Raw genomic sequence first — 72,089 nt, forward strand, 5'->3', positions numbered from 1 at the left:
GACTTTCGCGTGACCATCCTCCAAATCGGAGTTCTAGACAGGCAACAACAAAACGTGGCACAGCAGAACTTGGTAGCCAAATTGGGTACCCATGGGGATGGACTCAACCGGGACCTTGGGTTCATGTCACACTACAGATGTCCCCATTGCAATATACAGACAGACAGACAGACGGACACATGCACAGACAGACAAACACGCACAAACACACACAGACTTCAGACTCTCTTCAATACACTCACACATATTCTTCCACACGCACCCTCTTACAGACTTAAACCCATTTACCCTCATACCCACACACATCCCCACAACCTGTCACAGACGTTCATAACCCATCATATTTATTGCCGCCGAGTAGTTCATTTATTTGACTTCCCAACCAAGACTGTCCCAATGAATCTCACCAAATCCAGGATTGCATGTTCCCTGGTGAGCTCCAACACATTCTGCACCAAAGAAAAACTCATGCGCATTTTATTAATTCCTTTTGTTGGGATTCGGTACCAACCTGATTTTCCCATTCTGCCAGAATATTGAAGTTCACCATGGTTATTGTAATTGTGCCTTTCTTATATCTCTTTTGTGTTTCCAGAATTATTTTCTGTCCCATATATTATCGGCGTTGTCATTATTGTCAACAAGCCTCAAGCCAGTGAGGTTGATTCGAAATTAAATCAAATGTGAGAGCATTCTGTTCATCTAATTGGTCGGACCCAAGAGTTGCTTGCATAATTGTTCTTCCACGTCCTCATTGGAAAAGAAACGAATGATTAGACAACATTTAATTATAAACTTTCAGTCTTGCTTCAATATGGCTGTATCAAATTTTGCAGACATGTAGGTTATCTGGATCCAGGATTCAGCCATTTCAATTCGATTAGTACACAATCGGTTGTAAAGATCAACGAACCAATATTTTACTGATGATCTGGCCTGCTCACATTATTTGAAGAACAGGTGATCTCCGTGAACATTCCTTGTACTAGTGCCAGCTTTTGAATTAACTAATTCTTCGCAAGAGACCGGACAGTAATAGATTATCATTAATCTTTTTTTTCTTAGACAAGCTTTTATCGTCTCCCATATTCGCACCTAACCACGTTAGACCTTCTGCACCAACGGGTATTGAATGATCTGGGAGAGACCACGCTGGGGAATAATTTCACGATATCCCCACAGTCGCAAAAAGAAAGGCAATGGATTTCTGTAATTACGTACCACTTTTTAAACGTTCTGCTGAAGATAAATCATTTTCACATATCAAGGATAGAATTGTACCCAAGATCGAGCTATTCCAGACTTTCATTGTCCTTCATTGCGAGAGCGTTGGAGCAAGGCTTTGTTCTTGCCGTTACAGGGCCTTGTTGAGGCCACGCCTAGCTATTGTGGGCAGTTTTGGTCTCCATTTCAGAAGAACGATCTCTTGCTCTCGAGGGAATGTAGCCAAGACTTACCAGGAAAATTCTGGGAATGACGTGACTGACGTATGAGGAGAGATTGATTAGGTTAGGATTGTTTTCGCTGGAGTTCAGACGAATTACAGTCTGAGGACTCGTGGTGGGCCTTTTAGGATGGAGATGAGGAGATATCTCTTCACCAAAGTGTGGTGAGCCTGTAGAATTCATTACCACAAGAAGTAGGTATCGAGTCATATAGATGTACAGCAAGGTAACAGACACTCTGGTGCAATACATTCACACAAATCAATTATCCAAAATAAATCTACTCCCGTTTGCCAGCACTTGGCCCATAATCCTCCCAACTCCTCATCTTCCTATATCCATGCAGATGTGTTTTAAATGTTGCAACTGTACCCGCCTCCACTACTTCCTCTGGTAGCTCATTCCATACATGCACCATCCTCTGAATGAAGGAAAGTTGCCCTTTGGTCTCTTTTAAACCTTTCCCAACTCAGCCTAAACCTATGCCCTCTATTTATGGACACCAGGGAACAGACCTTGACCCTTTACCATATCTATGCCCTTCGTGATTTTATAAACCTCTTTAAAGTCATCCTTCCCATCGGAGGGAGACAAGAATTGCACACAATGTTCAAATGCGGCCTAACCAATGCCCTGTACGTCTGCAACAATGTCTCTGAACTGCTTTACTCAAGGTATATGAAGGCAAGCATCCCAAACGCATTCTTCATTATCCTACTTAACTGTGAATCCACTTTCAAGGAACTATGTACCTGCAAGTTAAGGTGTCTTTGTTGATCCACACTCACTAAGACTTTGCTATTAATTGTATAGGAACTGCTCTGATTTGTCTTTCTAAAATATAGCAACTTACATTTATGTAAATTAAACTTAATCTGGCATCACCCGGCCCACTCGCCCATCTGATCAACATCCTGTTGTACTCTGAGGTAATTCTCTTTGCTGCCCACTACCCCTACAATTTTGGTGTCAACTCTATTCGTATCCAAATTTTTAAAATAGATGACGAGAAATAGTGCACCCAAAACCAGTCCTTGTGGTGCACCACTGGTCTCAGGGCTACAGCCTGAAAAGCAATACTCCATCACCATCCAAAACATTGAAAGTATTCAAGAGGCTGCGAGGTATAACACTTAGTGCAATTGGGATCAAAGTTTATGGGGAAATATCATGATTAGGCTGTTGAGTTGATCGTGATGAATGTCATAGCAGGCTCGAAGGGCCGAATGGCCTCTTCCTATTCCGATATTGTTTCTGATACGCATTTTCTGCATTTGTCTTTCAGTGTTATTCGATTATTGAACATCATGTTCATGTTGTCTTGTTCACGAAGATATTATTTGACTTATCCTGTAGCGAGCTGGTTATGAAATTAGATTTTTTAGAACCCAATATAATATATCATTTTACCATAATCTGGACTCATGTCTATTTCTTTCCTCATTGAAGAATTCCTGTAACAAACAGGCATTTATGAGTGCAGGTGATAATAGAGGAACCCCACATAAGTGTTTCATAATTGACAACAACTAACAAAATAGCTCAGAAATCAGGCTTCCACTGATAAAGGGACAGAAACGAGAAAGTTTGTGATTTCAAAAGCAACCAGTTTGACTGTAACCTGGTGTCATGCGTCTTTTGAACTTTCCCACCCAGTCTAGCACAGGCATCACCAAAAAAAAAACTGGCTTTGCCGTAATATCAATCCCACAATAGGGAACATTCACGCCACTAAACAGCAACTTCTGCAATTTAAGCATTCTCAGACTCATGTGTGAACATAGAAAAGGATTTTAGTGCATCTAGAGGGTGCGCAGAATATTTGCCCCGGCAGAAGGCACCGTCACTTTTAACTGAAAAGGAATAAGACTTTCACTGCAATATTGTTAGTGTGGTGGTAGATTTCCAGAAAATAGCTCTGCCTCTGAATGAAGTGGAATTGGGTGCCATACAAATCTCATTATTTTATTTGATTTATTTTACGCCCATGAAAATTTATTTTTATGCCATGTCACGTTTCTCTACAATGGTTAAAAACGTCCCCTATCTTATTATTTTGTTTTCTATTATACAAACCTGTGTAAATTTATTTTGACTTATACATTAATTGGGACTATGTTTGCCAGTACAGTGATTACTTGTTCTACTTCGGAAACTTCTTCTAGGCCAAAACTACTAGACTCTGTTTTTGCCTGAAAAGGCTAAAATATTTGTGAAAGCCAAAATTGTTAAAAATTTACCCGAAATCACATCTCTACGGGACGATATGAGAAAATAACTGCACTCCAACTTCCCTATAGGGAAAGTATGCGGTGAATTTTAGAGGACAACAGATTAGCTGGGAAGGCAACCAAATGACATTAACATGGAAATTCTGAAAATTGGAGTCGCAGAAGACCAGTCCCTCTGAAATTGTTCCAGCATTCAATATAATCAATATAGTATCACAGAAGTCCTACAGTGTGTAAGCAGGTGATTCGGCCCATCAAGTCAACACTGACACTCTGACGAGTAACCCACCCAATACTCTTCATGTATACCTGATCTACACACCCCTGAACTCTATGGGCAATTTAATGAAACCAATTCATCTAACCCACTGATCTTAAACTGGAACACCCAAAGCAAACCCATGCAGACACGGGTCGAATTCGCAAAAGCCACACAGACAGTTGGCAAAGGCTGAACGTGAACCCATATCCCGGGTATAGTGCAGCAACAGTGCTAACTACTGAGCCACCATGCCATCCAACTGTCAGTCTGTCCATCCATGATGGAACAGTTCAATCAATCTCTGTACCCGGTTTCTCCCAAGCTGTTAAATCCATTTGTCCGAAAATCTATTTTTGAATTTGCCTAGAAAACCAGCAATGGTTCGGCCTCTACAATTTTCTCTAATAGGGAATCCGATCTGTTCACTCATCTCTTGGTGAAGAAATTTCTCGTGATCTTCTTAGAATTTTGTGACTATCCTTGAGATTTCCCTTAGTTGTTTGATCTCTAGTGAACATGGTCCGACTGAATTCAGTCTCTATGAGCAGATCCGTCCTGTTGTCCAAAGAATTAGTCTGGTACACAATATGGGCAGATGAATTCTGCATATCAAAGAACATAATACATGCACATGGTTATGAAAAAAAGGAGTTTGAAGTATTTCATCATTAAGAGAAAAAACTAAATTGTAGGTAGGGCACTTTCTGGAAGGACAGAGAAAGGCTGCAGTGAGACAATCATTTGGCTTCGGTAACTTGTTTCCACTTGAAACACTCCAAAATCAATTGTTTTCCTTCCTACTTGAACAACACGAAGAACGTTTTGAATTTCATATGTATGGATGTCATTTTACATCGGGGATTGGTTTACTCCAGTTAGTTGGATCGTTGGTTTGCAGAACAATGTGATATCAACAGCGTGGGTTCAATTCCCATCCCCGGTTTGAAGTTGCCATAAAGGACTCTCCTTCTCAACCACGTCCCTTGCCTGACTTTTGGTGGCCATCAAATTAAATCACCACCAGTCGCTTCTCTATCAACAAAGAGCAGTCCCTCTGGTGTCACAGCCAGTCACTTTATTCCTTTAATGTCTTTGGACATTCCATGGAATGCTGAAATTATGAAAATTGAGCTTAGAATGTATTTATCTGAAATAGACGATAGAGGTTTTCAGGTTTATTTTCACATTTGTTTTCTCTCACTGTAAACAGTGAAAAGATAATTGGATACTGTCTATGCCAGTTGCATTTACACGAAAAACACACACATTTAATATTTAAAACTTCCTAGCAGTATGAATTTAATGGTAATCTTCCAGCTAATTAGTCTCACTGGTTCCAACTTGTTAGTTCATTACCACTTCTGTCTGAATTTAAAGAGCTCTGTCATTTTTATCATTGTCGTCAAATATTAATCTATCTAATGCATTAGTTTTTTTCTGGGAAGTAACCATTATTTCATGGAAATTACTTTCCTTTCCAACAATCCCGGGAATGCTGCATTTATTATAAATCTTGCATGTCTAAAGTATATCTGTTTAATTTTTTTTTAAAAGAAACTATTAGGTATGGGCTTCGTCAGCTGAGGCAGCATTCTTTTTCGCTCCAGAAAATTCAGGGTTCAATGCACTTTACCCTATAAAATATGCTATAAACCTGACTACGTTCCTCATTGTGATTTCGCAATTTTATTGTAGTTATTGACAAGTTGGACCAAGCCCGTCCTTCAATCGACATGCAATTTCATAAAATCTGTTACAACCTCTTGCTGCTCCACAGGGTTCATTAACTCTTCCTTTCTTAGAACGTCTTTCATACTACTGGGAAATTGTATCCTAACTTCATCTGATTTACAGTATTTTTTTTATGGACCTTATCATGCAACATCCAAGTACATATGCAGCATTCAAGTATCGGTCCCTTCAGGAGGGCTGTAAAGCCATTCCTCATAAGACAATTATTCAGTCCAGGGAATTGTCATTTAACCCTTTTCTGAACAGCTTCTGATGCACTAACATCTCGTGTAAATGAGTTGACCAATCGGACACATCACAGTCCAGGTGGAATCTTGCATGAACCTTGTTTATCTGAAAAAATAACCTCTGCACACTCACATCCAGTTTCCCATTTGATAAATGACATCATCGTTTTAGTGTTCTTAATTATTTGCTGGCCATATGTACTAAAATCAAGTGATCCACCCTCTGGGACACCGCCGTCTTTCTGCAACTCATAGTTGCCCAACATGTCACCATTTTGATTATTATTTTCTATTCCTCTTACCAAATCCCTACACTGCACGCTATTTTCTGTATTCTTACTCGTACGTGTCAAGATATTCTCGTAGTTTACTTGTGCCCCCTGATGACTTAACGCCCCTTTTATATTCATGAGTGTTCAGTAAATTTGGCAAAGGGAACATGTCCCACTTCATCCAATACATAAATTACAAACAGTTGCAATTCCTTCTGGCAAACAACTTGCCAACTTTAGGTTTACTCCTACACACCTACTGCCACTTTCATCTAGCCAACTATTCTGCTGTCCATTTCAGTATTCCACCCTCCTCTGTCTTTCATTATCCACAATCAACTTTGATGTAGCATTAAAGTGAATATTTATGGAAAATAAACACACACTGCAACCGACGATTCCCCTTTAATCCAGCAGATTTCTCAAATATGATTTGATGTTCATAAAGCCATGATTTTTTTAACTTGTCCAGTTGCCCCTTATTTTAAATAGCTTCTAATATTGAAAACTGACATGTGCCAGTTCTTGCTCGCTGTCTCAAAATGTTTTGATAAGCTTGTTAAATGTGCTGTGTTGCAATCTAAAGGGCACTTCCAGAATTAGGGATGATGTGCAACAGTCAACCCAAAATATTCGTTATTTCAGTAGCGTTATTATTTCAGACGTAGGGATAATGTCACGAGGGGATAGGCAGGTGTTGGCCTGCAGCTGCAACAAATTGCGCAGGACCGTTTCTTTGTTGCATGTCATTTCCCTTCTTTTGGTCTTCCTTTAATTTGCCGATTAATTGCTGTTGGTGAGATCTTGCTTGCATTCTCTGTCGTGAAAACTGGTGGAAAATGCATGTTCTATTCATTTTCTGTCTCCTGCGTTTGATAGCATGATTTGCCAAACATTCTCTTCCTGCATGACTAATGTTTACTTTGTAAATTATTTTATTTATAAATACTTGCAGGACCTCGGCCTCTCTTTTTCCTTACTCTCTGGTTAGCTTCCTATCATGTTCTGATTATTCAATAGTTGTTTTTATTTTCATACATTTCGTTTTTGTAAATTTTAACATTCTGTCTAATTTTCTGACTTACCATCTGTTTATCTACAATCGCATCCATTTTCCTTCAGGTAGATATTATCTTAAAGCACAGATAGAAGGTCCGAAATTTAGAATATTCCTTACGCCTTGTAATGTATCTATTTAATTGCTCTGAAATGTCTCCTTGCACGTTTGCCACTTTATCATGATTGAATTATCCTCCATCCGATTTTCCAATTCACTTCAGCCATCTCTGATTTCGTGCCCTCATAATATTCTTTTCGTAAAAACAACTGTTTTCTCTCCTTCAATTTGAATGTGTAATGCAATCATGTTAATGTTGCTGATCCCTAAGGGTGTCTTCGCAATGAGATAATGAATTAATCTTATCTGATTCCACCCCTGCAGGAGGTTCAATATAGGTCAAAAATATGCGATTCGAATGAATGATTGCAAACTCTTTTTCCGAGCTCCAGACGAAGGCTATCTTTGCATATCTGACTTTCAAAGTTATTTTACAGATAATATCTCGCATAATGATTGCCGTGATTTTCTGACAAGCTGCTATAATGTCTTCCTTTATGCTAGCCCTATTGTATTGTTACACATGGTGACCAGAACACCACTCCCACAAGTAACTTCTTGAACTGGTAATTTCTCAACTTTACTGAAAACCATTCCATGGGCTGCTTTTCTGAACTGGGGTCACCTCTCTCCTTTTCATAAAATAAAAAAAGGCAAATTCTGAAAAATATCAGCCTTCCTGGTAGCATTTGTGGAGAGAAAGAGACAGGATATATTTCCAATCTGATATGACTCTGGTACACCTTTCTCTTCTACAAATCGCATTGTGAACGAACTGTTGCACGTTTACAGGTTTCCTAGTGCCCGTGTCCTTTCTACATCATCTGGACGAATCCAGTCCATATCAGCGTGCAGGAAGGGTAATGGTGAAGATCAAGAGCGATTTCATCATCTACTGGCCTTGGCATGTGCTGAATATCAGAGTGGACATTATTAATGTGAATTCGAGCTAATGTAACTGCAGTATTTGTTGGAAAGTGTCACAAAACTATTGTTATCACAGTGCATGATGGAGCGGACATAAACACATGAACGAAGACTTCAGTTTGCAGGTGAAATCAATTCTTATGCAGGGCGATGCAGTTACCAAGACTTATATCCCATGGAAGGTATTGCAGCATTTTGATATCTAACTTTCCATCAAAACGATACAGTTTGTTGACAGTGTGCTTGCTGGAGATCATGGGACAGCGCTCATGTATGAAAGGACCGAACTGTATAATCAACTCGATTACTCATTCGCAGTTTGATAGCTGCCGCCGTGGTGTAATATTTCATTGTAAAATTTCACGTGATATTTTCTAGTGTTATTGATGACGTAACTGCTCAGTAGTGATAGACGTCGGGGATTGATAAGTAGTTAGCAACAGACCAATACAAAAAGCTAAGAGATTGTTCATCTCGGGCTTTTGTAATATCAAAACTGTGGCTGTGGCTGAATTTGAACAAATGGCAGAGAAAATGAATTCGAAAATATAGTGTCTTTGAGCTAAAAGTTTGATGGGTGAACAAGAAGTGCAATTTAGGATCTTGGCAGCAGAGTTCGCATTAGGTTTACTCCAAAGAATTTGAGATTGGGATCTCAGCGTAGAGAATGGCGAAAGAATCTAGAATACCTTTGAAGAGCTTGGAATTTCTGGTTGCAGGTCAGCTGAGACATTTTCGAGAGAGGAGTTGGTTTGAAGGAACAAACAAATGGTTCTGCTGATGACTGTATTAAGTAGTCTAGTGATTATAACAAGGTAACGAGTAAACGCCAGTTTCTAAGGAGTGTCGTCAGATGATTGCATTGGCGGCAATAGCGTTTGTGTAGGGGAACACATTTGTTTAATTTAATGATGAAAACGGATCGGCATCTACCGCAGGACAAGGATCATAGCTGGGGGATAAACAATTTTGATGCGATTAGGCAAGATTTAGGATGCATCTGATTAGGACGGAAACTGCAGAGGTTGGGCACAATTTTGCTCCCTTAAATACATAAACAAGGCCTCCAGATTACTTTTGTGTCCAGTGTGTAAATACACGTCAGTTGACTAATCAAAACCAAAATACCACAAAAATGAAACGCTTGCTAAAAGTTATTTCCTGGTAATTATATGAGATGAAATTGCCTCGTTAGCAGGAAACTTAAAGCAGATTATTGGAAATAAATCATTAATATTTTGAGAAGTGGCTTTTTTTATAATAGAAAGGTATGCTTTAGTAAGTGCATAAACAATAAGAATGGGTGACAAGGTGTATGGAGGCGTGTTACAGAACCTCCTCTCTCGGAGGCTGAAAGTACATTGATTAATTGTGGGACAGTTGAAATGAAGAATTCTACAGAGGCTAGTGCATCAATGCATATTTCTCACACGTTTTCAGCTCGAGGAAATTTTAGAGTTAGAGTTGAGTGAAGCCATTGGGAGCTTGAGGACAAGGAAGGGAATTCTGAAATCGAAGGATGGCTTGACATGGCAAAATTAGGTCACAAAGCACAGAGCCTCGTGCTTGGCCTGAGATTCAGACACTGATAGAAGGCGAATAGAAAACCTAAATTAGAAAGTGGGAGTTTGGCCAGGGATGCATTTTCGACATTGTACAAATTTATGACTTAATGTTTGAACAGTTGATAAGCTTACCGTCAAAAAAGACAGTGATGTTTGATATAAAAGTAGGTTGTCTTAACGAGGAAGTTGAGTGGCGACCTATAGAGTTTGATAAAACCATGAGAACCATGTATAAGGTAAATATCAAAGTAATTCCCTAGCGGATAGGATTTCAAACCTAGAATGGATAGGTTTAAGTTGAGAAGGAAAAGATTTGAAAGGGATCTGCGTTTCGGGTTTTTTTTTTTGCACAGAGGATGGTGTGTATATGGAATGAACTGCCAGAGGAAGTGACAGAAGTGGTAGTGTTTCAAAATTTAAACGAGTTTGGGAATGTACATGAAGAGGACATGTCTGTAGAATATGGACCAAGTATCAGCAAATGAAGAAGGCGCTTGGAATGCTTTTCTTTATTGGTCAGTACACTGAGTCTGAGTTGGAAGGTCATGTAACAGCTGCACAGGCTATTGCTTCGGCCGCTTTTGGATTATTTTCTGCAATGCTGGTCTCCCCGCTTTGGGAAGGACGTTCTGAAACTTGAGAGACTTCAGAAAAGATTTACAAGGCTGTTTCTAGGGTTGAAGAATTTGAGCTGTAGGAGAGGCTGAATTGGCTGGGAGTATTTCCCTTGGTGCGTTAGAAGCTCATTTGTGACCTTATCGAAGTTTATAAAATTATGAATGGCAATGAGAAATAGACAACGTATTTTTCCCTGCGTGGGTGAGTCTAAAGCTCAAGGGCAGGTGATTAAGATGAGAACGGAAAGATATGAAAGACTTCTAAAGGACATTTTTTTCTCACTGAAGACGGTGCGTTTATGGAATGAACTGCCAGTTGGAGGTTTACAAAATTACCATCTTCAAATTGCATCTGAATGGGACATGAATAAAAATAGTTTAGAGGGATATGGGCCAGGTGCTGGCAAATCGGACAAAGCTAATTTAGGATATCTGGTTGGCATGGACGAGTTGGACCAAAGCGTTTCTTTCTTTGTTATCAATGATTCTATGACCCTAAATGGCACATGTTCAATTTGGGAAATCTGGTCAGCGTGGACGATTTTGAATGAAATGTTTCTTTCTGCTCTTTGGACTCTATCAGTTGATCTGGTTTGGAGCTCACCTTAAAGTGCAGTATGATGCCAACTTTACGAGTGACTTATTATAGCAACATGATATCTTGATACAATAACGTGACTTTTTTGGTATAATTTGACATTAATCGGTTGTACATGACATCACAGAAACAAGTTAATCATCTATACACAAGAGAGTAAACCTTAATTTGTAATTTTAGGAGTAGAGCTTTCTCCACCAGTCATCAGTCTACAGTACTCTGCAGCTGAAGAATAGAAGGCAAACGGATTTCTGATTTGTCTAATTAGTGGATACTATCCTGAAGCAATTGCAGTGACCTGGCAAAAGAACGGAAATACCATAAGTCCTGGCTTTACAAGTACATCTCCAACGAAAACAGTGACCAATGATTTTAGTTCTACAAATTTGCTTAAAGTGCCCCTGCAGAAATGGAGCAGCGGCTCTGTGTACAGTTGTCAAGTTTCCCATTCTGCTCCCAATAGTAACCAGAGAAAAGAAATTAGTTCAACATCGTGTAAGAAAGCTAGACAACCCCACAGGCTCAAATTCATTACCATAATCATTTTTGTAATAAATATTAGACAAGATGGAAAATTATTTTGTTGGTTTATTACTGCGGATGAAGCATTCTTGAAATAATTGCAGTAAGTAATATAAATGGCAATTTATAGTCCAGAGAAATGTTACAGCAAAACTGAGTGGAAATGAACTAGGTACCTAAAGCTGCTCTTTTGCAAAGTAGAAAATAACATTTGAAATTATTTCTCTTTGCTCTGTATAGGTCTGACTGAAATAACCAAAGGCCTTGGAAGAAGACAGGAAAAGATACAGATATACAGATATGAAGAAATCAACAGAATGAGAGAGATTAGTCAGCAAACCTCTTAAATGACAAGTTTAGACAAACTTTCTGGATATTCTCGGTATTAAAAATTCTTTATAAAACGAGGTAGTCCCCTGCTTTGGCTAATTTACTTAGTCAATTGAGGGCAGCAAAAACACCTGAACAAGGCACACACTTCATCACAAAAGAATAAATTTCAACAATGTGTATTTCTACTGCTGACACGAGTTTCGATTTGGTGTTTTCTGCTTCTGAGTGCTGCCACACAATTGTAGAAAGGATAAATTGGGAGGACAATGTTCAGAACAACTAAGGGGAGCAATACAGATGTTTGGTGAAACAGAGATAGAAATTTGTTATTGGAAGGGGATCGACATTAACAACAAATTTACACCAATATGTTCATTTAGAACATTCATTATGTAGATTGGCATTTGCACAGGACTTTAAATAACCTATCGGGGTTGACGATCTCAATGATTTTCTGTGGTTAAGATGCATCTTAATTTTCTCTGTCTCCACCTGTCTATCTTGATCTTGAACTCTCTTTTGTTCCTGTCAGTTTTCTCTGTCGTTGTCTATCAAACTGTTCGTCTCTGCCTCCTCTGATCGTTCTCGTTCTGTCATTTCATCTCTCTCTTCACTGATCGTGTTTCTATGTCTCGGTTTCTATGCTTCTCTACGTCTCGGAATTATTTCTACTTTTATCTTCGTGTTTCTGCAGATTGGAATAACTATTCGTGCACCAACCATTGTTGCACCTTTTGCTTCTCTTGCAATTTGCACCTGTCGGTATCCAAGCCTCTATTTCCTGTTTTCTTTCCCTCTAACCGTCTCCCTCCCTCTCTGACTCGATTCTTTGATCTGTCATCTCAAGCTCCCATTCACTAGCTTTATGTCTCTATATTTCTACCTGACTCGTAGTTTGCCTGTCTCTGCACCTGTCTTCCTGTCTCTCCAACTTTCTTTGTCTGTGTCTGTATATATTTGCTCACTACACCCGTCCACAAAAAACCCTCATTCATCAACATTTTTCTTACTTTCCGTTTTGCTTGCTCTATGGATCAATTAAAGTGCCACTCTGGTTCGTGAAGTGCTTTCGACAGTTTCCACTGAGGTAGTTATCTCTTGGATAGTGGATGGAAAGTTGCGGAATGAAGGCGTTCAAATTGAAGCAGCGAACAGAAACCAATATCTGACCATCAACTGCTTGACCAGCAGCGTGGACGAGTGGCAGAGTGGGATGCAAAGTACATGTTCTGCAAAACAGGATCAATAATCGACCGCAGTATCAAGACGAACAAGAATGGCAAGAGGTTGGTGGCAAGAAATATCTATTGTACATGTCACTTTATTAACGAGGAAAGACTAAATTTGTCTATACTTGTATTACAGTCAAATCAATGAAGTCATACGTGACCTGATGAAATTCAGAACAGCAGCTCTGCTACTTTTGCATGTTTGATAAGAGTATTCTATCCTGACAAAACAGGCGTTTTCTGGGAGAAAGATGGAGCTTCTGTCACCACGAACATCACCACTTTCCCCACTGCACTAGAACAGGACCTGACCTTCAGTGCACGGAACCTCCTAGTTTTACCGAGTGGAATAGAATAGCCGAGCAGAATACACTTGTACTGCCTTGCACCCACCTTCACAGTCCACTGCGAAAGGGGTCATCAGGAGCCCGAAAGGTAAGGATAGCGTTTCAGCAAACATTTCCACAATTAATGCTTTGCGCTAAATATCAATAGGACATGAAATCTTAACCAAACATTCCAAGGTTCCAGCAATTTTAAAATGTACAAGATCTCTTGGAATGAAACAACTTTAGCACACTGCACATGGCTATGAGGTAAACAGGAGAAGCAATAACATCCAACAAGCGCATGGTCTCAAGCAGTCTGAAGATTGCTGATATAAAGAATGGAGGGTCCCTCTTCTGGCGCATTGCCTCTTGTGGAACTCGGGACCAAGAGGCTCGTGTTTACTTCCCACCACCTCCACAGTTGTGTGTTGAGCTATCTGAGCAGATTAACGAGAAAAATAGGTTAGTTGAAAACTTATATTAAGAAAAATAGCTTAATTGCAAGATTAATGCTTGAAGGCGTGTTGTCTTTCGACAAGAAAAAAGTTTTTGAGAGGATGATTGTATCGACAAGATTTTGTATTTTGCTTGCTTCAGTCACTGCTTCATGCTCCTCCTTTGATGCCAGCTTGAGTGGTTGCTGACAGTCAACTAAAACGTACTTAGAAATGCAAACATTTCTTAACAAATAGGGCTAATGCACATGAATTACCTTGCACGTTTCAAGGATTATATTCATCAGTCCTCCTCCCATAGACGTCACAGAAACAGACAAATAATTGTGTTATTGATGAGAATAATTCTTGCAATGTACGGAATTGGCTGTACTTCCCGCTGTCTGCTTAGTTGCTGGATCTCACCCGATTGTGTTATGGGCTGTGCAAAAGCCCGTTCATATCCTTAAAGAAACGAGTAGCAATACATCAAGTTTGCAACACTGATCTCTAGTCTGTGGTCAAGGAAATAGATTAATGGGCTGTGACAAACTTCTGGTCATTCACTTGCTGTAGAATGGGATGGCTATATTATTTTTCTCCTGCTGATTTATTGAGAATGATCAGTCAAGGGAATATCCATCAAAGAAGCTTGCTTACCAATATCGTTTATATCAATATGATTTTCCATTTTCCTGTCCACAGTAATGCAAGACATTCATGTGATAATGTGAGAGTACTCAGTTCAGGTTTTCGATGCAAACTTGTCTCTGATAAGATCATCTCAGCCGTACACAGTAAATTCTGAAATTACTTGCTTTCAAAAGTCATTGATAAAAGTCTGATTTTTGTTTCTAACGAGCGGAGAAAGTGGCGAGCTGTAAGAACACAGAGGCTGGTGATTGGTCGGAAATATTCATCCTGGAGTTCAGTTCCTAGTGGTTTACTACAAGGATGTGTTTTGGGACCACTACTGTTTTTCATTCTTGTAAATGACCTGGATGAGTACATTCTCAGTTAACACGAAGACCAATAGAGATGTGGATAGTGCTGAAGGATGTTTCCAGGTTACCGAGGGACAGAGGCAAGCTGCAAAGCTGGGCTGAGAGGTGCCAAATTGAGCTTAATGCGGAAAGGTGTGAGGTGGTTCACTTTAGAAAGAGTAAAATGAATAAAGAGTATGGGGCAATTGGTAAGATTTTTGTAAGTGCAGATGACCAGAGGAATGTCAGTGCCCATGTGCAGAGATCCTTGGAAGTTGCCAATCAGATTGATGAAGTTATTAACAAGGCATACGATGTGTTAGTTTTGATTGGTGTAGGGACTAAGTTTCGGAACCATGAGTTCATGCTGCCTCTGTGCAAAGCTCTAGTGCGGCCACGCTTGGAGAATTGCGTTCAGTTCTGGTCACCACAGTATAGTAAGAATTTGGAAGTTTTGGAAACGGCTCAAAGGAGATTTTCTAGGATGTTGACTAATATGGAAGGAAGGACTTATGAGGAAACGCTGATGGACTTGAGACTGTTTTCGTCAGATAGAAGAAGTTTGAGAGGTGACTTAATTGAAACATAGACTGAAATAGGGTGGACAGTGAGAACCTGTTTCCTCAAAAGTCAATGGATTGCTGGCGGGGATGTAGCTTTAACTTATGGGTGATAGATAAAGGACAGAGATCAGAGGTAGTTTTTCTACTCAGAGTGTCGTAGGGGTATGGAACGCACTGCCTGCTGCAGTAGTAGACTAGACAAATTTAAGGGCAATTAAATGGTCATTGGATTGGCATATGGACGAGAATAGCATAGTGTACATTAGATTGGCTTCAGAGTAGTTTTACAAGTCGGGGAAGCATCGAGGGCCGAAGGACTCGTACTGCGTTGGAATGTTTCATGTTGCATGTTCCAGATGATTAATTTCATTCTGATTAGTTTGTTTTTCACAATTTCATTCCCGCCTCTATCACTTAATTGTATTAGCTGAAAGGTTTTGAAAAAGCAAGACTATTTGGATGGAACTGATCATGGAACGTAAAATATGAAGCACCTATTGAGGAAGAAATGGTAACAGAGCGCGACTGAACTCAGGTCGCGAATCAACAAATTCATATTAACAGTCTGCTCGGTTGAATAGAGACGAGGTGGAAGAGACGAACTCAGGACAGCCAGAAGTCAAGCAGGTATTTATACTTAACAACTTGGAATGCGAGACAGTAATGTTAGCAACAAGGAGTTGTTTGTGCAATAGTCTCCACCCAGGCAACCTGTCGGAGGCACTGGCGTAACAGAGGGACTGCATAAGCTTTACAGCATGCACACAAAATAAAATTATGCCATTTGAACTGCAGAATAGACACGGAACATCAGTCCGGACAAGAAGTATTGAAACTTTCAGAGATAACTGGTTCTGTGAATACCGTAGGTGTATGAAAATTAACGGCAATAATATAAGCAGAACATTCAGGAATCTTCTTTTTATTTGTACTTTATGTTATGCATAAAGACAGGAACTATTATTGTACTAAGAGTGACCATTTTTCTTTAAGCAATCTAAAAGCACGCTTTTCCCTACCTTACGTATTCCTTTAAAGTTATCACGATTCTGAAAAAACTGTTAGCTTTGGCTATTCCCAATATCAGAGGTGCGAAGTGAAAGATAGGTGCTCACAATATTTTAGATTTCCTTACTTCACACTATTCAAAGAAGAGTTAAATTGAAAATCATCTCTTGAAAGGGCCCTTGACTGGAACTGAACTATGCAGTACGTATCTTTTATTTTTAAATAAAAGACTGCCGAGGTAATAGGACAGCAAAATCAGGTTAAAGGACGCAATCAAACAAAATGTAGATTAATACCAGGTGATTTTCTCCATGAGTTCTTCTGAGACAGTGCAAATAATGTAACCTCATGAAGAGGGGACACATATGATATGTTTTTGCTCGTCTGGTATTGGATTCCGATAACTACAGTTCATGTGGCACCAATTTATCTTCTAACATCAGTAACTGCAATAGGTGAAAATGTGCAGCACTCGAACGGAGACAATTAGACCTCAGTATACCCAAGGCAGAGCAGTTTCCAAATTGTGCAAGATTACATTGGAAATATTTCTGAAGGCCTATCCATAATATTCAGAGTGAATGCAACCAATACAAAAGGAGGACACAGCATCTGATTAATTAAGCCTAATCTATCTCAGAAAACAGATAACAGATCGCAGTAAATAAAACTATTTCCATCTCTTGTAATGTTTTGGAATTGATTTTGATATCGCAGCCTGAAAACATGCATTCTTTTCTGTTTCCAGGTGATTGCCGTCAGACAGATATTTCTGTCAAGCTACTGAAACCTCTGTTCGAAGAGATTTGGACACAAAAGACAGTGAGCATTGTGTGTGAAATCGTTCATTGCAACTTAGAAAACATCAACGTTTTCTGGCAGGTGAATGGGGCTGAAACAACGAAAGGAGTCAAGACAGAAAATCCTGATTGGAACGGAAGCAAATTCACCATTGTGAGCAAACTTAAAGTCATTGCGTCAGAGTGGGACAGCAGTGCCGAATATGTTTGCTTGGTGGAAGACAGTGAATTACCACCACCAATGAAAGCGTCTCTCAAAAAGGCAACTAGTAAGTGGGGATAGTACTGCAATAACAACAAAATAGAGTCGATTTCGGAAGTCTGAAATGAAAAAAAAAATGTTTCGAAGAAACAGAACAGGAATGGCAGGATCTGTGGAGAGAAAAATAGGGTGAACCTTTCCGGTCCAGTGAATCTTTCCAGAAATAGTAGCTTACAATCCTTTGATACAAGCCTCACTCAAACACTAGTCCAACGGAAAACAAAAATCCTGTCAAGTCATTGATGCATTGCACTAAATGGCCCCAAGTCAGCAGCAGCAAGTGGCTCACTGGTTTGCACTGCTGCCTCAGAGCACCAGGGTACAGGTTCAATTCCAACTCTGTGTAGAGGGTTCCCATGTTCACGTGGGCTTCCAAAGCGGGCTCCATTTCTCGTCTACAGTCCAAATATGTGCATGTTAGATGGATTGGCAATGAGTAATGTGCTTTTGTGCGTAGTGGCTCTTGGAGGGATGCTGTTTGGCGTGTGGTTATGGGCTTGTGCCGAATAGATTGTTAAAACACAATGAGGAAATCATGGAAAGCCAATAGTCGTGGCGTCTTATTTTCTGAAAATGAGCGTGAAGAACTACAAGTGGTTGAATCATTTGCACCCCACGAATATTAATCTTTGCAAAATGTATGATTGGCTCCAAGATTTAAACCAGCAAAGTAAGGGACATGAAGTACTACAGCATTTAGAAATATTCACATAGTCTGACAGATAGGAAATATTGTATAAACTACATGCATTACTAACAATGAAATTCTAATGCAGATGTAAGATAGTCTCCGTTAAATAAACATCACTCATTTTGCAGATGACAAAATGCATCCTCCTCAAGTTTATCTCCTGCATCCATCGACGGACGAGATTGACACTGAGAATTCAGCGACCCTGATGTGTCAAGCCACCAGCTTTTACCCAGCTGAGATTTACATTGGCTGGATGGCCAATGACACCCTTTCAGATACCGGGTACCGAACCAAATAGATAGATAGGAGGGGAATTATTCCAAATTCGTGACTAGCAGGTAGAGAGTCACAGCGGCGGAATGGAACAGTGACACCACTTACTCCTGCTTACTTGGGACACCCATCCATCAGCCCGGAGTTAATCAGAAGTACAAATAAATCTCATGGTAAACCGACATCAGTCAATGTTTCAGTCGCACTAAGCGACATTGTTAAATCCTGCACATAACTTGCAGTGATTGACTAACTGTTTTCCATAGATAGGTTAATGTGACTATGGGAATAACTGTTTAAGTAACTGTTTAAGCATTTCCAATTCATTACAAGCATCAGTCACATTTATGATCAGTGATCACTTTTGTAAAAAAGAAAGTATCCACTATTCTAAATTGCATCTGTTGGTAAAAGATAATTAAGCTTAGACTCTGAAATGCAAGGAAAGCCTTGTCTTGTAAATCTAATCGTTCCGAAGATCGCTTGAAACGTTCCACCCCGCTACTGCAGGAAAACTAAACCGTGTTTAAGTCTGTATGTGGCTCCGATGGTTGTAATAAATGCAGAATGGAAATACTTTGACTTACTTATTCTTGGTTTGCATGTATAGTACTTCCAGAAAGATGATTTTGACCTTGATTGAAATGTGTGTGAGACTCACTTGTGAGACACCAGCACTGCAGCTTGTTTACACGTGCAGAACTTTAGAGCCACTCGGCTTCACTCTGAGTAAGCCACACTTATCCTCACCATTTTTGGCTGTACTCCTCCATCATGCAGAACCAATGGGGTATCGCATTGTGAAATAAAATGATTGAAGATGTAGTGGTGTCAACTTGTTCAGTGTGCCACAACACACTGCAGTACACCAGAACTGCAAAAAGAGGAAGAAGAACACATATACAATGTATTCGCCAAAAACGGATATCCGCACAATTTCATCAATGCCTAAGGGAAAGACAACGGAATGAGGCCATGCCGCAACCCAAAGGACTAGCCACATCAAGAGCATTTCCGAACTGACAGCCAGACGACTGCGAACAAATTGTGTTGCAGACGAAACGTCTGCAACACAAATTCCCAGCTTGGCGAACAAAACCACAACAGTAATAGGGGATTGAACGCACTGCCTTCAAGAATAGCAGACTCGCGAACTTAATGGCACTTAAATGGTCATTGGCTAGGCATATGGACGAGAATTGAATGATGTCGGTTAGATATACTTCAGATTGATTTCACAGGTCGGTGCTACATCGAGGGCCGATGGACTGTACTGCACTGTAATGTTCTATGTTCTGTGTTCTTTGTGGTATCTGGTTCTGCAGTGGCTGTTTCGCTGCATAGGAGACAGATCGTGATGTATACTGTTCAGCTAGTCTGTATTGGTGGGGGTGTCAGTAACTAGAGCAGATTCCTCAGGTCATGTAACGGGCTATCTATCCATGTCGGAAACTACCTTTGAATTGAAGAATGATGCTGCTACTAACATAGAATCTGTACATGTACAATCTTGCGTAACATGATGACAATACAAACGGCTAAGCTTTTTAATGTGGTATCTGTTCATGCTAAAAAAAATCATTTATTCTGGGTTCTGTGACATTACATGTTGGTTAGTTGGTGAAATGTGTAAGCCACCATTCTACATCAGTTATTTGAAACATATCTTTTGGATAGACAGAACTGAAATAAAGTTTGGGAATTGCCTTCTATCTACTTCTCAATTTCGCAGTCGAGATCCACTGTGCCAAAATATCTGCTTGCCATCTTAACCCGACATTTTCATTTTTCTCTCCTCGGTAACTCGATACCAACTTACCCAACTCCACTGAAGTCTTGTTATCAATTGCATATGAGTAAGTACAACTGATTTTCTTCTGGGATGAGATGAATGCCAGTTGCAGCTGTTGCTGACAGCACACAGCAGATCAGTTCAAACCGAAATGGCATTGATAGACTAAAACCCTGGACGTGAGCTTTGAATGCATTCTGTGAAACAGTTTATTCTGTGACAAGTACGAAAATTCTGCGACCATGATTGTTTTTGATGAAATGTCCAACTGCCTGAATACATTATAAGCACTAATTTCTTCGCATCAATTATACTGGTGTGAATTCAAGATTTCTTGAAGACAGACATTATATTGTCATTAATTAAGATTTCATTAATTTGAAGAAAACATAGCGTCAGTGGAAATGGAATACATAAACTATCATTCTATTGTTGGACGATTATTTCAAGTGATGTATTGTAAGGAACAATATTTGTGCACTCGTTATTCCTAAGCTGCATCAATGATTATGAGGACACCATGCAAGATTTCCAGCATTGTCAACGGCAATTAACTACGTGGGTCGTGATAAGAAAGCAAGGAGGCTCCAAACTGATATGGACAGTCTGATGCCTGGGCAAGAAGAGATCAGATGGATTATTTTGTAGATTAAGTACAAGTTTATCCTCTTTGGCATAACGGCCTTCAATGAGAAGTATTTCTGAAAAGCCAGGAGAATGGGAAATGTTAATGCTAAAAGGGAATTGTGAGTCTGACGACATTAGTTATTGAAATCTAACAAATGCAAGAAAGAGATGGAATGCTAAGAGGGTTGGTTTAAAGACAACAAGCACACTATCGAAGTCAATAAAACGAAAGACTCGAGCATTGCCTTGTGGAAGTGAAGCTGACGGCATGCCCTTGTCTGCATCAATAGTGCTGAGATGGGGTTCATCCACAGTGTCAAGGTTCTGGAAGTGATTACGACAAACAACCTGTCTGGTCTACCCATGTCGCATCAATGTTCAAGGAAACAAAAGAGCATTTCTACTTCCTCAGTAGGCTGAAGGAAATTTGATATGTCCACAAGCACTCTTATCAATTTTCACAGATGCACCATAGACAGCCTTCTCTGTGTCTGCATCATAGTGCGATTAGGCAACAGCTTTTCCCATGACCACAAGAAACTACAAGAGTCATGAACACAGCCCCGTCCATAACATAATCAAGCCTTCCAGCATTTGAAGACGTATTGATTTTCCATTGTCTTGGGAAACCAACTAATTGAATGAAAGACCGCTTTCACTCCTGCTATGTTTTCCTCCAACCTCTTCTCTCAGACAGAAGACATAAAAGCTTGTGCACATGAGCAAATAGATTCAAGAATAGCTTCTTCCCTGCTGCTATTAGATTCCTGAATGGAACTCTCAAATATTATATTTCATGTTGATCTCACTCTGTGCCCCTTATCTGCAGCTGTAACGTTTTATATTCGCTCTGTCATAGGACCCTTATACTTTGTTTGGTATGATCTGCCTGCACTGCACTAAAAACAAAACATTTCACTGTACCTAGATATGTATCAATAATAATTCCAATCAAATCAAATTTGTTAGAAAGCAATGTACAGCAACTATGTATTAAAGAGTTCAATCGCAAATAAATTTGATTGCGAATGCACGTATTGCTTCAAATTTGTAGTATTGCTAAGATTGCACCGAGACATAGTACAAAATCTATTACCTTCACTTAAGTTAGGATGCAATTTCCTTTCAAATGAATTGTGATGGACATCCAGATGACAAATTTGTGAGATTGTCGGACCATCCCATGAACCGACTTTGAAGAGACTGCACTAATAGTATGAGCTAATCGAATAATGAGAGATCGACCGAGCATGTGCATGACAGTGTACAATTGGTGTTTGATGTTAATGACATTAGTGGCAATGTGGATGTATGGAAACATTACCCAATACTATCTCGAATGGTGAATCAGTATCAAGGGGTGGAATGGTCTGCTCCATGCTTCCATATTCCTGTCATTACAACAGCAGCAAGCTACAGAATCGAAGATAATTAAAGCAAAAAGGACAGTAGCAAATCCACGAAAGAATTAATAAAATGATGGAAAAGGTAAGGCATACCGAAGTATGTTTTCATTGAGCTATTTCAGAGAAGAAGGTGAATAATGAAAGAGTTGGGGCGAACAGGAGTGGCCATTGTAAATGGTTCTTACAGAATTCTTTGTCTCCACTAAGGAGGGAATTAATGCAAACAGTGTAATTAAAAATGGATTCCAGTAAAATTTTAAGTTAAATAATAATGAGAATGAAAGTATTGTAGAGTCAAACCTCCTGGAAAGTGCATAAATATTTCGTGATAAAAGGAACCCAGTGAGGAAATAATAGATGCTCAAACAATCATTTGCCAATTCTCTCGAAATGTGCGTGAGGTTGCAGAGAACTATAATTGTAAGTCTACAAGTATTCCAGCCTCGAAAATGTCTTGATGGTAGACCAGAAAGTTAAAGGCCAGTCAGTCTGTACTCCATGGAGGGCAATTTACGATAACCAATTATTAGAGGTCAGGTGGAATGCTACTAAGAAAGAGATGGACTAATCATGGAAAATCTGAATGAATTTGTGAAGTGAACATCGTGTGTTATGAAGTTTTGCAATTTTTCTGGTGCATTAGCATCAAGGGGACTCTTAGGATAGTATTTCGGGTAATGTCTAAATAGATATAGTGAGGCATTTGCCGACGTCCAACGTAGAAGATTTGTCAGAAAAATAAAGCCCATGAAATACAAGAGAGTGCCAAGTTTGATTACAAAATTGTGTCACCGACAGGAAGCAATGTTTAACACTGGAGAATGTGTTCCTTTGTTTTTGACCATCTCCAGTGTTGTATGACACGACTTAGTGTTTTATCGCTTGGAATTTGAGGTGCACATTCATGATTTATAGTTTAATGTGAAAGTTTTAATTTGGATTTCGTTGATGATACAGAGGCAATGGCGTCACTTACATTAATGATAATGGCTGTCAAATGGAGCTTTATATTACTGGTTCAGTTCTGCCGGTGAAATATGAGAATTTGAATTCAGTCTGTAAGTGGGAATATATGAAGTGAAGAGGATGTCAGAAACTTTACAGTATACGTCCACCAGTCCGTGATTGCTGAAGAGCAATGGTGATGAAGTGGTTTTAAAAAAAAACATGTGTGAACCATTGAGATGTTTTCCTGCTTTTGATGAAATGTTGAACACAAAATATATGCAAAGCTCGAACTCTGAGGGTAGTTAGTTGAATCAAATGCAGCAGTTTTGTGTCGAGTCCAAGTCACCACGTTAGTGGAAAGGCAATATTGTTCAGTATAGAGGACAACAAGTTCTATAAGAATGATGTGAGAAATTTTAAGTGAATGTACCATCGTTGTTTTCCTTCCAAGACAGGCGGCAGAGTTCTAACTAAATTGAACAGTATAAAATAATGAGGGGTTTATATAGTATGGTCAGCGGAGTCATGTTATTATTGCGGGGAAGCCACGTGGAAATACATTAATGTATTATAGACAAGGAAAGTAATGTTTTTTACAGTCACATTCTGTAATTAAAGCAAAGTAACTGATCGTCTTTTAAACAGAGGGTACCTCTAAGGACGATATGGGAAGTAAAGGAGAGAAAAGCATTTCCACCCGATGCTGGCGGCTGTCTGGGATTTGCTTCCTGGTTTGATGGTTGAGACAGAAATCCCCAAGTTATTTGGAAGCCGTTTGGATGTGAAACTGATATGCTGTATCCTTCATTAATGTTGTATGTATCGATAGTTCTGCAAAGTTTCATTCATAACGTGATCGCTAAATCGATCTCGTCAAACCTGTCAATGGAACTTTGTTAGCGGGGGCTGTTTTGAACTTAGAATGACTGATTTTTGATCAAGTTATCAGTCAGTTGGAGAAATGCGTATTAATTACAGAAATAAAGCCATGATTCAAAACAGGAAAAAAGGTGTTTGAATAAATGATTGGTATTTTGACGAGGTAGCAAAGTGTTATATTGTTGAAATGCTGACATGAAATTGCAAGAGGAAGGGATTCAATACTTTTCTACAATTGTAAAGTCACAGAATACAAAGACAATTGCAAAGATGACAGGAAGTCATGTAATTGCCAAATGAGATGGAGTATCTATGTACTTCCGAAATGAGAAAACATACCTGTACTGAACAGGCCACTGGTTAAATCTTTCTATGAAAATTGGCATTCTCTTCCCCATCTCTAATCGTTGCCTCTTTCACGTAATCTTTAATACCTAATTAGTATCTGATTCCACTTTATGCCTACGACTATTCTGCACAGAGCGATGTCAAGTGTAATTATTTTAGATGGATTTTCTTTAATTGTTGTTGGTATCAAGAGGCAAGATATTAGTTGGGAGTCACCAGATGCTGTTGTCATCCTCACTTTTTTCTCCGAACGTAAAAATCACAATTGTATGGGATATTAATACATTTTACAGATCCATAGATGCACAGATTCGTAACAGCACAGAAAAGACCCTTTGCTCCATCGTGTCTGCTCCAACATGCACTAAACGTGCACTAATTGCAATTTACTGCACCTGTCCCATATCCTTGAATATTGTGATATTTGAAGTACTTTTCCATTTCTTCCACGTTTACAAGGTTTCCAGCCAACATGAGAAGTTGTTGGCTGTTAGGAACAAGGGAAACGTGAAGACCTTCTACAGATATATCAGGAATGCAAGAATGACTGGAGTAAGATTAGGGCAATCAAAGATGGCTTTGGTAAGTTGTGTGTGGAATCTGAGGACATAACTGAAGCGCTTAATGGATACTTTTCGTCAGTTTTCACTTTGGAAAAGGGAAATATTTGTGAGAATACAGAGATACAGACTACAGGAATTGATGGGATTAGCAATTTTGGAAGATCTGAAAATAGTTAAGACCCCTTGGGCTAGATGGGATTCATCCTCGAATTCTCGGCGATGCCAGTGAACAGATTGCAGAGCCCTTTGCTTCGATCATTATGTCACCATTCCCAACAGGAGTCGTGCCAGAAAACTGGATGATACCAAATGTTGTTCCCTTGTTGAAGAAGGAGAGTCGGGGCAACCCTGATAATTATAGGCCAGTGAGCCTTACAGTGGGTTATAAGAGATACGATTTATGATCATCTGGAAAGGAATGATTTGATTAGAGATAGTCAACACGGTATTGTGAAGTGTGGGTCGTGTCTCACTAACCTTATTGAGCTCTTCGAGAAGGTGACAAAGCAGGTGGATGAAGGTCAGTCGGTTGATGTGGCGTATTTGGACTTCAGTAAGGCGATTGATAGGATTCCACGTGGTAGTCTACTGTACAAAATATGGAGTTTCGGATTGAAGGCGATTTAGCGGTTTGGATCAGAAATTGGCTTGCTGAAAGAAGATAGCAGATGGTGCTCGATGACAAATGTTCATCCTGTTGCTTGGTTACCAGTGGCGTGCCACAAGGATCTGATATGGGGGCACTGCTGTTTGTCATTTTTATAAATGATCTGGATGTGGGTGTTAAAGGATGAGTTAGTAAATTTGTGGATGACACTAAGATAGGAAGAGTTCTGGTTAGTGCCAAAGGATGCTGTGGTCTACAGAGGGACAAAGTTCAGACGCAGAGCTGGGCTGAGAAGTGGGAAATGGAGATTAATGTGGAAAAAGTGTGAGGTGGCTCACTTCAAAGAAGTAACGGGTACGCAGAGTACTGGGCTTGAGGTAAAATTCTTGGGAGTGTAGATGAACAGACCGATCTCAGTGTCCAGGTGCATAAATCCCTGAAAAATGCCACCCAGTTTGATAGGGTTGTTAAGAAGGCATATGGTGTGTTGGCGTTTATTGGTAGGGAGATTGGTTTTCATAGCCACGAGATCATGCTTCAGCTATCCAAGATACTGGTAAGGCCGAATCTGGAGTATTGCCTGCAGTTCTGGTCACCGCACTATCAGAAGGATGTGGAAGCTTTGCATAAGGGTTCAGAGGACATTTACTAGGATGTTGCCAGGTATGGAAGGAAGGGCCTTTTGAAGAAAGGCTGAGGGAACTGAGGCTGTTACCGTGGGAGAGAAGAAAGTTGAGAGTTGACCTTATCAAAATATATAAGATAAGAAGATGGTAAGATAGGATGGGCAGTGATAGCCTTTTTCCTCGGATGGTGACGGCTAACATGAGGGAACTGAGGGCTGCAACATTGAGGCCAGAAGGGTCTGCACTGCGCTGTGAAGTTCTATGTTCTATGTTCTATGTTACCTTCCCAAGCTGTGCATTTCAAATTCTCTAGACGTGTTGAATGACAAGGTTCTTTTTTGCTAAATTTACTCTGCACCTCCTGCCCTTTCCTGTGAAATTATTCACTGTCGTGATTCACTGCTCAACCAAGGGGGGGGTTGGGTCTGAGGGCGGAGATGCGGGATTGACAAAGTCCAATCATTACCCCTTATGTCTTCTCTGTTTTAAAGATAACAATCCAAACCTATCTAGTGTCGTAACACAGCTCAATTTCTCCATCCCAGGCAAAGTCCTGGTGAACCTTCCCTCTCTCCCCTCTGATCCTATCACATCCTTCCTGCCATGACAAGACCAGAACTGCACACCGTACTTCAAATCTGGCCTGACTGACGCTTTGTTCAAGTCCAGCATTATTTCTTTATACTCTATGCCACGACAGATGAAAACAAGTGTTCCATAACACTACTTCATCCTGTTTCTTCTGCCAAAGTGCATTATCTCGCACTTAACAGGGTTAATTAGCAAATGTTTTAGGTCTCCAATAACCAATAGGATCTTTACTATTTACCATTCTTACAAATATGGCGTCTTCTGCAAGTTTGCTTCATATTCCACCTACCCCCACATTCTTATCTTTTTTTTGTGTATCTAATGAACAGTAAGGGTCCGTAAGCTGCTCCTAGCGGTGCACCGTTGAACAGAAGGCTCCAATGATCCAAACAGCCTTCTCTCATTGTCTTTGGGTTCTATTACAGAGCCAGTTTCTGCTCTGGTGTGAAAGCTTTCACTCAGATCCATGTGCTTTAACTGTCTCAATCAATGTACAGTATGAGGTTTTTCAAAGGCTTTGCTGCAATCCATATATAAACTACATCAACTGATATCCTGTTGTCCACACATTTTATTGAACTTTCAAAAAGTTCCAACAAACTTATTAGGCATGACTTCCCTCTGGGAAAGCCATGTTTACTATTGTCTGCTCTCTATTGCCTGTTCTCACAACTGTGTAGTCTAATCTGTCATGGAAATCCCATGATAGAACACGGATTCCTTTATTGAAGTTTACTCAGTCTGACGATGAATGTATCAGATATCGCTTGATTGCCAGCGCCTTGATATTACAGAAAATTTACCAGGTTTTTTTGTCGATGTGACTAACTTTACAAAAAAAAATCTTCACGAATTGCAAGTATCCCTGAAATAATAGAGTACCCAGTAGACTATGGCATCGAAGGAAACGATAGAGAAATTTTCGATGGAGATGCCATTATGACGTTTGTCGTCCTGTCTATTCTGAGTACGCTGTACAGCACATTTGTAACTGTGCTTAAGGTAATAACACATTTTAATAGCCGTGTTGCATTCGGCTTTTAGAGATGAAAATTATGCTAATCTGCACATAATAATGCAGAGATATTACTCAAAAAAAGTAATCCTCTACAAAAGAATCCGTTGATCTTGAGTGATTAATTGCCATCTTGAATAAACGTCCTGATGGGATGATTTCACAGAGAAATGCAGGCACACTTTAAAAAAATGCGGGATTAAGCAACCAAAATTTGTCAGTCATGAAATAGCGCTTAATTCGTAGTGTCAGCTCATAATTGGGTAGAATATCGTTTTCTAAAAAAAGAGGTAGTTCATACTTGTTGGAAATAGGCTAGACATGCTGAAATATATTGAGACCCGAGAATTTAAAGTTAAAAAAATAATAGATGGACAGAAGTTCTGCACAAATAGTTTCAAATAGTTCTGCATTTCCGTGAAGAAATGAGATAAATATTAGCTAATGAAGGATCAGTGACTGATTAAAGTGAAAATATAGGAAAATAATAAGTATGAGAGGCGTCTTTACTTGTAATATGCAGGATTCTTCCAGATCTTTATAGGATAAATGCAGAAATAATATTTAAAAATCACTCAACATCAGATTCTAGTCCACTAGTTGCATTTGTAACCACAAGTTTTCAGAGCGCTGCTCCTTTGAAGTGTGATTTTCAGCTTTATCCACCCCAGTCCAATACCAAATCCTCGACATCAAGCAGAAAGATTGTTTGACTTGGTGGTGGATTAATACAGTCACAGAATGCACAAACGGAATTTTTACGGAGTTGTGCTGACCTAACTATTCTAATTCCACATTCCAGCATTTGAGCTGAATGTTATAATTTTTGAAGATATACCCTCGAACTCTGGAAGCCCCACCCCAGGGAAAAGACGTTGTCTATTCATAATAGCCATGCTCCTCATGATTTTATAAAAATCATGAGGAGACGCCTCTCATACTTAAATCTATGAGGCCAACCCTCAGCCTCCAGCGCTCAGGAGAAAAAAGCCCAGTCTATTCTGTCTCGCCCCAGAGGTCATGTTCTACAACCCTGAAAACATCCTTATAAAGCGTTTCTGCATCGTTTAAAGTTTTACAACATCCTCCTGATAGGAAGTAGACCAGAAATTTGAGCTGAATGTTATAATTTTTGAAGTGCTCATCCAAGTAAACATTTAAATATTATAACGTATTTTCTCACATCTAGTACTCTACGAGGCATTGCCCTGCAGATGCCCACTACCGTCTGGCTGAACAAATACTTCATAAAATTCATTCTAATACACCTATCCTTCATTTTCAATTATGTTCCTTCCTTACTGAACACCTAACTTAATAAAACAACAGTCTCCCATCTACTCTGTCCATGCTGCTTATTGTCATATATATAAATATATATATATATATAATCACGTTCCTCTATCAGTTTTCTCTGTTGCAAAGAAAAGAACCTGGATGTACAAAGCATCTGTTAATATTTAGAGGTCTCCAGCGCTTAATCTTCTACAAACTTCGTTCAGTTGAAAACAATCATTGGTGTAGTTTTGTAAACAAAATTACTCGCAGTAATCCAGCTAATCAAAGTTTTGCATAGCTCCAACATAACCGCCCTGATCTCACATCTCGAAAATATATCCAGATAAATACAAGGGTACAGAATGCCTTCTTAAAAAAAGGCACTCGACATCCACACAATTTTGAGGACGAGCCTTCAAACTCTACAGCATCCTTTATAAGACGAAATGGATCATCACATCACTTCCTATTATGTTAGCACTAATTAATGCTATTACCACTCATACTTCTGTAATCTGTGACCATCATCATCAATATCACCATTAGATAATGATCATTGAGTTACCAGTTCAATACAAAGGTTTGATGCGTCTCAAGAGTTATCCTGTTTCACTGCATTTCTCTCAGAAATTTCAGCCACCTTGTGTCATTCACCTTAATAGAAATCCACCATGATCACTGCAACCATCCAAAATCCATTTGATGTTTGAATGCACGACATTGTTCAAGTGACTCTGTGTTATGCAGAATCTACCACCAATTTATCCTTCTTGCCGTATGTCCTCTGCAGCCAAACACAAAGTTAAGAATTCGGTGTCACTATAACAGGATGCCCCGCTCATTGTGTCCTGCACACAGCCTTGAATTATGAATCTGTAATCTATTAATCAAAAACAAACAAATACAGAAATTCTGAAGAAAGTTCACTGCACCTGCAGCATTGAATCTGGATTCACTGTACAGATGCTGCCGGACCCACTGAGGTTTTCCATCAATTTCTAAATTTGTTTTTGATTTCCACTATCTATAGATCTTTAGCTTTTTGATTAATGAAAATGCTTTGTCTGAGAAAAGAAATCCTGCATGACAATTGGTTGCTTTGCAAGTAGGTGAAAGCCTCATTACACGGGACACACGATTGAAATAGAGAAGAAGATTCATAGAATCTTTTTGAGATTTTCAAGGAGTAGTCAAGCGCCTTATTATAATTTTATGTTTTAATCTCTTGTGCTTAAATATCACACGCAGACATATAGTGCCGTCAGTTCATTCTTTCAGCTTTGCTCGAACATTGAATACTGTTTCTCCTGGAATTTCCCACTCTAACTTTATTAACTTGATTCTCAGCAGTTTGCCGATATATGCTGCAGAGTGCACTTTAACATTTTGTCCTTAACTGGCCTCTGAAACATGTAATTGCCCCAGCATTGCTGCACCAGTGATCAATTTGTCAACTGCAAGCTCGGTTTTCAGTGAGGCCATTCCAAGTTGCAGGCAGGATGATGGTGTCGAGTGAAAATTAATTCAATTCATTTATTAACAGGAACTCAGAATTTGCTGATGTTTTGTAGTCAAATTTGAACTGTCTTCGCCAAATGTAAACAACCTTACATTTGCCCACACGGGCCGTGATCCGCCTTTGTTTCCTTGTATTCGTTTGATTTGGTAAATTGCCAGAGAATTTCTGTGCGCAGTACTTGCTATGCTACTGAACTTAATGTTCTCTACAAAACATGAATCTACGCTCCACTTGTTTTTTGTCCAAGTCCAAATTTCTTTTTGTCCGTTGCATACTTGAAGAAATATCTAGCCAGAGTTGAGGTTAACTGGGCATGGATTTTTGTCAATCCTTTCCAGATCATAAAACAAACCATTCGATTTCATAACGTTAGTCTGCGATTTGCCTTTTGTGTATGCTTTAGAATATTACATGTTTTTACACATTTTCTTCTCGTAATTATTGGGTTTTTGCTCTCTGCAGGTGAACTGACCACCACTGCTGAAAACAATTACTTCTGATTTCATTGAAAGCTTGTGTGTAAACCTCCATCAGATGCTGATTACAAATGGCATTGAATTGATTTTTGCTCTCAATCATATCGACCGTTCTATAGCATCGCTTCAACGTGTATTCGGATGTGATCGCAAGTCAGGAATGAGAACTATTTGCATATTTTTGGTCCATAACGTTTACCTTCACGCTTTATTTTTTTAAGCATTGTTATTAAAGAAATTTCGTGCAATTGCTACAAGCTGAGGAAATCACTCATCCCCAATTAAATAAGCTGAAGACGAATCTTTGAAAGTTGCCAAATGTCGTCAAAATTTTGAAAAAAAATGGAAGTGTATTTTATGTTCCTCACCTATTAGAGATGTGTTCAATACATCTTTGAGAAAGGTAACCAGAGAAACCTTACAAACATTCTTCATGAAAAACAGTTAGAATCACATCTATCTGTAATGAATTGGAATCTCTATTCAGTAATGAATTAATTAATTATTGAAGAATAATTAGCAGATCTTGATACCTTGGCAGTGGAAATTGCTACCCAAGATCCACAAACCTGACTACCCTGGCTGCTCCATCATCTCAGTCTGCTCCTGTCCCACTGAACTCGTCTCCACATACCTATTTACTGTCCTATTCCTCCAGTTCAGGAATTCCCAACATACATTTGGACACCATCCACGCTCTCCAACTCCTCCAAGACTTTCGCTTCCCTGGCCCCCAAAGCCTCATTTTCATCATGGTTGCTCATAGGGACTATAGAACTACATCTGCCATGACGAAGGCCTCCAAGCCCTCCGTTTCTTCCTCTACAGATTTATCCATCAGTAGCCTTCCACTAACACGCTCATTTATTTGGCTGAACTTGTCCTCACCGTGAATAATTTCTTCTTTGAATCCTCCTACTTCCTCCAGACAAAGGGGTAGCCATGGGCGCCCGCAATGGCCACAGCAATGCCTGTCTCTTTGTTGGTTGCGTTCTACAGTTTCACTGGTTCCATTTGACACCTTTTCCTCTGTTACATTGACCACGAGGTTGAACAGTTTGTCAACTTCGCTAACACATTTCGCCCTGACCTTAGTTTCACATGGACCATCAAAGACGACCCCGCCCCTTTGCAGGACCTCCGCATCTCCATTAACGGTGACTGACTCAACACTGACATCACCTACAAACCCATCGACTCCCACAACTCCCTGAACTAAACTTCCTCCCACTTTGCCTGCTGTAAAATCCCTAACACTTATTCCCACTTGCTCTGCCTCTGCTGAATCTGCTCCCAAGAGAACCAGTTCCAACACAGAACAAACCAGATGGCCTCCTTTTTTGAAAACCACAATCTTCCCTTCCATGTGTTGAGCATGACTTCCAAGGCATCTCATCCATTTCCTGGATCTCTCAACCACCTCACTCCTCCAACTTCAACAAGGACAGATACCCCCTGGTCCTCACGTTCCACCGCACCAACCTATATATTCATCAAATCATCCTCTGATATTTCCATCACGAATAAATGAACCCCACCAACAGAGATATATTTCCCTCCCCACCCCATCCACTTTTCAGAAAGACCATTCCCTCTGCAACTTCCTTGTCAATTCCACACCCCCTCCAACTCACCTTCCTCTCCCAGCACCTTCCCGTGCCAAGGCAGGAATTGCAAACCTGCACCCACATCTACCACCTCACCTCCGTCCAACGCCCCAAAGGAGCCTTCCACATCCATCAGAATTTTACCTGCACTTCCACACATGTCATTTTCTCTGTCCGTTGCTCCCGATTTTGTCTCTTCGACATTGGAGATACAAGAGGCCTACTTGCAGAGCACTTCAGATAACATCTCCAGGACACCGAAGTCAACCAACACCACAATCCCATGGCCAAACACATCAACTCCCTCTCCCACTCCACCAAGGACATGCAGGTCTTGGGCCTCATCCATCGCCACTCCTTAAGCACCCGACACATGGAGGAAGAATGCCTCATTATCTGCCTTGGGACCCTACAACCACAAGGTATCAATGTGGATTTTATCAGTTTCCTCATTTCCCCACCCCCCCACCTTATCCCAGTTGCAAATTTCCAAATTAGCAGTGCGGTCATGACTGAACCGATCTGTCTGGCCTCCTCTCTGACCTATCCCTATTACCCCCATGTGCATCTACCTATCGAACTCTCAGCTACAGTTCGGCCAGCCCACCTCCCTCCCATTTATCCCTCCACCCCATTGGCTCACAGCCTAATTTCTATTGAAGAGCGTTTGCCCAAAACTTCGACCCTCCTGCTCCTCAGCTGCTGCCTGACCTACTGTAATTTAACAACACCACGCGTTCGACTGAATGTTACGTATTAATTAATTATTTTACATTGTATGAGTGAAATTGGGTTTATCAATGGGAGAATGCAGAGATTTTATATGCCGCAGTGGGTAATTCCTGCCTTCCCAAAGCTGAACGTTCTGATCAATACATTTGGCTTGACTGAGATAGCAATGTCCCGGGGACGATATTTAAAACTGTTTTTACAATGTCTTGTAAACAATCGTATGAGATTTCACCCCAAAGTGTTCCTGCAATTAGCCACATTGTCAGTCTTCAGTAGCCTTAGACAAATCGTGAATTTTCAATGGCATATCTTGCAATGATTAGAAAGGCTGAAAGTCCAAACATTTCTTGGCATTATTAAGTAGTTCATTCTTAATGCAATTCTTTACTACCTTAAGTCTAGTTTCAAGGCAGGCCTCATGTCAGCTGTTTCCAACATACTAACATTTGTAACAATATCTTCATTTCATGCGTTTCCCGAGAATTGGAAATGGCTCAACAGCTCTTGTATCGAAGCATTGAGAGATGGAAATGTTATCAGCCTACTAAATCAAATTTGAGTCAGTGATTTTCGATAGTTATTGGTGATGCATTCGTTCAAGCATCATCAACCTTATTGGAATAGGTCAAATTGATCTTCCATTATATTTCATGCAAACAAAATCGTCAACGTTACACATGAAATGGCTACACTGCCTACCATATTTTAGCGCAAAATGGGGATAAGTGACATAACATTGGGCTTCAGAGAAATGATGTTAACACCTTACAGAGCCCAATAACACACGTGCAAAACAACCGAATGGGTAACATTAATTTCAATAGCCTGAAAACAATGCAAATAAATTCAAGAAACAATGACGTTGAATCTACCATACTGTGTCCCTGATTGGTGTGATGGTCAGATTATGAGAATCTTAGTCTGGTTTCACCAAACTGCACTTCACTAATTATAGATGACAAACGAAAACCTGTCAGCAAATTTACCATGTACGATTTCTTCCCCCACTTACCACAGTCAAACTGGCGATTTCAGTTGAGTAATACAAAATCGAAACTCAACTGAAAACTTTCGGTTTTTTTTCTCTTTGGAGATAACTCAAAGCCACGACCTTTCCTTACTTCGAAACTAAGCCGTATTTAATGGAATTTCGACAGAAAATTACACTGTGCAACACGATCAGAAACCATTTTTTACTTTGTTGTCCTGATGCACTTCTGTAAAGGAGAATGGGTTCACGCCACTGCATTTCAGTCCACCTTGAGACTAACGCTAGCTATTGCATGTCTGAGGAAAAGGAGGAGACATCTCAGATTGCATAGTAAGTAATTCTGTTCATTTAGATCGCAAATAACGTCTGGCAGAAAAGTTTAAAAACCTTAATTCTATATACCCTGACACCGTTGTTAACACATATCCACCTATCTCATTGGGAAAGCTTAATTTGCCAGTAACCATAAGCTTTCGAAAGTTAATAGCACAGTGTGTGTCATAATTGTTTCCAATTTCACTCCAGAATGGCCTATGTTTAAACGATTACTAGCTTTTGTTTTTACTATCCAACAAGAAGGTGGGTTAGTTAATTATGCCGACACAATAAATATCTTTAATGTAGAATCTGCTCCCAACAGCCATACATTGCCCATGTATAGGTGTGAAAAGTGTGCTGATTGCTTGGTAATTCAACTGTGATTGGCCGATGCATTGCCATTCAGAAAACAATGCACAGCTAATCTCTTGTCGTGTTCCTGCATAATCATGAAAGTCATTACTATAATGGAAAAATCAATTGGCAATGCTTACTATATTTATTATTCTGTTAAATTTGCTATTGTTCTTCAATCCTGTCTTTATTTTGTTGCATTTTAACGACAGTGAAGTACGTGAATCATAGAGGAAATAAACCTCACTGTTTCACATCTTGGGCGGCATGGTGGCTCAGTGGTTAGCACTGCTGCCTCACAGCGCCATCGAATTGCTCTCCCAAAGAAAAAATAAACTCTGCCTGTCGAGTCTCTCCTCATGACTTTCATGGTAATTAACATCTTGGCGAATCTCGTCTACCTCCTGTCAACTGTTTTGAGATCCTTTTTGCAAGGTGACAACCAGAGCTGAACACAATATTCAATCTCTGATCTAAGTAATTTCCCTTCTAAAGCTGTAACAATACTTACTTTCTCCTATTGTTCTACGCCTTGGTGTTTGAGGGCAAGCATCCAACATGCCTTGCTTACCACTGCAAGTATGCATGCAACTTCAGTGATCTATAGACGTATGTACCAAGCTCCCTGTGTTCCTCAGTGTTACCTCGGGTTGCATGATTTGTGATATATGTCTTTCCATTTTGCAATCTCCCAAAATGCATCACGTCCCATTACACAAAATTAAATTTCATCTGTCACTGTTCCACCCGATTTCCCAGATTATCAATATTAGACTCTGCTCCGAGACAGTTCTGCTCACCACCAACGACATCACCAATTGTTCTGTCATCCAAAAACATGCTAATTAGTGTTTCTATATTCATATTCAATCATGAACAGTGAAGGTCCCAGCATGGATATAGGATCCTTAAACAGACTGTTGTAAATAAAAGGTCATTGTCAACTTCAAAGCCGGTCAATGAGCACTGCAGCCCGCAGCGTCATCACAAACAGTGTCATTCCCGACTGAAAGTGCTCTTCGAGACAACTGAACAGCTTTTTTCCCCCACAAGCAAATCCGCTTTGCATTGTTTGTCTGCTTCGGTCCAGAGATGATATTACACGCCTCTGGAGCGGACAGGGCTGAACTCAGGCCTCTACAGCCCAGAGATAGGGACACTATCACTGTACAGCAAGGGCTCTAAGTATCTTTTTTCTATGTTTTCGAATCAACCTGTTCAGTTATGCTATTGCCCACATTCAGAGGAATTAAGTGTTACACTCGAGCCTTCTGGTTCAGAGGTACCTATTTGAATACATTCATTTAAATTACAGAGATGTGATTAAACACCAGCAGGTGGAATTTGAAACGAAGAATTGAATCGATTTGGACCCACAGCTTTTGTGCCGCAAGAGTGCGACACTTTACACATTCATTTCAACTTGTTCAGTCAAGCTATTCAAAGATGCTAATCTGCACCTCTGGGGCAGGTGGGACTTCAACTAGGACCTGTTGGTTTCGAGATACTTCTTCACATTGTTGTAGGAATTTTCTCATTAAACTGTTCACAGATATTATGACATGCCCCTTGAGCAAATTGGACTTGACATCTGAGCCTCCCGATTCAAAGTTATGGACACTGACACTTCACAAAACGAGCCCTCACTGTTTACAATTTATTTGGCAATGGGGGCGGGGGCGTCCTGAATATTTCAGAGGAGCCCAGTAAGCTCAATTGTATCGAATGTGTTTCTTCCAAAATAAAAGAAGTGGTGAGCTGGCGTGTGTGTCCAATCCTGAACCAGCTGAAAAAGCATTCTGTTCATGAGCACTTCTCGCTGCCACATTGCAATATTACCACACATAGACATTTGGACGGAATGTACTGTCAGCTGTAAGAAAGTGTGCTTGTTTAATACTGAGGGAGAAAGCGACAGACTGAGAGATAGAGAGAGAGGAGATAGGTCATGGATGGTTACTGAGAAGGTGGGTAAAAGCGCGAGGTATGGTTTAAAGGAAGGCAAGCAACGAGAAAAAGGTGGACAGAAGAAAACAGTGAAAACTAGAGGCTGAAAGGGAAACTGGCGCTGGTGTGCAAAAGAGACAGAGTGAGCGAGGAGAGAGAGAGAATTAGTGAGAAAGAAAGCATGGCAAGAGTGGGAAACATTTATGTCTAAGTCTTACTTTTGTAAATTACAGCAAATTTACGTCATTCTTTCCTTCATGATAATTGCCTAGATTTGGATACAGCCAATGTCTCCCCAATAATCCATTTTAACAACAGAGAATCTGCTTCTGAACTCTAAACTAACTTTTCTTTTCCCAGTTCAAGAAGAGTGTATTTTCTTTATAAATTAAGAATTTCCATTTTGTTACAGTCATTACATTTCGTGAATATCTGTTATCTTGGATTAATAATATTCAATCTGCAATACGTTTGTTTTAACTTGCTGTCTCCACTCCATCTCAAACTGTTCCTGTTCAATAAACAGCTGCACATTGAAAACAGCAATACAGTACACCTTTAGCTAATTAATTCACCATCCACTTCCTGAGATATCCTGCAGAATGCGATCTTCCCTGTCGAAGTTATTTTCCTAATCATTTGCTGCTGAAGACCTTTTGCACCGCATATGCATTTCGTCTTCATTCCTTTGTTAATTGATTCTAATGGAGCTACAAATTTATAGCATTACATTACTAAATTTACCCTTTCAACATACCTATTCTAAACCTCAGTTTGTTGTTCATCTCCTGGACTGCCAATCCAGACAATTTTGAGCCTCCTCTATTCACGGCAGTGTATGTAGCTGGTGTTCAAGTTTGGGCAAACATGCACCATAATCTCACTCACCCACTTATAATCGCAAGGGATGTCTTTAAATCCTTCAGGTGCATTTGGAAATAAGATCACAGTAACGCAGATAATATTAATTCGAGGGTAAAGTCAAAAGATATTTTCAAACACATCGTCACCAGTACCAAGATATCAGAGACACAATCTTCTGAAATCCAGGGAATGCAGAATTCGGTTTTTCGAGAAGAGGTTGGCGAAATTTCCGTAGAAAAACAATAATGGAGCAGCAATGAAGGTGATTAAGCACCATGATTAACATTTCAAAGTTGAAGTTAATCTCGACAAAAATCACGTGGTCAATGAAGGAAATACGCTACAAATGACGTGTGAAACAGGAGGAAGTGTATGGGCATTCAAATGTGATTTACAGATTGGGAAATATTGGAATAATCTGGTGAAATATTTTTAATCATGGTATGAAGCGTTCAGACTACATGAGCCGAGGGCAGGGAGAAGAGAAGATAGAGGTTGAAATTCAATTTGTAACGAATCTTGCGATGACAAGTAGTTGAAATTGATGGACTTTTCGGTCAGTAATGGAATAAAATGTTATTAGAAAAAGGCAAGAAAATGGAGCTGAGAATCAACAATGTTACATTAATTTACTGGAGCAGACCCGATGACATAAATATTCTACCTCTGTTGCTGCATCTGATCTTCTTGGCGTTATTATTAACACTCTCAACATCCATCGTATTGGGATAAAGTTTTTGCGCCTAATACTAAATACTTCCTCGTGATTCCCACTTTAAAAGGTAATGGATGCATTTTGATTTTTCCGACAATACTTCTTCTCCTCAGAAACAAGTAACAGAAGACTTTCTAGGGTGCTTTTCCTAACATTTTATACTGTCGCAAAGAGACAAGAAGCACGTGCCGAAGAATGCACGAAATCTGAAGAAGAGATGTATTGGGTCCGCTTTCTTGGATTGGCTGGTTAATACAGCTTCATTTCGGCAGTGGAATAGATGACACTTTCAGTCAATTTTGAGAAGTCGTCCTTGATCTTGCTCACAAAAGCCATAAAGCCAAAAACTGACCATTTACAGTTAGTTTAATTGATGAACATTTGCAACATCAGAGTGGTAACTGTCACGTCCCATTACATTCCAGAAACTCCAAATTGGAGGAAAGGCTGTCAAATATATTGCTGAACATATTACACCACTTCATTCAAGACAGTTGGACTTCATAACCTAATATAATGAAAGAACACTCGCAATAATATCCAGTAGGTTTTCTTTTACACATCCTGGAACTGTTGTAAGACATAACTATTCTTTACTTTTTTTAGGTGTTTGCCACGAGACGGATTTTGCTGTCAACTCAATGAGCAATTTTAATGAAGAGATTTGGCCAAAATAGACAGCAACCATTTTGTGTGAAATCATCTGCAGTGACTGAGAAGACATTACTGTGCTCTTCCAAGTGGATAAGAGCAAGAGAACTGAATCAGTGGCAACTAGAAATCCTCAGTGGAATGGAAGTCAATTCACCAATGTGAAGAAGTTTCAGGTAACAGAAGCGGATTGGGAAAAAACAATGAATCACCAATATCAGCGAAAACTTTTTCTCAGCCCGAGCACCGGAGGAAAGCCACACAGACACACTGCGTCGCAGAAACTCCACACAGACTTTCACCCATGTCTGGAATCAAAACCGGTTCCCTGGTGCTCTGAGCTAGCATTGCTAACCACTGATCCCATTGACTCTGCACGAACCCAAACAGCATTCCATCCGACTCCAACTCACACCACATCACCCCACAGTCTTTGTTTTGTTTAAAATATTGCTAACCAATCTAGCATGCATACGACACGGTTATTTTCATTAACTGTACATGGTAGTGACTCCCAATAGTTACCTGGTAGTCTTGGACATTGGATGAAGGTTTATCCGAATATTCAGACTTCCTGATTTCTGTAATTGAGTCATAGAGTCATACAGGTGTACAGCATGGAAACAGACACTTCGGTCAAAGTTGTCCTAACTTAAACTAGTCCCATTTGCCAGCACTTGGTCCATATCCTTCTAAACCCTTTCTATTCATATATACATCCAGATGCCTTTTAAATGCTGTAATTATACCAGCCTCCACCACTTCCTCTGGCAGCTCATTCCATACATGCATCATCCTCTGTGTGAAAACGTTGCCTTGGAGGTCCGTTTTAAATCTTTCCCCTCTTACACTACAGATATACCCTCGAACTCTGGAATCCCCACCCCAGGGAAAAGACGTTGTCTATTCATAATATCCATGCTCCTCATGATTTTATAAAACTGTATGAGGCCAACCCTCAGCCTCCAGCGCTCAGGAGAAAACAACCCAGTCTATTCTGTCGCGCCCCAGAGGTCATGTTCTACAACCCTGAAAACATCCTTATAAAGCGTTTCTGCATCGTTTAAAGTTTTACAACATCCTCCCGATAGGAAGGAGACCAGAAATTCAAACAATATATCAGAAGTGGCAGAACCAGTGCCCTTACAGCCGCAATCTGAACTCCTAACTCCTACATTCAATGCTCTGAACAATAAAGAAAATTATGCCTAACGAATCTTGACTATCCTATGTACCTGCGACTCTCCTTTCAAGGAACTATGATCTAGCACTCCAAGGTCCCTTTTTCAGCAACACTCCCCAGATTAGTATTATTAAGTGTAAATGTCCTGCTCTGATTTGCTTTTTCCACAATGCATCACCACGCATTTATTCAAATTAATCTCCAGCTGCCATTCCTCAGTCCATTGACACACCTAATCAAGATCTCGTTGTACTCAGAGGTAATCTTCTTCGTTGTCCACCACATATCCAATTTTGGTGTTCTTTCCAGAAGAGTGTGCAGAATAGTCATAGGTTTTTCGATGAATTCAAATCGATACTTACTGCTTCAAATATACTGAAGACTTAAAGATACAATGACTTTGCAACAACACACAGAAATTGTCAGGGTTTTGAAGGTGGATGACAATTTCAGGAATTGAATGGAATCTACAATGTTAGATGCAGTAAACTATTGTTGGCAATGTTTGAAAGAAAACGTAGACAACAGAAAAACTGAATGATGAAATGGCATCATTCATAAGGGAGAGGGTAGCACAGAAGAATGGGAGCGAAGTATGAATGGAAGTATAGAACATATGGGTCAGGAGTGAAAAGCAGGGACGGGCTTTTCGAAAAAAAAAACCCTGCACAGTGAAGAAAAGAATGAACATGTTAAAATGACTCCCTGAAATAGCACGATTGAGAGAAATCAGTCTTATCACTGACACATAACTTTCCCAACACTTTCTTCAACCCCACCAATAATCACTCACCCCGACATTCAAACGCAAAAAAGATATATTTAGAAACTACTTATCTGTATCTACTTCATTCTCTTTAAATATGAGACCGACATTTATGTATTCTCCCAAAATATTTGCGAGAATATGGTGATGACTAACATCCTTGAACTGCGTAATCCCATGCTTGCTGATGCACTCATTTGAATTGGAGTTTTATTGTTATGTAAAAGAGTGTCCAAGCATTTACCTGAAAGAAGAAGTACTGAAATGCACGAGATAATATACCAGCATTTTATAAAACGAGACTGACAGGTCGATAGTACAGATCTATTCGTGGAAGTAATTCGATTGAGTGACGTTGTTACAATACAGGTGTCACCATGACAAAAGCGTAGAGACAACAAAAATTGATGCTTCGGGATATATAGATTTCTTACTGGAAAAAACATTTGAAGTGCAAGAATGATTCTGACTATTTTCTTCTCTAACGCACTGAACAACAACATATTTAGAACATTAATTAATTAATTCAAATCTTTCTGTTTTCAGGATTTAGTGTTGCACTTCATCAATGCAATCTTGAATATTGACATCGTAACAATATCTCAAATTGTTTCCAATGCAAACCCGTATTTCGCACTGGCTGTCTCAGTGAGAGGATTAATGTGTTTATGACATAACTGAGACTTATCACAACCGATGCTCTACCAGTGCAGGCTCAGTTCCTTTTGAAATTTATCTTTCAGTTTTCCCACCTATCTCATAGTGTGCACTTTGCTGTTTCAGTAAATTATCAAAGGCACGTTTGAGAGGTGGATCACAGCAATCATAGAATCAAAGAGTCATAGAGAGGTGCAGCAGCGAAAGAGACCCTACGGTCTAACTCATCCATGTCGATCAGATATTGTAAATTAATCTAGCCTGCAGCTGCCCCATATCTGTCTAAAAACTTTCTATTTGGATACCCACCCAATTGACTTTTAACTGCTGCAATTGGACCAGTTTCCACCACTTCCTTTGGCAGTTCCATTCCACACACGCATCCTCTGTGTGAAAAAGTTGCTGCTTAGTTCCCTTTCAAGTCCATCCCCTCTAATCCAAAATCTAGGCCCGATAGTTCTGAACTCACTCACTCCAAGGAAAAGACTGTTTTTGTTTGCTCTATCCATGCCCCTCATGATTTTATAAACCTCGATATGGTCACCCCTCATCATCCAACGCTTCAGGGAAAACAGTACCAGCCTATTCACCCTCTCCCTATAGCTGTTCAACCTGTCAACATCGCTGTGAACCTTTTCTGAACCTTTTCAAGTTTCACAACATTTTTCGTAAAGGATGGAGGCCAGAAATGCACACAGTATTCCAAGTCACCAGGCCCTGGAAGGAAGTAAATCGTTCTAAAAATTAAACCCTTGACAAATCTATTGGCAGAGGCTTTGAAATCATGGACAAAACTCAAAGTATCCTCCTTCTTTCTTTCCTTCATGTTGTGATCCATCCGGGTATGGCTATGAACTCAACTGTATTATGGCATATCGTAAGAATGAAGAAAATGCCACCATCAACTGCTACCCCTATTTTTGTTTTAAGTATCACTAACATTTTGGTTATTCAGGCTTCTATATACAACTTCATTTGATTTATCCCGAAATGGAAGATGTGGAACCACTATTTAATGCAATGCTCGCTGAGGTTTCATTGATATTTTGTTAACGCAACATATATGATCTGCATTGCCGTTGACCATTATATCGCTGTTTACCATCCAATGAGGATTTAATTATGTAGAAAGCAGTGATAGTATGTCACCCTATATAATGCAAGATTTTGACAGTGTTCACTGTAAATCTGGTTGTATTTGCCGAATTTAAAAACAAACATAGCTAATGACAATTCATGCAGGAATAAGCGCTTAGTGTTTTGCCAATATGAACTCTTGAAGTTGTTTTGTGAAATCATATTTTTCGCTATCCCTATTCTGATCCTGTTGATTTGGAGCACGCAGTCCTATTTCGTAACATTGCACAAATAAGAAAAGGAAATTGCATATCATAGCCAGAACAGATTATTGCTCTGAAGATAAACTTCTGAGATATAATAATAAGCAAAGCAAAAGAGCAGAAAGGCCAAGTTTCCACCCTGGAGAAAAAGCTTATTTCTATACACCCCGTCTATAATCTTCATGGTTTTGTAATCCTCAGTCTGATCCACCCTCAATCTTCTTTTTTCTAATGAAAAGAAACCTAAATCACTCACCTTGTCTTCATAGCTAGCACCCTCCATAATAGGTAACATTCTCGTAAACCTTCTCTGCATCCTCTCCAAAGCATCCACATCCTTTTGGTTATGTGGCGACAAGAAGTGTGCACAATATTCGAAACGCGGCTGATTCAAATTCATGTACAATTTTGACATGACCTGACGGCTCTTATACTCAATACCCCGTCCGATGAAGGCAAGCATACCATATGGCTTCTTGACCACTCTAGCCACCTGTGCAGAAACCTTCAGGGTACAATGGACGTTAACTCCCACATCTCTTTGCTCATCAACGTTTCACAAGGCTCTTCCATATACAGTATAGTTCGCTCTAGAAATAGACCTTCCAAAATGCATCACCTCACATTTGCCCGGATTGAACTTCATCTGCCACTTCTCCGCTCAACTCTCCAGTCTATCTGTATTCTCCTGTATACTTTGACAGTACCCTATTTTATTCTGTTACTCCACCAATCTTCGTGTCATCTCCAACTTACTGAGCAGACTACCAATGCCCTCGTCCAGATCATTTGTGTACATCACAAACAACAGTTGCCCCCGCACTGAACCTCGTGGAACACCATTGCTCATCTTTCTTCATTTCGAGAAACTCCCTTCAACTACTACCCTCTGTGTCTTGTTGCTCAAACATTTCTTTATCCATTAAGCGAGAACAACCTGCACAGCATGTGACTTCACTTTCTCCATTAGTTTATCCTGGGAACCGTATCAAACGCCTTACTAAAGTCCATATATATGATATCTACAACCCGTCCTTCAACCATCAACTTGGTCACTTCTTCAAAGAACTCGATTAAGTGGGTAAAGCATGATCTCCACCGCACAAAACCATATTGTCTATCATTGATAAGCCCATTCTCTTACCAATGTAAATAGATCCTATCCCTCAGCATCTTCTCAGCAACTATCCCACCACTGTCATCAGGCCCACTGGTCTATTGTTACCTGTAATATACCTACTTCCCTTCTTGTCGAGGGGGAAAACAAGAGCAACTCTCCAGTCCTCTGGCATTTCAACTGTTCGACACAAACCTTCCACCCTGACAGTGTAGTGAACCAACCCTTTCTCTAGTTACCCTCTAATTTATTAAAAATGAATGGAAATGCTTTGGATTCTCCTAAATTCTGATCAGTAAATTTATTTCATGACCCGCATTCGTCAGTTGGATTCCTCGTTTAAGATTGGTCCTACTCTCCGATTTTCCTCCAAGGCCTGTTCTGTTCTTAGCTGCCTGGACCTTATGCAGCTTCCCTTTACCCCTTGGCTAGTCGCACAAGTTCTCCTGTCATCCATGGTTCACGAATCTTGTCTTTCCCTATCCCTTGTATTAAAAGGGACAACCCTATCCTGCACCATCTTCACCGCATCTTTGAAAGCCTCCAAAATATCAAATGTGGACTTTCCTTCAAATAACTTTCCCCAGTCAACACTTCCTAGCTCCTGCCGAACTTTGATATAATTGGCCTTGGCCCAGTTTAGTATTTTTCGCTTCGGACCAGTCTCATCTTTGTCTACGAGTATTCTAAAACTTACAGAATTATGGTCAGTATTCCCAAAGAAATCTCCCACTGCAACTTCTACCACCTGGACTGACTCATTCTCCAGCACCAGACCTAATATGGCCCTTGCCTAGTTGGATTGTTGACATACTGCTCTAGAAAAATTCCCTGTATGTTCGTTACAAATTCTGCCCCTTCCAGAATTCTGACAGTATGTGCATCCCAGTCAATGTTGGGAAAATTAAAATCACCCATCTCCACCACCAGGTTGCATCTACATCTTTCCATAATCTGTTTACCAATTTGTACTTCTACTTTACTCTCAGTGTTGGGAGGGGTGTAATACAGCCCCATCAATGTAACTGCACCCTTCTTATTTCTCAGCTCTATCCGCAATGACTCATAGCTCAAGCCCTCCGTGATTTCCTCGTTTTGCACAGTTGTGATATCATCCCAGACCAGCAATGTAACTTCTCCCCCCTTTACTTCCCTCCCTGTCCTATCTGAAACATCTATATCCTGAAACATTTAGACGCCAATCATGCCCTTCCTTCAACCAAGTCTCTGTGACCGCAAAAAAGATATACTCCCAGGCACCAAGTCCTAATTTTGTCTGCCTTACCCACTATGCATGAAAGCATATGCACTTCGGACAACCATTTCCTTTGCATTCATCTGCCCTCTGCCTATTCTTCGCTTTGATAATGCTAACTTCATGATCCTTACAGTCTCTGCTTTTCATCTCATTGTCTACCAAACTTCTCTTCTGGTTCCTGTCACCCTGCCACATTAGTTTAAACCATCCCTATCAGCAGTCGCAAAAACTCTGCCAAGGACATTTGTTCCGGTCTGGTTCATGTGCAGACCATCTAATTTGTAATCGCCCCACCTGTCCCAGAACCGATCCCAATGTCCCAAAAATCTGAACCCCCTCCTCCTACACCATCCTTCCAGCCACGTGTTCGTCCTGCCTATTCTTTCATTTCTAAACTGGCTGGCACTTGTCACTGGTAGCATTCTGGAGATCACTACCGTTGAGATCTTCCTCTTTAACTTCTCTTCTAGCTCTCTGAAATCTGCTTTCAGGATCTCATCTCGTTTTGTACGTCTATCATTGGTGCCTACATACACCACGAGAATGCTGTAACCATGGCTTTTCACCCTGTCTTTTCTGAATGTTCTGCAGCTGATCAGTGACATCCCTGACCCGAGCACCTGCGAGGGAACACACCATCCGGGAGTCAACTTTTCGGCCACAGCACTGCCTATCTTCTCCCCAGACAATACAATCCCCTATGACTACGGCCCTACTTTATCCCGCCCTTCTGAAAAGCAGAGGCCGCCACAGTGCCATGATCCTGGAAACTGCTGCCCTCCCCTGGTGAGCCACACCCCCCCTAAAATGCACAAAACGGTATACCTATTATGGAGGGAAATGATCACCTGCATTACCTTCCTACTCTTTCTCTGCATTTTGGTCACCCATTTACTGTCTCCCTCAGCAATCCCAATCTGTGGTATGACGAATTCACTAAAGGTGCGATTCATGGCTTCTTCAGCATCGGGAATGCTTCTCAGTGAGTCCACCCGCACTTCCAGAGCCGGGATTCTTTCAAGCAAGAATTGCAGCTGGACACATTTCTTGCCCGTGTCAGAGTCATGGACATCAGCCACGTCCCTGAGCTCCCACATCAAGCAACAGGCACATGCCACGGGTCTGAGGTCCCCTGCCATTGCTAGCCTTAGCTTTTATTCAATTCACTAATACCAAACAATACACTTAAATGTATAAAAAAAGGGAAAAATATCCTTTTCTTAGTGAGTCCTTCACTTCTGGTTGGAGGGGTGGGGGTGGGGTAGGGATGTGGGAGGGAGATACGACGTATGTAGTTTCTGGGGTTGAGCCGCTGCCTAAAAAATATATTGAGTCCTTATCTTCACGGCTACCTCTGGTCCCCAACATCAACTCTGTTTTGTTTCCCGCTACCTCCGCTCTATCTCACACAGAGAAGAAGACACTTTCCCACACTGGCCTTCAACAATTTAGGGTGTTGAATTCAGAAGTTGGGAAATTATGTTGCAGTTGTGCAGGACGTTGATGTGACCGCACTTGGAGTGTTCCATTAAATTTTGGAGACCTTATTCTCGGAAGGATGCAAATCCCAATGCGCAATGAGATCTCGTCACCCAAGAAGGCATCAGGAACTGCAGTAATGTGAAGAATGATGCAGTTAAAGCTGGTTTGTTACTGGTGTACTGTTATCGCTAACGACCTGCAAATATAATATTCCCAAAATATTAATATGACATGAGATACACTGAAGTATGGGCCAAGGGCTTGTATAGAAATAACAACAGGAGAAAGAACGAAAATTGATATTTCAATTTTCAGAATACTTTACATGAAATGCTTCCCTTAAAATGACTGGCTGCTGGAACATCTTGCCCTTAACTACAGCTGATTGCAAAACTGAATCACTAGAATTGCAAGGTGGCCACATCAGTGAAGGGATGCAGACTTGCTTCCCTAAAACACAGTCGTGAACAAGGTTTCTGGGAAATGCTCACATTATGTAAAATGCCAAGAACATTATTTTTTCCAGGATTAATGTTTGTTTTCAAAGTTTACTAGTTGCTCTGGCACCTGATCTACTGCATTTTGATGAAGAAGACGAGGGTCTCTAATTAATTAGCAATGAAGCTGGTGTCCAGCTCAACCGCACTTAAGTTCGATGGAAACCTCTGTGCTTTGGAAAGCATTTGATCTCGTGTCCCAGAATGCTCGTATTTTGCAAAGTCAAGTGAAGGCAGGAGTTTCATGGTGAATGGTAAGGCCATAAAGAGTGCCATGGAACAGAGCGAACTTGGATATCAGGTGCACAGGCTTCATCAGTCAGGAAATTCGGAATAGATGTTGAAACGTTATGCTGTGGTTGCGCAGAACTTGTTGAGGCCACACTTGGAGTACTGTGTTTAGTTTTGGTCAACTTGCTGTTCGAAAGAGTGTCAACGAAATTTACAAAGAAGTTGCCAGGACTCAATGGTCTGAGGTAAAGGGCGAGGTTGGACAAACTAGGTATTTTTCTTTTTTGGAGCCTGTGAGACTGAGGGTGAAACTTAGAGAAGTGCATACGATTATTATGAAAAGCATGGATATGGTGAATGCACTCAGTATTTTATCCCAACTTTGGGAATGAAGGATTAGAGGACTTCAGTTTAAGGTTTGAGGGAAAAGAATATGAGGGAAACTGAAGGGCAACCTTCTTACATAGAGTGTGGTATGTATGTGGAATGAGCTGCCGGCTGAGGTGTTTGAGGTGGGTAGCTTGAACACATGTAAAAGGCATTTTAACACTGCTATGAAAGTTGTATTAGGATATTTGCCAAGTGCAGGGAAATGGGGTTAGCGTGGATGGACATTTGTTTCGGCAACAACGTGATGGACATTTAGCTCAGGTCACGAGGCAGGACAGATGTGGAAGGTAGGATCTCGTATAAGTTGGTGGGGTGGGGAAATGAGGAAACTGGTGAAATCCTCATTGATATCATGGGGTTGGAAGTTCCCAAGGCGGAAGATGAAGCGTTCTTCCTCCAGATGTCGTGAGGTTAGGGAGTGGCGATGGAGAAGGCCCAGGGCCTGTATGTCCTTGGCGGATTGGGAAGGGGAATTGAAGTGTTAGCGTGTTAATCAAGTAGATGGAAGGCTGTTTATAACCACTCTTGGATGGAGGGAGCATGAGATTTAAAAAATTCTATCATGATTCAACATTGGAGAAAGGATACCAAATGAGTTGTACTTCAATTATTCTGCAACAATCAATTAGACTGAATGTTGCTAAGTGCAGTCAAACAATAATATTAGGCGAGACTACAGCATGGACAGAAATAAATCGCCGTGTTACAAAATTTTTACAGTACAGTAAAAGGCCATTAGTCCTAAAGTACCTGCACATGTTATATTAGCTAGTGCGAATTTAATACATTTTAAAATAAAACCTCGAACCATTATCACACAACAACAATAAAAATCAAATGCCCTATTGACCGCTTCAGTTGGACCTGTTTCTATCACATTGCCAGGAAATGTATTCTATATGTTGTTACCTCCCTGTGTGGGTGAAATATTTCTTTCTCATTTCTAACAACTGAGTCACCATGTAACCTGATAAGAGCTCATGAAGAGCTAATTCTTGGCTGATGAAGAGCTTAGGCACGAAACGTAGACTCCCCTCATCCTTGGATGCTGTATTACCAGTTGTGCTTTTCCAGCACCACACCTTTTGAACATGCTCTCCAACATCTGCAGTCCTCGCCTTCTCCGACCCAATAACATGTATTCTTCAGATGTAAAACATCTTATTGAAGAGAGCGAAGAGAAGGAGTTTATGGCTGCTGTAACCCTGTTAGTTACATTTTTTGTTGTTCTGCAAAAAAACTCTCTTTATTTTAGCACCTCAAGCAGTTCAACTCCAGAAGTCAATTACATATTTTTTGTTCGGCAGATGACATTTGTCGTCGATAATTCATCACTGGTCCACAAACCAGTCAGCTTCATGTGTTAACAACTCCTGGGATCCAGTTCGTTTGCACCTTTCTGGGACCCTTCGCCATACAACCAGTGTTCACAATCAGCGTCACTTTTTTCATAATATGTAGTCATTTTTCTAAAACCTTGAGTTTCAGACGGTTGTTTCTTCTTCTAGCCCATATTGTAAACGCCTCAAACAAATGGTAAGACATAGTCGTTAAGTTACGAATATCTGTAATGGGAAAATTGCTTCCCTGATACTTAACATTCTAGGAAAAAAGACGCACAATGAATGTTGACAAAGAGGGCGTTACCCCTCTCTTGAAAATCCACACTTTATATTGTGTCATTCATTTGATGTCTTTCGAGACAGATGGTTCATTGGATCATGACTATCCATCTTTCTAACTAACAGCGATGTCTGCATTCTGATTTCTGTCTTTTTAGAAAATTGAACATAGAATGTTACAGCGCAGTAAAGGCCCTTCCGCTCTCGATGTTGCACCGACCTGTCATACCAATCTGAAGCCCATCTAACCTACGCTATTCCATGTACGTCCATATGCTTGTCCAATGACCACAAAAATGTACTTAAAGTTGGCGAATCTAACACCATTGCAGGCAAAGCATTCCATACCCTTACTACTCTCTGAGTAAAGAAACTATCTCTGACATTTGTCCTATATCTATTACCCTCAATTTAAAGCTATGCCCCCTCGTACTCACCGTCACCATACTTGGAAAAAGGCTCTCCCTGTCCACCCTATCTAACCCTCTGGTTATCTTATATGTATCTATTAAGTCACCTCTCAATCTTCTCTCTCACGAAAAGAGCCTCAAGTCCCTCAGCCTTTCCACGTAAGACCTCCCCTCCATACCAGGCAACATCCTAGTAAATCTCCTCTGCACTCTTTTCTAAAACTTCCACATCCTTCTTATAATGCGATGACCAAAACTGTACATGATTCTCCAAGTGCGGTCGCACCGGAGTTTTTTGCAGCTGTAGCATAACCTCATGGTTCCGGAACTCGATCCCTCCAATAATAAACGCTAAAACACTGTATGCCTTCTTAACAACCCTGTCAACCTGGGTGGCAACTTTCAAGGATCTGTGTACATGGACACCGAGATCTCTCTGCTCATCTACACTACCAATGATCTTACCATTAGCTCAGTACTTTGCATTCCGGTTACTCCGACCAAAGTGAATCACCTCACACTTGTCCACATTAAACTCCATTTGCCACCTCTCAGCCCAACTTTGCAGCTTATCTATATCTCTCTAGAGCCTACAACATCCTTCATCATTATCCACAACTTCACCGACCTTAGCGTTGTCTGCAAATTTACTAACCCACACTTCTACATCCTTATCCAGGTTGTTTATAAAAAAGACGAACAGCAAGGGATCCAACACGGACCCTTGCGGTACGCCGGTCGTAACTGGACTCCAGGATGAACATTTCCCATTAACCACAACTCTCTGCCTTCTTTCAGCAAGCCAATTACTGATCCAAACTGCCATATCTCCCACATCCCATTCTTCTGCATTTTGTACAATAGCCTACTGTGGGGAACCTTATCGAACGCCTTGCTGAAATCATAAACACCACATCAACCGGTTTACTCTCATCTGCCTGTTTGGTCACCTTCTCAAAGAACTCAGTCAGATTTGTGAGGCATAACCTACCCTTCACAAACCGTGCTGACTATGCCTAGTCAAATTATTCTTTTCGAGATGATTATAAATCCTATCTCTTATAACCTTTTCCAAAACTTTACTAACAACTGAAGAAAGGCTCACTGGTCTATAATTACCAGGGTTGTCTCTACTCCCCTTCTGGAACAGGGGAACCACATTTGCTATCCTCCAGTCTTCTGGCACTATTCCTGGAGACAATGACGATTTAAAGATCAATGCCAAAGGCTCGACAATCTCCTCCCTGGCTTCTCAGAGGATCCTAGGATAAATTCCATCCGGCCCAGGGCACTTATCTATTTTCACACTCTGCTGGATTTCTAATACCTCTTCCTTGTGAACCTCAATCACACCTAGCCTAGTAGCCTGTATCTCTGTATTCTTCTCGACATCATTGTCATTTTCTAGAGTGAAAACTATTGAAAAATATTCATTTATTGCTTCCCCTATCTCCTCTGACTCCACACACAACTTCCCACTACTATCCTTGATTGGCACTTATCTTACTCTCGTCATTCTTTTATTCCTTAAATACCTGTAGAAAGCCTTATGGTCTCTGGTAACTCAGTGACTCTGTGAGGTGACTTAATAGAGACATATAAGATAATCAGAGGGTTAGATAGAGTGGACAGGGAGAGCCATTTTCCAAGTACGGTGACGGTGAGCACGAGGGAGCATAGCTTTAAATTAAGGGGTGATAGATATAGGACAGATGTCAGAGATAGTTTCTTTACTCAGAGAGTAGCAAGGGTATGGAATGCTTTGCCTGCAGCGGTGTTAGATTCGCCAACTTTAAGTACGTTTTTGTGGTCATTAGACAAGCATATGGACGTACATGGAATAGTGGAGGTTAGATGGGCTTCAGATTGGTATAACCCTGATCCTATCCGCCAACAACTTCTCATGTCTCCTCCTGGCTCTTCTGCGCTCTCTCTTTAGGAACTTCCTGGCTACCTTGTAACCATCAAGTGCCCTAACTGAGCCTTCACATCTCATCCTAACATATCCATTCTTCTTCCTTTTGACCAGAGATTCCATTTCCTTCGTAAACCACGGCTCTCGCTCTCCATAGCTTCCTCCCTGTCTGACAGGTACATACTTATCTTGGACACACAGGAGCTTTTACTTGAATGAGCTCCACATTTCTAATGTGCCCATCCCCTGCAGTTTCCTTCCCCATCGTATGTTTCCTAAGTCTTGCCCAATCGCATCGTAATTGCCTTTCCCCCAGCTGTAACTCTTGCCCAGTGGTATACACCTATCCCTTTCTATCACTAAAGTAAACCTAACAGAATTGTGATCGCTACCGACTTCCAAGTCTAACACCTGGCCGGGCTCATTACCCAGTACCAAATCTAATGTGGCTTTGCCCCTTGTTGGCCTCGCTACAGGAAGCCCTCCTGCACGCACTGGACAAAAACTGACCCATCTATAGTACTCGTACTATAGTACTCTATAGTACTCGTACTATAGTGTTCCCACTCAAATTTGGAAAGTTGAAGTCCCCCAAAGGTTACCACACCTAATGATGTTTGAGTAATTCTTTTGCCCAGATCCGTCTTGGAGTTTTTACTACACTAACTAGACTTTTCCTTGAGCAGTTGATCACGAATTGTGTGGCACTGGCGGAACCTAAACTGGACATCAAATACCAGGTTATCTCTGAGTAGGATGCTGCGTTTCAGCAATGCTCATGACACTTCCTAACATTTTACCGAAGATCGAGTATAGATTGGTGAAGTAGCAACTGGTCGGGTTAGATATGAACTGCTGTTTGATTGCAGGTGGTTTTCCAAATTGTCCAGTAATTGTCAGTGTTATGGCTGTACTGAAACTGTTTGGCTTGGGATGTGGCAAATTCTGAAGCAGAACTTTTCAATGCTATTGTTGGAGCATTGTCAGGAGCCATAGCCTTTGCTGTATCCAACGGCCACCAGACGTTTCTTGTCATCACATGGAGTGAACAGATTATATTGAAGACTGGCATCTGTGATGCTTTTGTGCTCTTGATTAGCTGTGGATTACCACCTTTTTGATTTCCCTATAGGCTACCGCAATAGTTACCTGCTCCTCCATACAGTTTGGTATTAAAGAATTACTTAAACAGCATTAGGTGTGGTAATCTTTGGGCATTCAAAAATACTTCCCGTACTATTTTGTGGCCTACTCTAACCTATGATAAGAGATTGAATTCATTTATAACTAACCGTGTTAGTCCTGGAAAATATGTTGGATTTATTGGTTAATCATGTGGGACCAAGGTTCGAATATAGAGCCACAGAGTCATACAGCATGGAAATAGACACTTCGGTCCAATTAGCACACGCCAACCACACACCTATTTAAACGACGTATATATATTTTCAGAGTGATTGGAAATGAAGTTCTCTTCTCTCTGTTGAAAGACTGTGGAGAAAGTGAGAACTGCAGATGTTGGAGAACAGAGTCAAAATTGTTGTGCTGGAAAAACATAGCTGGTCAGGCAGCATCCGAGGAACACAAGAGTCCAGGTTTCCAGCATTAGCTGTTCATCAGGAACGACTGTGGGTTGGAGTGTATAACATGTGAACCCCCACCTATGTTCGCAAAGGTATGTTTTAGCCAAGAGCCAACACTAACATCACATAATTGAAGGCACTTATCACCATTTAGTGGTAGACACCTCTGTACTGTAAGCATATATTCTTGTAAACTCTGATCCTAGTGTGCCTGTCGATCAGAACTCAGCACAAATCTGGAGTTTAACATGTCTAAATATTCAGTCAACAACATTTAATAACGGACTCTTGTTTTTATATCGGAACTTTGTTTCATACAACAAAAATAGACTTCTCTCGACACAGGAATTTCGATGAATTGACCTATGGGACCTCTACACTGAGGCACAGGCACACACACACACACACACACACACACACACACACACACACACACACACACACACACACACACACACACACACACACAGTGGGTATTCAGTGAGATGACATGGATTGTCTCTGGATGATGCTTATGATGTCTCTTCCTGAGATGGTTATTGCCTGACGAGTGGCAAGAAACTAGCTTGCTCCTTGTCAGCCCACGCCTGGATTCTATACAGGTCTTCCCGCATTTTAGACGTGGACTGCTGGTGCTGAACATCGTCAAGTTTGTTACTTTGTCCAAATAGTCAATGTCTGTTCGCAAGAGAGTTGGGGAACAGCAGTTGCCTCCATATTATGTCTCAGTGTGTTAACATTGAGTATAGTGCAAGTGTTTGCATTCATATAACGTATTGTTCTTTATTTCCATGCTACTTCCATTAAGGACAACTGTTAAGACTCTGAATGTTAATGACCAAGTCCACTACCACCCTTTCCCCCACCCGGGTCACCACACATCCACCAGAAACTGATAATTCTGCTCAGCAAATGCATGCATACAATGACACCAGCAGATGGAAGAAAAATATAAATTCTGCATATGAGCCAAACGTTTGCCATCAATTATTACAAGTAGGGGGAACCGTTCTGGTGCCTGATTGTGATCCAGAGTAGGTAGTAACGCACCAAAAAAAAAACCCAGTGCCACACGTGATATTGATCATAGTAAACCACCTCGATTTATGTTTAAAAGATTGTGCCCTCTTGTTAGGAATAGTTTCGTATTGTCCCAGGAGTGATGCACGACTGATAGAAGCTTAATATCATGAAATATTTTTAGTACAATCATTTTGTTATGGTGTAGCAATGGATAAGAGCTGGAAAAGAAATGGATGGAATTCATCACGACTGTTCAGGCAGGAAACATTAACTGTGTTTCAAGATATTGGCAGTGTATGCATTTGTATGCCACGAATAATTTTGAATTTCTGACAGCTCTGACTTTGTGCTTTCCGTAATTGCAGCATTAGACTATGTGGTGATTAATGCTTTGAACAATAAAAGCAGAAGTGTGAGATTTCCGAGAAGAAATATTTTTTTTTGTGCAAAACAGAGCCTTGTGCAGATTTCATCCTCTTGCATTTGGATCCAAACCATGTTTTGTGAAAAAAGAGGAATAGATTGCATCCTCCTGCTTTTGGGTCTAAGCCATATTTTGTGAAGACAGAGAAGTCGAATGCAACAGCAATGATTTATGCACCGACATGTATGGGATGCAGCATGGGAATTTGTTGTAGCTTGACTGTTTGTACAGGAAATGAATGGAGCAACTTTAACAACAGCACATCGTTAAATATGCAATATAGAAGGCAGTTGCAAATAAAATGTTATTTCTGTCATTCACTACTGTAATCAAATCACTTGGCTCTGATGTTTTTCTCTCCCTGCCCATGTCATTCTGCAACTGACCCCACTGATGCGCTATATGCAAGCAGCCATGTATCAATTGCAAAGCAACTCCATTTTAAATCTATCTCCCAAACGGACTTTACAATTCAGAAATTTATGCCACAGTGCTCTTTTCGTTTCACATCCCATATCTTTCCTGACAAAATAACAGTGTCTCCCTTCATTCGCCTTTGTCAATTGAAACTAACTCAAACGTGCAGAGTTCCTACTCGCCAGTATCGCCATATATAATTCCTCTCTTCACTTTATCTTTCATTGATCCCAAGCTCGAACCTAAACCTCGACACGAGAAGCGTTTGAACTTGCAACATTTTCAAAGATTTAATTTGTCCCTCCTTTTTCATTGCACTGTGGCATTCGTAGAATATTACACAAGCAATTTCTCACCACATTAAAGAGTTTCGTTTCGAGGTGATCATTCCTTTTCCCACAAGCCTGAATCATGATTGTGCAAATTTCAGAACCTTACTCTGTTCTATAACCCTGCAGGAATTTTAACATTTATTTGGCAATGAAACGAGTTCATGCTCTTTCAACTTAGCTGTCTATCCATCTTAGGTTCGTCCCACATCTCTCCACTTCATTATCAACAAAAATGAAACAAAACACAGTTGGATCAAAAATATAACACTGCCTCACATTTTATTAAAGAATATAAATTCCAGCTATTGTTATTTTGTATAAAAACCTAAGATGAAACAGTTAACAAGTAAAAGGATATGTAACCTTTCCACTTTGACATGCTGAATAGTGAAAAGAACAGATTGACAACTCGCAGTGAAAGCACACAAAATGTGTCGATATAAAACCATAACATAAAACGATGATGAACCGAACGAACAACAGGACTCAGTAATAGAAAGAAAACAGTGAGAAATTTGTTCCTTGATTGGTGGGGCGGTTCAACTTGGAAAGATAATGAAAACTGGGCCTGGTTTGTCTGGAATTTCGATGAATGAGAGGTGATCAGATTGAAACTGACAAAATACTCAAAGCAATGGACAGGGTCGATGCAGGTCGCGTGTTCTTCCCCCACCCTCTCCCCGAACCCAGTTGTGGAGTTAAGAATTTGACGCGCAAGGGAGCAGCGACTTTGCGACCAAAAGAGACGAATCATTTTCTTCCTTCAATTGTCGTGAAACTTTGGAAATCAGTACTACAGCTGGAAAATGAATTTCAGTTTTTGAGAGAATTTAAAGTAAGCATTCATCAATTTCTGATTGCCAGTGGTGTTACACGTTATTGGACCACTGCAGCTTTGAGCATTGTATCAGGCACGATTGTATTAAATTGCGGAGTAGGTTCGGTGGGCTGAATGCTTACCCTATTCTTATGTTCCTAAAGATTACCTACATGCCGAAGACCTCTTTTTAAAAATTGAAACCTTTAAGAATGTATGGAATATTTGTCTCACACAAGAAAGGATGACCACACTGTACTGCAATAGCTTATTCTATGGGCTGGTAGATCCATTTTTAGCTACAACGAGCTGAACCATTTTGCTTGCATTTGCTCCCTGTTTTCTCTGCCTAGTGTACCGCAGACCACATTCTAAGCAGGTTAAAACCACGGACTGGTTTGACAGAAGTGCAGATAATTCACTCGTTGCCTTGGAAGGTAAGCCTGGAGCCTTGGATACTAAGAAGGAATGGAGATAAATCCGTCTGAGGTTGCAGAGGATGATGCGAAGCGAATTGTAGAAGTTGGTAGTTGGAAGATGATTGGAACAGAAAGTCCAACAGTGAAATGTTCGTACAAGGGAGGGAGTGGGAATATGTGAGTACTGACAGCTTCTCGTTAAAAATAATGGGTTATGATGATTCCAACGAGGATACAGAGTGTGTGGAAAGTGAGGATGAATGGAATGTTAACGGTGTGTAGGAGGGATGACGAGGTGTGACGAATCAGCTATTAACACCTGCTCTCTATCAGTAGTTGCCCCTTACCTATCATTCTCTTTACCCTTTCAACATGTCACCTTTGATCTCGAACTTCAGGCATTCATTAACCTTTCATTTAGCTTCCACTTTATTCGTCATGCACAGCACCGTTTCAGCATAAATGTCATCACGTTCCCACCTTGTATTCGAAACATCAATTTTTTTCATTCACAGTTGCAGCACGCCTGTTGAGTTGTGCAGCATTTTCTGTTTCTTTAGATAAACACGGCGTTTATTTTTTAACTGTTCTTGTAGCCAATTCAATTACAATGCTGGCGCTGACATTTTTGTTTCTTGAACTTCAATCCCAAGTCGGTTGTCAATGTAATTCTTGTCACATTCTGAGTTATTCAGAAAATGCTGTGAAATTGCAGAATAACGTCTGATCTCAGCAACAGTATTTCGAGTTTCACAAACACGATCTGGTTGGATATAATACCTTCCTTGATTATAAACAGCTGGAACGACATCTGAATATATGAGGAATTACGTTGAGAACCAATTTAGGATCAATTGGGATCGTTCTCTGGCACACATGAATGTGCTGTAAACCCTGCACAATAACAGACAGAAGGCTATTTGTTGCCGACAGAAAGGTCATCTGCACGAACTGAATTTTCTTGAATGTACTTAACAAGTTCCCGTGGATCCATGCCCTAAGCACTATGGCCGTCCCAGTCTAGTTTGAAAAGTCAATATCCACTACCAAAGTCACCCTGTTATTATTACAGAAAACTGAGATCGCCTGACAGATTTGTTTCTCAATTTCCTGCCGAACATTGAAGTATCTATAATACAACACCAACAGGACGACCATGCCTTTCTTATTTCTCAGTTCTTCCCAAATAACATCCCCGGACGTTTTCTGAGGAATATCTTACCGTTCACTGTCGCAATGTTCGCTCACCATCTCTCTTGCCAGCCTTAAAATCCTTCTGACAGCATATGTACCATGGAACATTAAGCTGCTAGTCCTGTCCATCCCTGAGCCACCTCTCTGTAACTGCTATGATATCTCAGTCTCCTGTTCCCAGTCATCCCTTGCCTTCATCGGCCTTAGCAATTAGGCTTCTTGCTTTAAAGTGAAAATGGTTTATTATCAGTCTGACCACGTTCTCTGCTTGGTCATGCCTACTCTGACTGTTTGATCTGATCCTTTTCCTGGCTGTACCAGTTTCATGCTGATTTCTTTCCTCACTGCTTCCTGCCTTCTTGAAATGGAAATGCCGGTGTTGAACTCGGGTGTACAAAGTTAAAAATCATACGCTACGTTATAGTCCAACAGGTTTAATTAGAAGCACACTAGCTTTCGGAGCGCCGGTCTTTCATCAGGTGGTTGTCTGGAGCAGCGCTCCGAAAGCTAGTGTGCTTCCAATTAAATCTGTTGAGCTATAACCTAGCGTTGTGTGATTTTTAACTTTGAACTCCCTGCTCTCTGTCACACTTCAACCTTGTTAGTTTAAATCCTTCCGAGCAGCTGTAGCAAATCTTCCAGCTCGTACATTAGACCCGTTCCATTTCAGATATCATCCGTCCTTCATATAAACGTCATTTCTACCCAAAAAGAGATTCCAATGTTCCAAAAATGTGAATTATTTTCGCGTGCACAGCTTCTTAGCCACACATTCATCTACTATATCCTTCTGTTCCGTTCCTCCACTAAGTAATATCCCTGCCTAACTTTGTTTATTCGTTTCTCGAATCTCGTCCTTTTCTTTTCCCATGCCTTCACTTCCAATGTGTCAAACGGCCTCTTGCTCGGCCCCCTCATTTTTGTGAATATTCTGCAACTCCTGAGATGAAAAAGGCAACCGATGAAAGCAGAGCAGCGGAAGTTGTATACATGGACTTCAACGTGGCGTTCTACATGATTCTGCATAGTACATTGGTTAGAACGGTTAAAACACGTGGAATCCAGAGAAAGATAACTGTTGGATACAAACCTGGCTTCTGGGTAGAGCATAATGTTGAAGGATTGTTTTATGGGCTAAGACCTGCGACCAGTGGTGTGCCACAATGGTTCATATTCGGACAGGATAAATAGGTAAAGTATATGCCCTGGGTTTGTGGAGTCCAGAACTAGAGGGCATAGGTTTAGGGTGAGGCGGGAAAGATACAAAAGATACGTAAGCGGCAAAGTTTTCACGCAGAGGGTGGTACGTGCATGGAATGATCTGCCAGAGGATGTGGTGGAGGTAGGTACAATTGCAACATATAAGAGGCATTTGGATGGGTATATGAATAGGAAGGGTTTGGAGGGATATGGGCCGGGTGCTGGCAGGTGAGACTTGATTGGGTTGGGATATCTGGTCGGCATGGACGGATTGGACGGAAGGGTCTGTTTCTATGACTCTATATGCCATTGAGCCAGACATCGGTGGTGATAATTTGTTGTTGGTAATCCCAAGGGACAGGATTCACATTTTATTTGGAAACGTAAAGACTGTTTAGGGATAGTGAACATGACTTTCTGCGTGGAAACTCGTGTCTCACTAACTTGATTAAGGATTTTAAGGAAGTAACAAAGAAGATTGATGTGGGAAGAGCGGGAAATGCGATGTTTCTAAACGTTAATAACACGTTCGACAAAATTCTTCCTGGTGGACTATTAGCATTGTTAGATTGCACGTAGTACACATCGATCCAACTGTTTGGATGCAGAACGAGCTCAAAGGTGGAAGACATAGGGTGGTGCTGGGCGGTTTATTTTCAGCCTGGAGACCTGTGACCAGCGGTATGCCAGAATCAGTGCCGGATCCACTGCTTTTGTTCATTTATATAAATTATTTTGATGTGAGCGTAGGAGGTGTGGATGTTAAGATTGCAGTTGACAGCAAAATTGGATGTGTCATGTACAGTGAAGAAGATTATTTTAGAGTAGAACCACACCTTGGTCAGCTGGCCCAATGGACCGAGGCATAACTGATGGAGTTTATCCTGCTTACATGTGAGGTGCTGCATTTTGGAAAGGCAAATACTTAACCCAAAGAGTTTGGGGAGCGTTGCTCAACGAAGAGACCTTGGAGTATAGTTTCGCCGTTCCTTGAAACTTAATTCCACGGTAGGATTGGGAAGAAGGCATTTGGTTTGTTTAGTTTTATTGGTCACTGTACTGAGTATAGAAGTTGCGATGTAACTCCGTAGCTGGGCAAGGCATAATTGAAGGCACATTTGAAGTGCTGTACGCAGTTTTCGGAAAAACTTGAAACCTTTCAAAAATAAATCATAAGAATGTTGCCAAGGCTAGAACATGTGAAATCTTGGGAGATGCTAAGGGCTATCTTCCCCGGAGCGCTAGAGGCTGAGGTGTGTTCTTATAGAAGGTTATAAAACAATGAAGGGAATTTTAAGGGTGAACAAACTAGGCGTTTTTCCTGCATTGGGGTAGTCCAAAACAGGAGGGCATCGATTCAAGCTGAAATGGGTGAGATTTAAGAAAGACCTGAGTGCAACATTTTCGCGCAGAAGGTGTTGCATGGACAGATTGAGCTGCCAGAGAAATGGTGGAGGCTGGAACAAACACAACACTTCCAAGGCGTGTAGATTGCTATATGATTAAGAAAGTGGTAGAGGGACATTGGCCATATACTGGCAAATGGGACTGGATTTATTCAGGATATCTAGTTAGCATGTACAATAGAAAGCAAGTGTCTGTTTCAATACTGCATTGTTCTGGGACTCTATGACTCTTTATCGTTTTCCAAATCAGTAATGAGATGAAACACTCACTCAGTGTCTCATCCATCTCTTGCAGTTACATGCCCAGCTGGCCGACTTGATCTTTAAGTCGCCCTATTCTCTTCCTACTTTCTCATTTCGCCTTAATTTATTTTTACAGCCTTTTTGGATTCTCCTTAGGCGTAATTGCCAAAGCAATTCCATGTCCCCTTTTGTCCTCCTCACTTTCCTCTTCAGGGAATTCCTCCTACCGAGCTTATACTGCTCGAATGGTTTCACCTGATCCCAGTTGTCTGTACCTTCCATATGCCTGCTTCCTTTTTTCTCATTAGAGCATCAATTTTTCCAGTCACCCAGTGCTCCCTACACGCATCTGCCTTGCCCTTCGCAGTATTATGAACGTATTGTCCCTGGACTCTTGTTACCGCGTTTTTTGATCGTCTTCCACTTTTCTAACGCTCCTTTACAGGGAATAACCAATTCTAATAGGTTTTTGAATATTCTTCCCTAAAAGCATCAAAATCGGCCTTAATATGGTTTCCACCACTTTAAATCAGATCGATAATTTTCTAGATGAAAGTGAGGACTGAAGACCTGGACAGTCAGAGCTGTAATGTCTGACGCTGGAAAATCGTAACTAGCCAGGCAGGTTAAAGAGATGGATAATCGACGTTTCGGCCATTAAACCTTCTTCAGTCTTGATGAAGGACTTATGCCCGAAACCTGGAATATTCTACTCCTCAGATGCTTCCTGATCTGCTGTGCTTTTCCAGCGCCACACCGCATAGTTTTCCATAACTATTTTAAAATCAATTGAATTATGATCACCAACACCAAATTGCTTCCCTATTGATGCCTCAATCAATTGCCCTGCCTTATTTCTCAAGACTGGCTCAACTTTTGTTCCTCCTCTCGTAGGTTATCCACGCAGTGAATAAGAAATGTTTCTTAGACTCACTTAGCAAATGTAACTCCACACAAGATCTTCACACAATATACTTCATAGTTCATGTTTGGAAACTAAAGTATTCCATTACAACCCTTTTATTCGTATAGACATCTGAGATCTCGTGAAACAAAATGGCTTCTTAATTTCTCACTGTTCATAACAGGCTCAAAGTACAATCCTAAGAAGAAGACAATTCCTTTCTCATTTCTCATTTCTACTCAAAAATATTCACTGGATCTTCTCCTGGAATAGCCTTCCCAAATACAGCTGTAATGCTTTCATTAACCATAAATGACACTCGGCCTCGGCTCTTTACCCCCAGCTATCCTTCCCATCGTATCTATACTTGAGAAAATGAAGCCACCAGTACAACTATTCCCTGAACCACGGTTCTGCATAACTCTGAAATTCCTGTCCCATGCTCCCAATTATGATCTCAGTTCAGCTAAATCATCTTTCAGGCCGATTGCATCGGGACAAATAAAGTTTAATTTATCAGTATTCCCTCGTTCTCTACCTTGACTTTGCCTGGTTTAAATATTTTATTTGCTCCTGTTATCAACTGTGCCAGCCTCAGATTATCTCTTTCCTTACTATCTCTTTTGGTCCCATCGAATTGTCCAACCTCCTGACTAATATAAAGCCTCGGGAGTGGCACTGGCAAATCTCTCCGCCAAGATATTTTCCATCTTCCAATACCATCTCTCTTGTACAGGTCATTCTCCCCCAGAGTGATCCTTTTGATCAAAATATTTGAAACACTGCCCTCTTCAGCAACTCCTCTGGTCTATTGTTCGATTCCTACTGTAAATAGCACGTGGCACCACAAGTAATTCAGATATTACACCTCTTGTGGATTTACTTTTTAAACTTTTGCCTAGGTTCATTCTGTTGTTCCTCCAGAATGACGTCCCTTTCTTTACCAATGTTTTTGTATATAGCGATCTCTTGCTGGTCCCTCTCCCCTTTGAGAATATTCTACACCATCTCTGAGAGATTCTTGACCCTGGCACCACACATTCAGATGTCTTGCTGTCGGCTGCAAAAATGTCCACTTCTGCCACTGACTAGAAAGTCTCCTGTCATAGTTGTTTGCACTGACTTACCGCTCATTGCAGGCAACACAAATTCTGATGTCTTGCTGTCGGCTACATTTCTACTCCTGACTGGAAAGTCTCCTTTCATAATTGCTTGGAAATTGATTTACCGTTCATTGCACTCAAATCAGTCTCGGTTCAGTGTCAATGCTGCGTCGTCCTGAGAGCTCATCACCTTACATTTTCCAAAACAGCAACTTATTTGAGTCGGAAATAGCCAGAGGAGACACCTGTGCTCGCTGCCTACGCTCCTATATTTTCTCGAGGAAACCCATCAACCCGACTGTCTGCATTTTTCCTACATTCTGAAGCTACCATTCATCACACCCTCAGGTTCCTTTAAATTGTTCATTGCCTCGAACTGCTGCTCCAACTGATCCGTGTAATCCCACTGCATTTGTCAAAAAACACACTTCCTGCAGGCATATTTATCAGTGGTCAAAACCATGTGACAATATTGTGGTAAATGCTGGCTCTAACTTGGGTGACTATGTCGCCAGGAAGAAATCTCATAGTAACCGTGTAAGACCACTCACAAGTTCTCCTATTTAAGCCATATGTACAGTCACTTCAAAAAATCAACGAATCGATGGCCCATGCAAAATTCTCAAAAAAAAACACTTGGGGCATTGATTTTGGCTTTATGTTCTGGATATTGCAGGGGCAGCAGTTGTTTTCACAGCTACCTTTAAATATTTTATGAATGTTGAATGTCTTACTTTCATCGCTTCTCAGTTTTAAAAATTCTAGGGAACATAATTCCAAGCGATGCAATGTTTCTGTATGGAGATCGATAGAATCTCCATAAATTTCACATTCATTGAGCTCGTTCTTTTGCGTGGATTTCAGAATGTTGCCCTCGGCGCTAGCTACAACATGAACAGCCAAACAAGGATGTGTTGTCCATTTGGCTCTACGGTCCTGCGTTTCCCTTCAATAAGGTCATGGCTGATCCGATTTTAACCTGAACTTCGCACTTATGCTGACCCCTGTCATTTCCTGAGTCTATCAAACCCTGCCATGAAATGAAATCAAAGAAACTTGCTGCTACCAATTTTCTTCAAAAAGAGAATTTTCCAGATTCACAAAGCTCTGTGCGTGAGTGAGTGAGATAGAGAGAGAGAGAAAGAAAGATCGATAGAGAGAGAGAGTGAAAGAGAAAGCGGTGTGGAGAGAGAGAAAGGAATATCGATAGATTGGTAGAGAAAGAGACAGACAGAGAGAGAAATGAACAGAGGGAGATAGAGAGAGACCGAGACAGAGAGAGATAAAGTCGCGTTATCTCTCGATTAAATGGTTAAAATATGATCTTTAAATTGTGACTCCTAGTTCTAGATTCATCCAGAAGAGAAAATATTCTTCCCGCATGTATTTCAGGATCTTTTATGTTTCAAACAGATCAGCTTTCTGTCTTTTAAATTCAAGAAGATAAAAGCGCAGCATCGACCTTTTGCTTGTATGTATCACTCTCATTCCAGGTGCTCATCCGGCGAACGTTCTCTGAACTGCTTCCAGCACATCTACGCCCGTCCATAAGTAAGGTCGAAAGCGCATTTTTTTCTTTTTTATGATGTTATAATCATAAAACAATTTTATTAATTTATGATATATCAGTGACGTTCTCCGGGCCAACACTTATTGTCCATCCATGATTGGCCCTTGATAATATCCTGGTGCTCAGCCTTCTTGAATCGTTGCAGTTCATTTGCTTTCTGGAGACACACAACACTTTAAAGGAGGGCATTCAGTATTTTGACAGTGTTGACGATTTGCTCTGACTCATGTACTGCATAAATAAACAACTTTTCTTCTCTTGAACTCAATTCCATTCACTACACATTCTATTAGTTTTTTTTTGTTTGCTGTATCTGCATGTTAACCTTTTCTGATTCATGCACTGGGGCAGATAGATACCCCAGCATATCAAAGGTCTGAAATCTCTCAGCATTTGGATTATATACCTTTATATTTTTATTCTTGTCAAATGTACAATCTTACATTTTTCCAACATCGTACTTCATTTGTCATTTTTCCCACCCACATAACCCACCTATTCCTATCTTAGCAATTGTTAAATACCCTGCACAATTTGCACTGGGCGCTCAAAAGTATTTTGGCAAATAGCGCTGAACGCATTTTCAACAGGAATAACCACTACCCCTATCAATGTAGTGCACGTCAGTTGCAGCACTAACATGCAACACAACAATATGGAATAATGTCCATGTACGCTCTCTCCAATCAAAATAGGACAGAACCAAATCATCCAATTGCAAACTGATCAGTCTACAGTTTGATCATCACTAAATTGATGAGGAGACGATCAGGAGTGCTATCAAGCCGCACTTGCTGATCATTAATCTGCTCACTCATGCTCAGTTTACGTTTAGAGGGGCTCATTCATTTCCTGACGAAAACACAGTCCTAGGTCATTCATGAACATATTTGCAAATGGACTGACATCTTTGAGTTCACACTGGTGAGAGTGTGCTTCATTGCTGAGTGCCTGTGAAGTTTCCTTCAATCATTCGACCTTTTAATTCTTGCTTTATTTTTCATTTTTCTTCTTAAGATAGGCCTTGATTACAAAAATAGTGTGAGTTAACCTTCTCTGAACAAAATCAAACACAAATCCATACGTTTTTCACCCAAGGATACCAACATCAGACACAGTAGTCCAGCTGTGGTCTACCAAAGGTTGCGTATAACTGCAATACAATCTCTGTAATTTTGTATTCTATTGCCCTCACAATAGAGAACAGGTTGCCACTTGCCTTCCTAAACACTTGCTGCAGTGGTGTGCTAACGTTTTGTTGTTTCCGTATCAGAGCTCTCAGATTCCACTGTAACTCTGAATTTTACAACTTCCTTCCAGTGTTATACAATATAATGATCGCAGTTAATTCTCTCACCAGACAAGTCAGATACAAGACTTTAAAAAATTACATCTCGAAAACCTTTCCTGAAATATAAACACACATGACATCAGATTTGTTCTCAGTTCTAAAACAGGAATGTATTACCTATGAACATAAAAGCAAAACAAGCTAGGCTTTGCAAAACATAGCGCAACAAGTTGTCATCTACCTGCAAACACTGTGCAATTAATCCAAATACAGAGAAAATTTCATTCCCCATTAATTCTGTAAGTTGTATTAAACAGTTCTTTCTAGTTCTCATGCTGTGCACTGCGAAATCTTTCTTCTTTAACTCACACAACTGTCCTACTTAGGGAGAGTTGACTTTGTTTCTTAACTTTTGTGAACAATCATTTTTATCTGACCAAAACAATTCGTGTCTGTAACTTCATTCAAGCCTCCTTCGAACTCATCTTGTATTTTCTCATCTGAAACCAATAATTTATTATTTGCTTGATATTTCATTTACACACCTCATTGACATGCCAATGTTTCTGTCCTGGGCCTACTACAATTTTCTCAAGAGGCGCAACACAGCTCAAGGAAAAACACATACTTTTGACTCAGGCACTTTACAACTTATAACTCTCAAGTTTACATTTTCAGGTCCTGACCACCTGATACCTGTCCTCCATTATTCTGACATGGATAGAAACATAGCAAACAGTAACAGGAGTGAGCCCTTCAGCTCTGCTAAACTATTCCACCACTCACTCTGATCATGGCTCATCGTTCAACACAGTACTTTTTTTTCCTGTTTTCCCCAATGTCTTCGAACCCTTTAAAAGTAAGAACAATATCTCACTCCTCCTCGAAAACATTCAACGTTTTGGCTTCAATCGTTTATTGTGACAGAGAATTCTGCCGGCTCTCCAGTCCCGAGGTAAATATATTTCTCCTCATCTCAGTCTCAAAAGACCTTGCCTGCGTACTTCGGCTGTGATTTCTCGTTCTGGACTCCCCGGTCGCCGTGAAGATCGTCCCTGCATTTCCCTGTCTCGTCCTGCTGAAATTGTATTGGTTTCAATGTAAACCTATCTGATTCTTCTAAATTCCTTTGAATATCGTCCTCGGAAATCCAAAATCTATTCATAGATTATTCCTGCATTCCAGGAAACGGTGTGGTAAACCTTCAGTGCGCTCCCTTCATAGCCAGAACACCTTTCTCAGATAAGGAGACGAATCTGCACACACTACCCCGGGTGTAGTCATTAAAGCCCTACAACTGCAACGAAAAATCTCTGCTCCTGTTCCGGAATTTTCTTGCTGTGAGGGCCAACATACCATTTATCAGCTTCACGGTTTTTTGCAATGATTCTCGCCCGAGCTCCTTTTTTGTCTTCCCTGTGTTGCTGTTCTTGTGTCTTGCAGGCCAGCTGAATGCCTGAAGTATAGTTAATAGAATGAAGACACAAACGATTACACACGAATGCAGAATGTAGCTTTTCTTTCCATTGCCAAAAGCTGGAGATATTTCGCTCCCAATTAATTGCGTTACTCTATTTGCTGATCGTGTGACATTTGATCCGCAAAACACTCTTTTGTAACATGCTGGAAAATGAATTAAAACCAGAAAGAAAATGAAAGCGGGCCTAGAAGTTGCAAAGGAACATTGTGAAACTGAATAGAACGAATGTGATAATTCGGAAAAAGCAACCATGAAACTAATAGCATTTCCCGAAAACAACATAGAACATAGAAAATAGAACAATACAGCGCAGAACAGGCCCTTCGGCCCACGATGTTGTGCCAAACATTTGTCCTAGCTTAATCACATATCCATATACCTATCCAATTGCCACTTAAAGGTCACCAATGATTCTGACTCTACCACTCCCACAGGCAGCGCATTCCATGCCCCCACAACTCTCTGCGTAATGAACCTACCCCTGACATCCCCCCATACCTTCCACCCTTCACCTTAAATTTATGTCCCGTGGTATCACTCTGTTATACCCGGGGAAAAAGTCTCTGACTGTCTACTCTATCAATTCCCCTGATCATCTTATAAACCTCTATCAAGTCACCCCTCATCCTTCGCCGGTCCAATGAGAAAAGGCCTAGCACTCTCAACCTATCCTCGTACGACCTATTCTCCATTTCAGGCAACATGCTGGTAAATCCTCTCTGCACCCTCTCTAAAGCTTCCACATCTTTCCTAAAGTGAGGCGACCAGAACTGCACACAGTACTCCAAATGTGGCCTTACCAAGGTCCTGTACAGCTGCAACATCACTTCACGACTCTTGAATTCAATCCCTCTGCTAATGAACGCTAATACACCATAGGCCTTCTTACAAGCTCTATCCACCTGAGTGGCAACTTTCAAAGACCTATGAACATAGACCCCAAGATCCCTCTGCCCCTCCACCTTACTAAGAACCCTACCATTAACCCTGTATCCTGCATAGGGCTTATTCAATTAATGACAGTGCCTTGGGTAGTGTTGTGGAACAGAGGGACCTCGGGGTTCAGGTGTATAATCTTGGACGTTCACATCACATGTAGACAGGATGGTTAAAAAGGTGTTTGGCATGCTAGCCTCAACTGCTCAGTCCTTTGAGTGTAGGAGTTGGGACCTCATGTTGAGGTTGTACAGGACATTGGTGAGGCCTCGTCTGGAGTTTTGTATGGAGTTCTAGTCGCCCTGCTATAGGCAGGATGTTCGTAAACTGGAGAGGGTTCAGAAGAGATTTACCAGGATGTTGTCAGGTAAGCAAGTTTTGACTTCTAAAGGGAAGCTGGTTAAGCTGGGAGCACAGCAGGTTGAGAGGCGACCTTAATGAGGGGTATAGATAGAGTTAATAATAGTGGCCTTTTTCTCAGGATGGGGGATTTCAAGACTAGAGGATACATTTTGAAGGTGAGAGGAAAGAGAATTTAAAAAGACGTGAGGGGCAAATTGTTTACACAGAGGGTGGTCAGGTACATACATATCAAGGACACGTTGTATCTGTTCCTTGAAAAGGTTCCACATTTCAATGACATCCTTCCCTGACAGCCTATGCTCCCAACCAATGCTCCTCAGATCCTGTCTTGCAGCATCGTATTTACCCTTCCCCCAATTGTAAAACCTACCCTGTTGCACGCACCCATCTCTCTCCATAACCAAGGTGAAAGTCACAGAATTGTGGTCAACGTCACCAAAATGCTCACCCCTAACAAGCCCCTCTGGTCGGACAATCTACATACTAAGTTAGAAAACCTCCTGGACACACTGCACAAACACTGCCCCGTCCAATCTACTTGATCTAAAGACCTTCCAATCAATATTTGGGAAGTTGAAATCGCCCATGGCTACTACCCTGTAGCTCCTGCACCTTTCCAAACTATATTTCCCAATCTGTTTCTCCACATCGCTGCTGCTATTGGGGGGCCAGTTATTCAATGATATCCATCAGGGAAGGTGATTGGTTTGATCTGCACTTGAATGTTCGATGTGCAGAAGAAAGAGAGAGGGAGAGAAGTAGACAGGAAGTGTGAGAGAGGGATAGAGAATGTAAGAGACGGGGGAGAATGAGAGAGATGAGACAGATAGAGAAGGTGGTAGAACATGAGCGAGAGGGAGAAAGGCAACAACAAGAAATGGGGAGGCGGTGCAGGAGAGAAAGAGAGAGAAATGAGAAAAGGAGAGAGATCTAAAAAGGAGAAGGGGAGAAAAGATGGGGTTGAGCCACACGGAGAGAGAAATATATAGAGAAATGAGAGTCAGTAAGCAGGGAAGAGAGTGAGAAAGAGAGAGAGAAAAAGGGGGAGGGAGAGAAACAGTGAAATGAGATGAGGGCGCAGAAAACGGGTTTCATAAATTTGGAATTCAGTCAGAGTTTCTGAAAAACCTCTCAAGCGTCTACGCACTGGAAATGAAAAGCAGCAAACATACGTGAGCAAAATTATTTCTAATTTTGCTTTCAAGTTCTATTGTGCCTTGCAATAAATAATCTCTGGTCCTTCTTTTGCTGATCTGCAATCCTTGAACGACGGATGTTGCTGATTGAAATTTTCGTAGTACATTCACCAGATGCTGGTTCAAGATGAAATAGTCTCCCTTAATTAGACAATAGACAATAGGTGCAGGAGTAGGCCATTCAGCCCTTCGAGCCTGCACCGCCATTCAATATAATCATGGCTGATCATTCATAATCAGTATCCTGTTCCTGCCTTATCTCCATAACCTTTGATTCCACTATCTTTGAGAGCTCTATCCAACTCCTTCTGAAATGAATCCAGAGAGTGGGCCTCCACTGCCCCCTGTGGCAGAGCATTCCACGCAGCCACCACTCTCTGGGTGAAGAAGTTTCTCCTCATCTCTGTCCTAAATGGTCTACCCTGTATTTTTAAGCTGTGTCCTCTGGTTCGGCACTCACCCATTAGTGGAAATATGTTTCCTACTGCCAGAGTGTGCAATCCTTTAATAATCTTATACGTCTCATTCAGATCCCCTCTCAATCTTCGAAACTCAAGGGTATACAAGCCCAGTCGCTTCAGTCTTTCAGTGTAAGGTAATCCTGCCATTCCAGGAATTGACCTCGTGAACCTACGCTGCACTCCCTCAATAGCCAGAATGTCTTTTCTCAAATTTGGAGACCAGAACTGCACACAGTATACAGGTGTGGTCTCACCACTGCCCTGTACAGCTGCAGAAGCACCTCTTTGCTTCGATACTGGGAGAGAAACAGTGAAATGAGATGAGGGCGCAGAAAAAGGCGTTTCATAAATTTGGAATTCGGTCAGAGTTTCTGAAAAACCTCTCAAGCGTCTGCGCACAGGAAATGAAAAGCAGCAAACATACGTGAGCACAATTATTTCTAATTTTGCTTTCAAGTTCTCGACTATTGTGCCTTGCAATAAATAATCTCTGGTCCTTCTTTTGCTGATCAGCAATCCTTGAACGTCGGATGTTGCTGAATGAAATTGTCGTAGTACATTCACCAGATGCTGGTTCAAGATGAAATAGTCTCCCTTAATTGTTCCATTAAAGATGTCGAGGATGAATGATAGTCTCTCGATCAAAGTAGCTAAAGTGAAGAATTTAGATGCTGTGGAGTCAGATCGAAAAGTGTGGCGCTGGAAAAGCATAGCAGGTCAGGCAGACGTCAAAGAGCAGAGAATCGAAATTTTGGGTAAAAGATCTTCATTGGGACTATCAAGGCCACACCCTTACAAATTAAATCCTTCACTGCATTATTTGATCAAATACAAACGCCCACTTTATGTTTTGTGGACAATGCCTGTTTGCCGAACTATTTTCCCCTGAAACGAACGACAATGTTGAGAATACGTGGCAGCTTCTGTTGCGAGTGAAGGAGCTCAAGTTTAAGATTTTCATAGTTGTTAGAGTTAACATGATACAAAATGATAGTAAATGTCTCTCACACAATCACATTTAAGCATTTTTCAAATTTCATTTATTAATATTAACTCACAAGGTTGGCACCCCGGTCAGTTTTGCGCAGAATCCGAAATCTTGGAAGTTCACATTCAGTTCGGAACAGATCACAGTTTGATACGAATCTCGGATTGGAAACCCTATTCCAGAATTTCCCATTTTGCAGTCGCAAAGGAACAAACACAGAGAATACTGGAGAAAGTCAACAGGTTTGGCACATCTTATAGTTCTGCAGAAGGGTCATACTGGATTTGAAAAGTTATCTCTCCTTCTGTCTCCTCAGATTCTGTCAGTTAACATTTCCAGTCTGGTAATCTTTGATCGATGATAAACTTGGTCGTTTTAATGCTACAAGCTGATACTGCATGAATGAGATTTCAACTGAGCATCTGTAACTGGGAACATTACCAATTGGAAGTTCTCCTCCGAACCACTCACCATTCGTCTTGGAAATGTATTTCTATTTCTTCAGTATTACAGAACCAATATCCTGGAGTTCTCTCCCTAATTTAATGTCTTCCGTCAACACATTGACTGCATG

At 40.7% G+C, this 72,089-nt stretch overlaps 1 pseudogene; it reads left to right on the plus strand.

Moving 5' to 3' along the window:
* The first annotated feature begins 8,900 nt into the window (after window positions 1-8,900).
* On the plus strand, window positions 8,901-39,291 carry LOC122543618 (annotated as a pseudogene).
* The last annotated feature ends 32,798 nt before the right edge of the window (window positions 39,292-72,089 follow it).

Source organism: Chiloscyllium plagiosum, chromosome 44, assembly GCF_004010195.1.
Source record: "Chiloscyllium plagiosum isolate BGI_BamShark_2017 chromosome 44, ASM401019v2, whole genome shotgun sequence".
Lineage (NCBI taxonomy): Eukaryota > Metazoa > Chordata > Chondrichthyes > Orectolobiformes > Hemiscylliidae > Chiloscyllium > Chiloscyllium plagiosum.